General features: G+C 34.7%; 2 protein-coding genes and 5 non-coding genes across 7 annotated transcripts; all 7 read right to left on the reverse strand.

Moving 5' to 3' along the window:
• Positions 1–35,148: 35,148 nt before the first annotated feature.
• On the reverse strand, positions 35,149–42,404 carry LOC126973111 (uncharacterized). The gene is made up of 3 exons (XM_050820253.1): positions 42,322–42,404; positions 38,628–38,728; positions 35,149–36,318 (listed from the first exon to the last, which is right to left on the reverse strand). The coding sequence occupies exons 2-3, from the start codon at positions 38,709–38,711 to the stop codon at positions 35,209–35,211; spliced, it is 1,194 nt and encodes a 397-aa protein (XP_050676210.1). The 5' UTR covers positions 38,712–38,728; positions 42,322–42,404; the 3' UTR covers positions 35,149–35,208.
• Positions 37,341–37,459, reverse strand: LOC126973184 (5S ribosomal RNA). Its single transcript, XR_007731275.1, has one exon. It is a non-coding gene; the product is annotated as a 5S ribosomal RNA (ribosomal RNA).
• Positions 37,543–37,661, reverse strand: LOC126973189 (5S ribosomal RNA). The gene has a single exon (XR_007731280.1). It is a non-coding gene; the product is annotated as a 5S ribosomal RNA (ribosomal RNA).
• Positions 37,745–37,863, reverse strand: LOC126973186 (5S ribosomal RNA). Its single transcript, XR_007731277.1, has one exon. It is a non-coding gene; the product is annotated as a 5S ribosomal RNA (ribosomal RNA).
• LOC126973190 (5S ribosomal RNA) lies at positions 37,947–38,065 on the reverse strand. The gene has a single exon (XR_007731281.1). It is a non-coding gene; the product is annotated as a 5S ribosomal RNA (ribosomal RNA).
• Positions 38,149–38,267, reverse strand: LOC126973187 (5S ribosomal RNA). Its single transcript, XR_007731278.1, has one exon. It is a non-coding gene; the product is annotated as a 5S ribosomal RNA (ribosomal RNA).
• A 3,561-nt stretch (positions 42,405–45,965) lies between the features above and the next one.
• LOC126973104 (T-complex protein 1 subunit gamma) lies at positions 45,966–60,680 on the reverse strand. Its single transcript, XM_050820246.1, has 12 exons — positions 60,515–60,680; positions 60,378–60,439; positions 60,110–60,286; positions 59,561–59,758; positions 58,653–58,777; positions 57,584–57,779; positions 57,216–57,370; positions 55,751–55,919; positions 52,919–53,011; positions 51,898–52,012; positions 50,810–50,991; positions 45,966–47,763 (listed from the first exon to the last, which is right to left on the reverse strand). The coding sequence occupies exons 1-12, from the start codon at positions 60,543–60,545 to the stop codon at positions 47,641–47,643; spliced, it is 1,626 nt and encodes a 541-aa protein (XP_050676203.1). The 5' UTR covers positions 60,546–60,680; the 3' UTR covers positions 45,966–47,640.
• Between the last annotated feature and the right edge of the window lie 268 nt (positions 60,681–60,948).

Here is a 60,948-nt window from a genome sequence, read left to right on the forward strand (position 1 = left end):
AAGGTCGTATGACCGTATCTTCAAAAAAAGCGCGTAAACTATTTAAAAGGCCGTTACCGCTCTTGTAACCCCTCTGGTGTTGCATGAGAATATGGGCGGCGGTTTGTCCTCTCTTCCATAAAAGAAAACTCAAATTTGCATTTATAATACACATATATTAGGATGTATTTATATAACTCACTATTGAAATTGGTTTTGTATATTGTAATACTTTGCTGATCTTCAGATTACTCAGCTAATTACATATTTTTTTATAACAGTAAGGGACGAGACGAGCAGGACGTTCAACTGATTGTAATTGAAACGCCCTGCCCATTAGAATGCGGTGCAGCTCAGGATTCTTGAAGACCCAAAAAAAATCTGAGCAGCACTACAATTGCGCTCGTCACCAGGAGACATAAAACGTCATTTGTTAATTTTTTAATTTCACTAGCTTCGCCCGTCAGATCGAAACACAATAATGCTTACACATTACTGCTTCAAGGCAGAAAAATGCGTAGTTCTCTACGCTTTTTCTGCCTTGTACCCATAATCTACCCATCATGTGCAAACGAGCCTACCACTGTGAACTAATAACTTTAAATATAAGAAAAGAAACAAATAAACAATTCTACATTTCCAATCGGCCGTAATTAATCAGCGAGAGTTCATTTAACTCTTCCAAGCCTTAACCCCCTGGGCAGACATTTAAAACAAAACAATGTCCCTCCCGCCCCTCCCGCCCCTCACAAAGTGACAAACTCATAAACATTTGTCACTGAGCCCGACTGACCAATACAATATTAACAACCGACCATTAACAGCGACCCGTTAATCTTCTTATAAATTGGGTATAAACAAGGGAGTTGGTAGGTCACAGTATTTTGGTGGTATTACTTATTAAGAACGAAAGGTCGATCCTGTGTTTCTCTTGACAAGGAAATTACAATATTTATTTGTACCGTTTTATATACAGCTTGGAGCCCTGGCTTTACTCAGGTGAACTGGATTAATATTGTTCTTATAAAAAAAATCGAGTAAATAGTGAATACTTCAGCAAGTCGAAGTTAATATGTAATATGAAGACAACTATATTAATATTTTTTTTAAAAAGTTTTATATACACTTTTAGAATATTAAAATTTAAAAATAAGTGTATATTATTATAATTGTAAACTCTGGTAAAGTTTGCTCTGTCTGATCGCACACGATTAGTAGGCTCGAGTCTTCGTTATCCGAAAGAGCGTTACATGACCGAGCGTGACAGATTAATTTCATTTAATATCCATAAAACCATCACAAACATTACCAGTGGGGGGCTCCTTTGCACCGGATGCCGGCTAGGTTATGGGTACCAACCACAACAGCGCCTATTTCTGTCGTGAAGCAGTAATGTGTAAGCATTGCTGTGTTTAGATCTAAAGAGCGCCGTAGCTAGTGAAATTACTGGGCAAATGAGACTTGACAACTTATGTCTCAAGGTGACGAGCGCAGTTGTAGTGCCGCTCAGAATTTTTGGGTTTTTCAATAATCCTGACCGAGCGTATCAATTACCAACAGCTGAACGTCCTGTTCGTCTCGTCTCTTATTTTCATAAGAAAAGTGCTCATCTTAATGGAGTTTTCACTTGAAAAAAAATGTATGTATATCTTTTACGTGCTACTAAAACATTCATCTTAACGTGATGAAGATTGTCAATATATCTGAGACAAGTGGTAAATTTTAAGCTTTTTTATTGGAATAAGTTACTCGACGAGCAAATGGCCCCCCACTTATTATTAAGTTGTATCATCTGCTCACAATAGTGACAATACATATTTATTAGATTTGAGTTACCCCTCACGCATACACAACCTAAGATGTAGCACACTCCGATGACATCAACCGCAGCAAATTACTTGAGAATTCGCCATTCAACCCTGCACCAACAAAACAGCAGTACAAAACTACAACTAAATATTACGTAAATGAAACAGTTCTTTCTTTTTATTTTAGTTACAGACGATTACTGCACAATTATTTTTACTTCTACGATATTATATAACAATGAAATGTCACTAACTGAATTATTTGTTTTGCTTAAGTCAAAAAAATATAGGTTATATAAGTAATAATAAATAAATCATTCATTCATTCAAAGATCATAAATGATATACTAACACCATCTCGGAAACACACTTCATCTCGGTATTATTTTTTAGAAATTTTAGATTAAAGCTCCGTTTTTATTTATAATTAACCCAACAAGATACCAACCAAGCAGAACTTTTATGACGAATTATAAATATCATTTACCTAATGTTCAGAATATTTTTACCAAGTTTTATTTTAAATTTTTCATTGTTATTAGTAATTTACATTATTGGGTTACATGTCTTGTTTTATTTAAGTTTACTTAATTTTATTTTTGATCTATGAGTATTGTTTCATAATTTAATTTTTGTTTGTAATATTTGATTTTTTATGTTTACTTGCGTAGCAACTTACCCATAGGCGTCTGCAGACTACCAGCGTTGTGGCTAGTCTCACATAAAGCTGAACAGACGACCTTTTGGTTCAAAGTTTATGTCTGAGTATGAGTATGATAATTATTTTTGTGTTTGCTAATATGTTTTTGAACCAAATAAATATATTTTATTTATTTCTTTCTTTCTTATTCAGTAGAGTTCGCAGTATAACCCAAGGAAAAAATTGGGTCTCCATATATTATAGATAGCATAGATGTTCCATGATTCCAATTAATCGCTTTTGAAACGTAACTCAAGCCGCAAGAAGACATCAGCTACATTCATAAGGCGAGCAAACTATAGTAAGTTGATTAGTGAACAGTAAGGGAAGATTGCGCCCGAAGTACATAAGTTAATTAATGTGAAAACATCATTACAAGACCCTTTGACCACAATGACATCGTCTTGACCGTTGATGAAGGTCCACCTTGTAAATTAACGGCTGCTGTCTTGCCACTAACTTGATTAAACTTGAGCAATCCTTTACACTCTGTAAAGCTCCCAAATAACGCTAGCGTAAGACAAATGCAGAGAAAAGAAAACTTTTGAAATTCATAACTGAAAAGTAAAGAATCTTTAAGAGAAAAATTTAAAGAAATAAACATTTTGACTGTCGCTTCTCAATATATTATTCTTGAAAATGTTCTATATGTTAATTAGCACATTGAGGAGTTTGCTACAAACTGTGACAATTATAATGTTGATTTGATTCGAACAATACCTTTACCTCATGGTATCATGATAAGTGATTCCTGAGTCCTTATTATAAAACTAACTGAAAGGTAGAAAATTATTTTTAATGATGGAAACTTCGTTGTATAGCGATATATACTTACTGATATATTATATTTACAAAATATATTATTATTTTAAAATATGTTTCTTTTAAAGGGCTATTTATAAGTATATTACTATAAATAAAGTCGATAAAGAAGTTGTCAAAAGTCAGAAATCAAAAATTATTAATGAATAAAAAACAGCTCAATTAATCAATTGTTTTTGATGTCGGTTTAAGCACTACCTCTTTCACCTACTGAGGGAGAAGAAACAGTGCAAGAAACTCTCCCAGCATTCTTTTTTGGGTTCTTTTTAATAAATTAATATACACAATATAATACTAATAGAATTGCATATTACAAAAACAAGGTTGGTTTTTATCATAGTAAAATTGTAGCTGAATGGTCAAGCTTTAGTTGAAGTGAAAACTCAGAAAAACTCATTTTCCAAGAATTAAGACTAAGAGAGAGATAGATGCCACCCAACACCTCCAAACGTAAAGAAAATTTTTCGTTAATATATATATATATAATAAAAATAGAGTTAAGGAGAGAAATTTATTTTACCAGTAGAATGCAGAACATTTTTATATAATTTAGAATGCCGAGCCGACAGACATTGTTCTGTCAATAGAAAAAAAATGATGGAAGTATTCGGGAATAATGTTGTCTAAAGCCATCGGAAATGAGTAACCAAAGTTAATAAGTTAAAAATGAAACAAAAATTTGTAATTTTATAATAGATATTATGTAGTAGTATAATGATAGAGATTAATATCGTATTTGTGTAAATAGCTTTTACATTACCTATTTATTATTGGAATTTTTTTTAAGTATTAAAATGGTTAGAGTATGTTATCCTTAAGAGATATTATGCCATCTCGAACGATTTCTGTACAACTATATATAAGATAATCCCACCATACATTATTTAGTTATTTATCTCAAAGGATTTAGACAACGCTTTCGTTGAAATCTCCCAGACGGCAAATATTTTTGACATCTTCAACAATTATCGTTAATGTACACAAAATACATACTAAATCTTAAGAAATTATACATTAAAACCTTCCTCGAAACCACACTCTCCATTGGTGAAAACAGCATGAAAATCAGTGCAGTAGTTTTTGGGTATATCGCGAACAGACAGACAGACAGACATGGCGGAGGACTTTGTTTTATTACATGTAGTGATGTATATGGTTACATAGTTTCTATGTTATGTATATAGCGATCCCTGAGAGAATTCTACTAAAAAACTAATTAATTCTCTGAACTATAAAGTCTTAGGACATTTGCAATTCTTAAAAAATGAACATTAATTTTTATTAGATAATAAGTAAACATCGTAGCCAATATTAGTTTACAACGCATTGCTATTAAAAAGAATCCAGGCGTTATATGTCTTTATATTTTAAATTATCAAATTAACTCTGAGAGAAGTCGGGGCGAGTGCCTAGTAATACATTGGTTGCGTGCCTCAAGAAGCAAACAGCGTGACCCCCTGGAGGCAGTCCTTCCAGGTAATTACCTTCCCTCCGTGTCCACGACCAAATATTTATGGACACTCTGATACGTTTCTTAATCTGTATCTTTTTGTGTGCTCGCCCGCGCCGTGCTCACGTCAACTACCAATTGACAGTTAAAATTAATGATTCATTAACATTGTACTGCGATACATTTTTGCGACAAGATGACTGTTAATAACTGTAAGAGTTCAGTATCTAATTGTTAAAGTTAAAAGAAAAGTAATAGTAAGTTGTATTGTAGTAAAAAACTTTTAATGTAAAATAAGTATCTAAAATTACTTTTAAACCGTAACATTACATCGTAACAAATAGTTGTGATATATGATATATATGTGGAAACTTTAAAGTGGCTATCATTAATTTTAAGTATTCAATAAGATATCGTTGTAAACTGGCTGTACTAGCTGTAAATTCCAAACTAATAATTTAAAAAAAATACCACCCGAAAAACAGAAAAGCAAAAAATAATAAATCTTTTTGTAACTAAATTCTTAAACTAATGTAATATTAGTAATTTTGAGAGATTTTTATTTTTACAAGTTCATTAATAACAAAGTTATACTTATTTATAACTTATCCTTATTTTATATATACTTATTTTATATAACTATTTCACACATGGGCGCATGACAACAGCATCATATTGAATCTAGAAAAAACTAAGTGTTTGCATATTTTTTCCACCTACAACAGAAATGCAAATAATATAGCTATAATAGGACATACTTACGAATGTTTACACCGAAATAAAGCAAATTGTAACTGTTCCGCAATAGAATATGTAGAAAAATACAAATATTTAGGATTAGTAGTTGATAAGAACTATAATTTAAAATTACATATTGACGCGTTATGCATAAAATTGAGAGCTATTTTAAGCAAATTTTATCAGCTAAGGTACGTAACTAATAAACAAACACTTCGCACTGTGTACTATGCGTTAGTTGATTCGCATATGAACTACGCTGTTGGTGTGTATGGTCGTACCTACAATACATATACTAAAGAGGTATATATCTTGCAAACCAGATTTATAAAATATTTGGTAAGCAAAAAAGATAAAAATAATTGTAAAGGTGAATATCGAAAACTATATTCACTAACTAAAATACTACCTGTTGATTTAAAAACCAAATTCCAAATAGCAATAGATTTTTATTTTAACGATAGTTTGAAAGTTTCTATAAAAAATAAATTTAACTCCAAAAGCGTGAGGGAGGGAAAGTTAATGGTTCCAAAGATTACAAATTACTACGGCAAAAGATTGAATGAATATGTGGTGCCAGTCATACTAAATAAAAATGCAGTTAAATTTAAGATGAAAAATGCGCTGTTGAATAGCATTGAATAACTCTCACTGAATGTTGTTCAATGTTATTCAACAATGCTATATGCTAATTTAGTATATAGATTTAGTAAATGTTTTCTTTTGTCTCATTTTAATAATTCTAATAATGTTTAGTTGTAAGTCCTAATAGTTTAGATTAAAGTAAGTAGTAGTTAAGTATGTACACATAATTAAATGTTTTTTAAGCGCATTAACTTGCCAACAAACTGTTAAAGTTTGGCAAGATATATTAATAAGTTAAAAGTGTACTTATTTAATTTAAAATAAAAAAAAACACATAATTTAGCATGTGGTATTCACCTTGAAAAGTAATGCATTTAGTAATAAGACCCTTATAACTTAGCATAATTATAAATGTAATATTGTAATAACCACTGTTGAATCTAAATAAATAAATAAAAAATAAAAGTTATCCACACATAAATAAAATATATACGGTCAGATTGAGAAACCTCCGTTTTTTTCGTCTGTTAATAAATTAAAACTGAAACTCTTTTAGTATCACTCCGTGTCCGTCCTTTACGGCTCACCCGTAAGTGATACGGCCGCGCCCGCGTTTGTCAATTACGATGCAAGTGGTGCTCTGGATCCTGGATTGAACCCAAAATTTGAGCAGATTAGACCACGCTTGTCACTTTGACATTATATAAAATTTTAAGTCTCGTTAGATCAACTATTTTACGAACTACGGCGCTCTTTACACTGAAACAAAAATGCCTGCCTGCACATTACTGCTTAGCGACAGAAAAAGTAGACATCTGTCTGCCTTCAAATTCATATATTTTTGTACAAAATAGGATAAAAAATCACACATTAAACGTCAAAAACTACCACCCAATCGTAAAAGTATGCCTCAGAGCTGAGAAAAACGGGCGGAAGAAACTTAGCGGTATTATCTTTTTTTCTTAATTTAGTTACAATATATGAAGTATACTTTTTGTGCAAACCTCCTGCTAGTAAAATGTCTCTTAATATAAAACTTGTATCATCTGAATTGACATTAAAAATCCATTGTATTTGCTTTATATAGAATATTTTTTGGGTCACTTTCTGATCATTATTTCTATAATATTCTGTTAATATCGCGTATTCTATAACACGTCATGATAACTGAAATAGCTTAGTTTGTTATTCCTTACCACTTTGTGTCAACTTGAGTATTTATAAAGTACCTACATAGGATTTTATTTTGCACGAAAGTCCTAATGATTAATCGTTTGTACCGTTAACAAACTAATCGATACAATAATGAATGTTAGACTATAATGACAAAACACACGCACAATTCGACAAAAACAAAAGCTTTCCGGGAAAAATTATGAGTAGCCATCGGAAGTGCACACCTTAATGTTAAATTAGGTGATCCATCTGGAAGGGCGTTAAGGGCCCAATAAATTAGTTGGGGACAGCGGGGATAATAAACACGACAAGAAAATAGCACTGCCAAATAACTTGTTACTTACCCGCGGCTCCCCCGCTGACTAATTGTGGTGCTTTGTTCTGTGTTCAATATACAGACGGTCAAGTGTGATATGGAACATATTTTTTTTATATAATTTGTAATATTTTGAAGTGAAAACTATTTTATGCGTTCTGACCGCTTTATGTTGTGTCGTGTGTAACACTCATTAGGGCAAAGTCGGATCGAGTCGTCTAAAAGATCGCGATTAGTCAGAGCAAAATACTTAGTCTGGCTATAAATACTGTTACAATTAAAAATAAACAAATTATTACATTTGAATTTGGAATGGTCTTTTTTATATTAACATTATTGAGTTTTCTTATTTTGGCGCCAATACATTGTACCTACAGTATTTTGCGATATTAAAATGAAGTGGGGTGATAAAGAGAATCGCTGTGATTGCATTACACAAAGTAGGTATGACGACAAATGTAATTATTAAAACTCTCCATACGCTTGGTATTGGTCAAAAATCTCGGTCTACGCAGTCTTGGTAGGAAACGAACGTTTCGGTCTTCATCAGAGCTGAAGACTGGCAGTCATCTAGTCCCGATCTTAATCCGCTGGATTATGATTCATGGTCAGTTTTAGAGAGTACGTCCTGCTATAAACGCCATGACAATTTGGAGTCCCTAAAACAATCTGTACGTTTAGCAGTGAATAATTTTCCCATGGAAAGAGTGCGTGTTTCTATTGATAATTGGCCTCAACGTTTAAAGGACTGTATTAGAGCCAATGGAGACCACTTCGAAAAAGCTTTTTATATTTTAAATTGTTTTATATTTATTTATGAAACTAACACACCTTTATATGCAATAAAACAATATTTTCTTTGTTTTATGTTTGTTCTGTATTTATGACAAGATTAGGTATGATATGACTCTATTTATATAATTATCTTAAGGTATACTTAAGGTAAATATATAAATGGAGTGATTTATACATTAAGATAATTTGTGTAATCAATACAAGAAGGGTTATCACTTTAAAAAATAGCAATTTTTATTAAATTTTCAAAGTGTCATTTAAGTGCAGCCAGTGATTGCTTACGGTACACAGACATGGTCGCTAACTTTTACTGATGGTTGCTCAGAAGGCAATGGAGAGGGCTATGCTCTGAGTTTCCCTGCGAGATCGAATCGAAATCAGAAACGACGAGAACCAATGTCACCGACATAGACCAAATGATTGTGAAACTGAAGTGGCAGTGGGAACGGCACATATTTCGACGGACGGATGGCCGTTAAGGGTATTAAGGTCCTCGAGTGGCGACCACGTACCTGAAGACACAGTATTGGTAGGCTCCCCACGAGATGGACCGATGATCTGGTCAAAATCGCCGTAATACGTTGATTTGAGGGCAGCGCAGGACCAATCTTCGCTGAAATATTTGGGGGAGGACTTTGTACAGCAGTGGAAGTCTTTCGCCTAATATGATTATTTATACATAATTATAGCTGTATAATATGTATTTATAGTTATTGTTATTTGTTCAGAAAATAGAACAATATCCATCGTGGCGCAACAATGAAGACATTAAATGAACACACACGTCATAAAAAAATAAATCTATAAATGAAAGAAAATAATTGTGAAATTTTCAAACAAACAAATCATACATTTAGGATAGATAATCTGATATAAAAATATAATATTATTAGTACCTATATTAAAGGTTTTTTTTATGAAAATAAGGGACGAGTTGAGAAGGACATCCAGCTGATGGTAATTGATACACCATACCCATTACAATACAATGCCACTCAGGACCAGGATGCCTCTTCAAAAGCCCCAAACATTCTGAGCGGCTCTACAATTACGCTCGTGACGTACATAAGATGTTAAGTCTCATTTGCCCTTGTAATTTCATTAGCTACAGCGCCCTTCAGACCGAAACACAATAATGCTTACACATTACTGCTTCACGGCGGAAACAGGCGCCGTTGTGGTACTCATATTCTAGCCTTCATCCTGTGCAAGGGAGCCTCCGGCGCATTTGTGACCAGCTATGATGAACCAGCCATCGCTTACTTCAATAATATTTCGAGGTAACCTTTCCCTCTACGCCACCACCAGTGAAAAACGTTTTTATGCTTACATTCGTAAACTTAGAGATTTAATAAATATATTTTCAAATATAATCTTACCACACTCTACATAATATATACTCAAACTTTCTCACCATTGTTCTCAATAAAATTAAATCGCAATAATGGCTTGCTAACATCTATCAAGTTATCTATGCGACAGGAGCCCCATAAATCGCAGGCGGGCGCTAGGCAAAGCTGGCGCGGTGTCGTACAAGGATGCCCACTCAGCCCGCTACAATTCCTTATCTATGTCGGTGACAAAAACACAGCGTTGGCGATTGTCGATACTATATAGCACCCTACTGCTTTTACAGTTTGAGGTATTGTGGTCTGATATCGCAGTATTGAAACGAGTGCCTTTGAAGATAATTTATCTGGACGATAAAGCGTGCAATTGTTTTACTTAAGTCTTTCGATACGTTGATATTTTGTGTCGTAGGAAACTTGTTGTTTACTAGTTTAGCTATAGTTATTTTAGCAACTAAGGATTCATAATAACAGTATTTCCATCGATCAGCATCGAAAGTTAATTTTACTCCATTAGTCTCCCTAACCGTCTTCTGTGTCAGTTTTAGGAACTTATAAGAGAAGTGATTTTACTTCTGTAACAAGTTTTAACTCACCATGCAGTTTAAAAACTACCTACTTAGAAGTTTAGAAACAAATAATATATTTACCACAGTTTTCAATAATATATACACCACTGTCATTCTGGTAATACTTATTGATATTTTTGTGATAATTATTAGTTAACTCTCTCTTCACTATATATCCAACTTAAGCCCTGGATAAGATTCGGGGGTGGCAGATAAAGCTGGAAGAAAAAATTATTACGAGCACTATAAGCAAAACCTTTATACATATATATAGTTTGTTTCAGGATTCCATTAGTCCGAGTGATAAATTCAGGAACCGTTGTATAATCACTTGTCACATGTCGAGGTACATCATTTAATATCGCTGACGCATGTACGAAATATTCAGAATTATAACCAAACAAACCTGCGGTATCTGCATGACTGGAAATCTGAAGCTGTAAACAAGAATAAGTGTTAAATTCCCTTATCTCAGCCAGCGGGTGACAATAAAGTTAAAAGGCGAAGCTTTATCGAATTACGATTTACGTTTCGACCGGTATCGCTTTAAGCTCGTGTCCAATGCTTTTTGCTTTCATATATAAAGTATTACTGTGTGAAATACCAATGTCATACGACGCTGATAAACATCAAAAAGCCACAACTCATATTGTATTTGGCATTCTTCAAACGCAGAGAATTTTGTTTCTTGAGTGATCGTACGTTTATGTTCGAAAGTTGTTTTTATAAGTAACGAATTGTTTCGGAAACTTTTAATATTTTTATTAAGTGATTATATACAGCCATAGATAATTTATATGTCTAGATAGAGCCTCATGCTGCTAGACAACCGATGAAAACAGGCCGGGCTTATTACTTTAGTGTGCGTGACAAGCTACGTGTTACACTCGAGATTTGTATGTTACTATGTTTTTTGTTTTTTTTATGATAATAAGGGACAAGACGAGCAGGACGTTCAGCTGATGGTAATTGATACGCCCTGTCCATTACAATGCAGTGCCGCTCAGGATTCTTGAAACCCCCAAAAATTCTGAGCGGCACTACAACTGCGCTCATCACCTTAAGACAAGATGTTAAGTCTCATTTGCCCAGTAATTTCACTAGCTACGGCGCCCTTCAGACCGAAACACAGTAATGCTTACACATTACTGCTTCATGGCAGAAATAGGCGCCGTTGTGGTACCCATAATCTAGCCGGCATCCTGTGCAAAGGAGCCTCCCACTGGTATGTGTTAGTGTGCGTGCATTGTTTAAAACAAAGGTTAACGTTTTTCGAAGTTTTCACAGCTATCACAGTCTATCTCGACGTATAAGTGATCTAAGTATACAGCATGTTTGGTGAGACGGCAACGATACTCGAGGATATTCGGCGATCATATATGAAGAATAAAAAATATTAGAATTAAGTATTAATATGACAACTCAATTAATTTTTGAATAAATTTGAATGATTCACTAAATTGCCGTTTTCTTTTGGATTTAATTTTGTTAAGAGCACAAAACCATCAGTTCAAACCAAAATACAACAAAATATTTAAATTATTTTCCAATATTCTCAACCACAAGAAAAACCCCGATACGGTCAAAAAAAATTCGTCTTGTATGTTAGGATTCTATTTTACATTTTTATTTTGGATCGAATAGAAGTAAATGATATCTTTTTCAAATGATTTTGATCATGGAAAGTTTTTAAACCCTCCATAAATCAGCCCGGTTTAGGCTCAAAACGAAGTTGACCGTACTTGATTGATGCCCCGTGGAGCAAGTTATGTGGTAAACTATTACCCTTAAATTAGTCATTAACGTAATATGCACTACGTACTAGAGAAGACGATTCACCATGATTGTTTTAAAACACCGGTGAGACCAGCTGTAGTCAAGTCACTTAGTATATGCTTATTGTTTTAGTAATAACACGCATTTGAGCGCTGAGTTTTGAGATTTGAGATACTATTTTATAACCCTAAAAATTCAATTAAAAATCAAGTTTATTCACCAAAAAATTCAAAATATTATTTTTTAACATTAACAATTCAATTATATTTTGTCTATTTACTCTTCAGTGAGTCCTCTGGTATTGCAACAGAAAGAGGGCGGAACAATGATCACTAGGTCTTTTAACACGAGGTTAGAAGCGTTTATCGTCGTTTATCTTTTATGACTTTTATCGAGTAGGAATTATATCTTAGTATGTTAAAATCATTCTTTAGCGAAACTCTATTATTATTATATAAATTATCTCAGTGGCCTTTTAAAGCATATTTTTTGAGACTGTATTCGAAGCAGAAAAGTTCAGACCACTTAAAAATCAGTAAAAGTGTAAAACTGCAATAAATCGCCACCTCCCCATCGATAAATAGTGAATAAGCAGTAAGCTGGCAACCCAGTCCCAATCATAAGAGAGTTGCCCGCATCGTAAAAGCTTTTCCCGGGATATAGTTACGAGTTATCCGCTGATGGTGTACTATTTCCACGGTTATGTCGTTCGCGAGACAGGGGTGTATTTAGTCTCAATTTGCTTTAAGTATACCTGCACCAATATTACATTTACTAACTTAGTTTGCCACATTGAGAGACGGTTAGTTAGGATTGCAAATACTTTTCTATATCTTGTAGTTGTATTTATTTGTTCGTCTGCTATGACCATTATTATCAAAAAACGCATCGATGAATCAAATAGAAATTAAGATCTTAAATAATTTATATATTTTTGTTTGTATTTATCACTTTATATGCGGACAGATCTAGTTTTCTGATATTTAAGTTATATTTTCTTAGATATTGCTAGATAGAAAAAACACTAAAATCGACCTTTTCGCAGATTTAAATCAATGTTTTTATTAAAAAACACAATATTTAGAGTTATAATAATTGTTAAATTTTCTTTTGATCGGTTTTGTGCATTTATCATTAATTTTACATTAATTTACTGTCAAATACTTATGTCTATGGTTATATTAAAAATATACGGCAATTTATGTTAAACAACTTAAAAAGTCGCAGCTTAGCTACGCAGATTTATCAGACGACAAAGCAACTTCTAATTATACTGGAATCTTGTTTGTCCTCGCGGTCTACTATTAGAAAAATTATAAAAAAAAATATATGCTGAATAATATATATGTATATATATATAATACTAGCTGACCCAGCAAACGTCGTATTGCCATATAACAGATTAAAAAAAATCAATTATTAAAATTTTGATGCAACCGATTCTCAGAACTTCCAAATATTTCGTACTACAATTATTGTATTCTATTGCCATCTTGAAACCCTATATCGGTTTGGTGGATGGAACAAAATAATATAAAAATCGTGATACAAAAATAGTTGTAGATCGTAGAAGAGCGAAATCATTAAATTCGTATGTATTTTTCAATGCTGAATCATAATAAAAAAAAATGTCAAAATATTTAAAAAAAAATGGGGTTATGGGAGTTTAGGTTTAAAAACCATTAACATTTAGGGGAATGAAAAATAGATAGTAGCCGATTCTCAGACTACTGAATATGCATATAAAATTTGGTAAAATTCAGTAAAGCCGTTTCGGAGGAGTAAGGTAACTAACATTGTGACACGAGAATTTTATATATAAGATGATACACCAGGATCACCCTCTATCTAGTTTCGTTCAAAAAACTTATTGCACGTTATATCGCTATAGCAGTAAGTACGTGTATCAATATTTAAAAATTATTTTCTAGTGTTATTAGTTATTTCAGCAATACTTTACTGTATAATAACTTCAATAAGTAACACTGTTCAATACAGAAACAAACTTATTAGGAATTCAAAATATCTTCGGTACATGGTACAATTAAAAAGAAATCATCCGGAAATGCTGTTGATAATTAATTTGACTTTATTATGAAATAGGATGTAAATACTTATGATTATTAGTGATGTGAACGGACACAAGCATTTTTGCGGAAAGAGGAAATTTTGTCTCATTTTAAAAAAGTGAATCGCCCCATACATCACTAGACCTTCCCTAGAGAGCTTTACATCTGAAAAATCATTCCAACGTTAAAAATATCAATAAAACTCGAGCCCATGCCGCCCAGGGAGACATTGAGGTCGGTAAAGAATTACAAATGTCCGTTCGATACAGCTCTGCCCTTTGATGGGACATTTGTATCCCCAACATGGCCATATCGGAGCAAGCTTAGTGCTTTATGAGATTTACATTTAGTCGTGATCTTTTATTGCCCGTGTAATGTTGGAAAAATTGACGCCGTTGCGAAATGGAAAAAGTTTCATACTTTAAGCGTTGTTGTTTGTGAAAACGCTGTCGCTTATGATTGATTTAGTTTTGAGTAAAGATATTACCTACCTTTTAACCGACTTCAAAAAGGAGGCACCGATTTAATCCCTATCAAAAGATAGCACATAAAAATAATAGTACTTTATTTATAAAGAGGTATATTAAATTAAATCTTTATTAAGTTATTTTATAATTTTTAGTTTTTGAAGTCGGTTTTTAAAACGTAGTTTTTTTTCGATATTTATTTACATACCATTTTGGTTCTTTAATGTCCAAATTGTTATTAGTTAAAAGATTTCTGTAAACTCTTTGAATCAAATAAACCTTTCAAATGTTAATTATTAGTATTTGGGTTTCACAAAGTATAAGTTAATTATTGGATCTAGTAGTAAATAGCATTTTATGTGCCGGATATGTAATGAGCTAATGAGTTCTGAAAGAGTCCTGACAATTAATTATTTCACAATCTCAAATTTCAAAGACGAAAGTGCAAAATAATTATGTGATGATTGATTTTATTATGAATGATGAATCACTCAGTTGAAGTGAAGTATCTACCGAGAAAGAACATTATAAAAAATATAGAAAAATGATTAGGAACCGTTTTCATTTTGTTGCACGGTACTATAGAATGCGGGGTTTCCAAAACCAAACTACCTTGATTGAAGTGGTGAAGTGATTGTGAAACACAGTCTGTGTTACTCGAAACTTGTATGCGACTAATTAATAATTTATGTAACCTATCACAATCCGCTATTTTAGTTGAAAATTTTGAAAAAGGTCAGTGGGAGGCTCCGTTGCACAGGATGCCGGCTAGATTATTGGTACCACAACGGCGCCCGATTCTGCCGTGAAGCAGTAATGTGTAAGCATTACTGTGTTTCGGTCTGAAGGCCGCCGTAGCTAGTGAAATTAATGGGCAAATGAGACTTAACATCTTATGTCTCAAAGTGACAAGCGCAGTTGTAGTGCCGCTAAGAATTTTTGGGGTTGTTTAAGAATCCGGAGGGGCACTGCGTTGTAATGGGCAGGGCGTATCAATTACCATCAGCTGAACGTCCTGCTTGTCTCGTCCCTTATTTTCATTAAAAAAAATCAGATCAATCAATTTTCTGGATAAGTATAAAGAAAATTCGATTCCTTAGTGTTTTCTTTGTTCTTTTTATTATAATATTTTTAACTGTTAATAAAAGATATAAATTACGTTTCTTTAAAATTTTAATGATACTGAATATGTCGTAAGATCACCGATTTAAAGTAATATTTTTAGGGTAAATATCCCTATCGCTATAGCGAGCAATTTTTCCCTTAATTTTAAAAAGCATATAAGTAGAATTACATTATTATGTTGACATACATGTATTTTTATTTGTTTAAAGCTAATGATACTATACAGGTAATGGTAACGGCGATAAGTGACTACCGACCGTTGTAAAACAAGTGATTGTTAGTACAAAAGTTGATTTTGATTGAAAAACTTATGAACGAACTCATTATTGCTATCGACAAAAGTACAGTCATAATACAGTAGTGATCCCGACATCACTGGGGTCACTGAGTGGGTATTTATTGAAGGTAATTAAAAAGAAAACAGACAAAAGGCCCGCAGCTGATCAGAACGTGCTCCGAACACTAAGACAATTGCTAGTGCAGAGCTAACTTGTAGTGCCGATATCGATGATTTTTTATATTAAACAGCGCCTTTTAAAACTTAACCTTTGAATTACTGTGTGCCTTTAATAATCATACAGTCATCAGTACAGATATATAGAAGAGGGGATTATTTTGTTGATTGGTAATGGGTGGAGTGGGTAAACTTCGATCTAAAGTTCCTTAAGTTTATGTTTGAAAAATGTCGTTTTTACAAATATAGTTCATGTATTGATTATATTATATGCCTTTTGTTACTTTAAAGCCAATTTCATGTCATATCAGTTTGACCTGAGATGCTCCTAGTAAGACCTAAATACTTTCCTAGTTTGGCCTACTATGCTAAATTGGTGTGCTAGGTTCGTTTATATTGTAAACCTTATTAGAATTTTGTATTTTTCATAGTTGACCATTTTGCTTCTAAGATGAATTGTTAGAACAATAACAACTTTTGAAATTCCGTGGCGCTGTAAAGGTATCGGTACGAGTAACAAGTTATCATCAGGTGATGCGGAAGTAAGTTTGTTCTGCTATTATATAATCTGTAAGAAAATGCTCACATAGCTGTTCGACTTTACTTTTTTTTAAATATCGATAAATAGTTTCACAACACTACAAGTCGGTGGAGTGAAAGAGGACTTATCGGTCGCGACCGATACCTACTTACACTTCTAGATTCCTACGTGTAATTTATTGCCACCCTACCAAATAACTAGTCAACAACTCAAAACAATACCTATTCTCTTTAGAATAAGGTCTACTTTAGAGAAGCCTAGCTGAGATAAAAGAAAACGTGCAAAACTTTTCTAATTCTTGTCTTCAGTGCTTAAGAGTCAGAGGTCATGTGGAGAATATTTGTTTTGTCACTTTATAAAGATTAGAAGACTTAAATTTTTATTTATTTATTTTATTAAAAACAGGGTAAACTTTTTTATGAGAAAATGTGACGAGACAACCAGGTCGTTTACCTGACCGTGTGTGATATGCCCTGCTCATTGCAATACAGTGCCGCTAGGGTTATTTAAATTACCGCAATTACCCTCATCACTTTGAGACACAATATGTTAAGTCTCTTTTGCCCAGTAATTTCAATGGCTGTGGCAGCCTTTGCCGAAGTTCGATAATACTTGCACATCACTACTTCATGTTCACGGCAGAAAAACGTGGCGCTGTGTTTTCCACCTAACCTGCATTTTGTGCAACGGAGCCTCCCTCACTGGTAGAGATTACCCGAAGCCTTCTATGTTTTGTAATTTGTGAAACGTAATCACGGCGCCAATCGGAATAATTAAAGGAATTTAATCTATATTCCTTTACTTTTTATAAAGTCTACTTATGTAGACAAATTCATGCCTCCTGGCTAACAAGCTCGATATAAGCTTCACTTTCGAAACATAAACACTCAAAACAGCTTTCAGTTAGTACCAGAAGTAACTCAAACAGTTTCTCACCCGTCAAATATAAATGAGAGCTCATGTTAAATACAATTGAATCATTACGATAATTTATAGCCGGCGGATCCGACACGACACGACAAGACACGGACGCGTATACGGAGCTTATGTCGTACCGTTCCGACACGAACCGGACATCGTATAGTACAGTCGGAGTAAACATTCGTAATGTGTTCAATTATAAATCCAGTGAAGGATGCTCTACTGTAAGTATGTATATATGTAGTGTTAGATATAAAGTTTATTGGCTAATATTGAAAAACCGCTAACAACAACTCAAAATACATTTGTAATTATTTATATAGTATTATCCGATGACCGGCAGTTTTTCTTCTAAAGCAGTTAAGTTAAACTTTGGCCAAACTATATAATGTAATGAGAATGGTCGCACAAAAATATAAGTTCTGTACAAAACGAACATCGCTTAAAGAACAACGCCATAGCCAGTTGTTGTGCCGTATCTACACTTACGCCAGTGCAGGTTTGAGCATCCACTGATTTTGTTTTATGATAATTTGGGACGAGACGAGAAGGACGTTCACCTGATGGTAATTGATACGCCATGCCCATAACAATGCACTGGACTCATTACGGCACAATGGACTCTTGAAAACAAAAAATTTCTGAGCAGCACTACAATATTTATTACGTTCGTCACTTTGAGACATTTGATGCTAAGTCTCATTTTTAAATAAACAAAATAAAGACATATCTTCATAATACCGTACATGTGCTGTTGAACGATCCAGAAGACTGCTCAACCATTTTTGATTCTCTTAAACGCACGGTCATGAAGATGGTGATGAAAAGACACCTGATCTCGGATTACGTATTGAGACAGCTTCTGGAATCTTAGAAAGACGAAATTTCAGTACGTCATGGTATATGACATGTATAGTCATGGTATAGCAAATATATAGCGGTGTTGCACTCTAAAACAGTTTGATAACAGTCATTGCAACTCATGACGTGGTCTTAGGTCAAATACGTGACCCGGCTGTCACGGGAAGAGAATACCAGACGGAGTATATTATTATACCATTGGTAGAGTATTCTTCAGCGCTGCGTGGCGATGATCCCACGGCGCTCCTACTTTATTGTCATGTCGTATCGCTTAATGGCGGCGCTCTTTGTCGCTCCCGGCCGCGGCTGCGATATATCACCGATATCGCGCTATCGCCGCGGCAATGCCACGTCGAGCCCGGCATCGTCACTCGTAAATCATATTATTTATATGGATTCAGCTTAAAGACTTTTTGACAAGCCGTGCAACGTAGTGGTTCGCCTATTTAACAACTTGGTGTCCATCCCCGAGGGGATATTTTTATAAGATGGGAAACAAAGAGTCTTCGGAGAATTTTTGAGTTTCTAGCTCTTGAATTCAAAGAGGAGCTGTTGAAAGTAATTGTCATCACCATCATTTCAGCCGGAAGACGTCCACTGCTGGACAAAGGCCTCCTCCAAAGATCTCCACCTTACCCTCCAACTTACTCCGGCGATCTAGACCAGATCGTCGGTCCATCTGGTGGGGGGCCTACCAACACTACGCCTTCCGGTATGTGGTCGCCATTCGAGGACCTTACTGCCCCAACGGCCATCTGTCCGCCGAGCTATATGCCCTGCCCACTGCTACATCATTTTCGCAATCATTTGGGCTATGTCGGCGACTTTGGTTCTCCTACGGATCTCCTCATTTCTGATTCGATCTCGCAGGGAAACTCCGAGCATAGCCCTCTCCATTGCTCGCTGAGCAACAGTGAGCTTCCTCATAAGGCCCATAGTTAGCGACCACGTCTGTGTTCCGTATGTCATCACTGCCAACACACATTGGTAAAAAACTTTCGTCTTCAGACACTATGGTATTTTGGACGAGAAGATTTTACGGAGCTTCCCGAACGCTGCCCATCCGAGTTGGTTTCGACGCGCGACCTCTTTCCCGAAATTGGACCTGCCCAACTGGCTTATTTGTCCAAGGTTGACGTATTCGTGTTACGAATCCGGCTTGTTCTGGAGGCTGGAAGTCGTCGAACCTGCGCACGAGACGATTCTTAATAACCCTAGAAAACAGCTTATATACATTGCTTAGATGTGATATGGGCCTATAGTTCTTCAAAAGCATATTATCGCCCTTTTTAAAGAGCAGCACCACTATAGTTCTGTGCCAGGCGTTTCGCCCTCTAGGATGACGGAATTGAATTGCTTCTGAAAGATCTTCAGCACATGATTACCACCAGCTCTCAGAAGCTCGGCTGTAATTTCATCATCACCCGGCGCCTTGTTGTTTTTAAGCTGTTTTAGGGCCATACTAATCTCGTCTAACAGGCTGACGTCCGGGAAATAATTGTCACATACGACAATTGTCACGAGAAGTTTTGCATAAATTAAAAAAAAATACTCATTTAATATACTTAAAGGAATTGCTGGAAAAACTGAATGTTTGGTTTCGCGTTGGTAGATTTATTTATTATTATATGATATGATAGATTATATATTTTTATACGTTTCCATTAGATAATGGGAATCTACCCTGAGCGTCCATCTTGTGAGTAGGATCCTCGGCCACTAAGACTATGTCCTTCCATTCCGTGGTCAATAGGAAATTAACATCCTAATAAAAAAAACTTATATATATATATAAATATTTAATCATACAGTAACAGTAACAAAGGCAGTTTAATGACTCATTAAATATTCCTGTTATTCGCGATCTCATTACAAGCAATCATCTCTCACGGTGTGGCGCCATAAATTCAATCGCAACGAACGACAGAATTCTTCTCAGAAAACAACACCTTTGTCGAACGGCATCTTAAATATCTAATAAAATGTCACATAAAGATCTTGTATGGGAAGAGTTGATTAGAGTATTTAATGATTTGGAGACGTTCGCTGTTTAAAAAATACATTTTAGTGCTTATGAAAATATCAAAACGAAGTAAATAAGGAATGATCTCCTATATCAAATCGAAACGAAACAAGTTTAGGGAGGAGAGAAGATATCTTAGACAATCCTTCAATATTCTACACGCCTCTATAGGCAAAATAAAATCGAAAGACAAACAGCTCATAACTCATACGGCCTTAAAACTCAAGCAGAAGTGGAGGAAGACGAAATAGTGAACACAGTGGCACCCCTACTGGGGACGAGTAAAAGAGACAGAAGCCATTCAATGAAGTTAGAGGAGGCCTTTGACATAAGGCAAACTAAGAATAGAGATATATTATATATCTCGTATGTGAGCAGAATAAGTTAATATGTAAATTCTCTAATTTCAGAAATGAAAGGCTTTGATATTTTATTTTATAAAGTTTAAATTGTCATTTTCATCATACCTAGTCTTGTCATAAATATAACATTTATTACTTTTACAGTGTGTTAGTTTAATACAAAAATATAAAACAATTTAAAATATAAAAACTTGTTCGAAGTTTTCTCCATTGGCTACAATACAGTCCTTTAAACGTTGAGGCCAGTTATCAATAGAAGCACGCACTCTTTCCATGGAAAATTCTTCACTGCCAATCGTACGGATTGTTTTAGGGAATCCAAATTATCATGGCGTTTATATTATCTACATAAGGGTTAGTATTGCAATAAAAATTGACATACATCTGAGCCATTCGGTGACTAAATGCAGACAATTTCTCCTTATAGTTACATACTCTGAGACAGTTGATGATATTTCTAAGAAGATATTGGATACAATGTCGCAGACTGAACATTATTTACGACAGTATAAATTCGGTGACACGTCAGATTATTCGTTAAAATATGGCGCTGTTGTAGCATTAATTATTGTTACAATATTGGCGATTAAGTATTGTTAATTATATGTTTGCTTGTGTTATTTTTAAATAAAAGTAGCAACAGCGGGTGTCGTTAGTTTTATTCAAGTGGTCATCGTCAGATACGTTAATTTACAAGATGGTTACCGACCAAATCAAAAAGGAGACTTTTTTTAATTTGAGCCGCATATGTTTTTGTTCATATGTTTCTTCATAACATACAAACTACTCATCATAATTTGTGAAATGAGGTATAGTTGGAAACGCCTTGATTGTCCGCTGGTTGAGAGCTGTCACCATGGCCTTATAAGTATATTTCGAAAAATATTAGTATTGTTAACTATTTATTTTAAATTCTGAAGATTGGTAATAAGTTTCATTTCAAAACTCACATATCCATGATTAGATATTTAACTGCAAAACGTATTGAGATCTCGAGTAAAGTTATGGTTCAAACTTTAATGCTTAATTGATCAAACTCAGCAAAAAGGGTTACAAAGAATGGCTTGGCTTAGCTGTTTTGACTTTTTCGCACAAGACTATTCCAAATGAGTTGATTTTCAGTGTCTTTCAGGTTAATTCCAACACCGGATATCACGCCAGAATGCTTGTATTGCATAATATTGTATTGCTGATATCCATGAGTGGGGGTTTTGGTATTCATAAAAATTATATATTTATTATATATATGAAACATGTTATATTATATATGAACCATGAACCGTACGACTAAGAGACATTCAATCTTACTCTCACTCCAAACTTAAGACTTCTGTTCTGTGTACCTAAACCTACCAAACTACAGACTTCTCTAGTATCAAGTATATATTCAACCAACTGCCCAACACCTTGCGCATAATCTTCAAATAAGTAATTACGTGTTCATATTATGTATGATAAAACTATTCGAGAAACTGAATTTTAATCATCACATAAATGAACATTAAATAAGTATTTGTTACATATTTCTGTATTACGCATGGTCACCGCGCGGGCGTGCGGTTTACATACTGATAGCGGAGCGCGGAAGTAGGAAGCGGGAGGGAGCGGACCTGTTGGTGCTTGCGCCTAGATAAAGAAATAATTTTATTACATAATTAGAAGGAGTACCCAATATCGTTAGTGTCTCACCAGTAATGCTGTATACAGGATGTAATCGTTAAGTGTGACCAGGCGATTATTTCGTAACAATAACAGATATTAAAAAAATTGCGTGTGTTAAATACACACAAGAACACACACAGTGTGTGCACAGACGAAGTTATAGTTCTTTGGCCTAACGAAGCAAAAAACATTAAAATGATTTATTCCTCGTGCTATTCTACGTTTTTAGAAAGAACAATTTTGTAAAAATCTTGCAAAGATGGCTTTGACAATAATTAATTATTGAATAATTAATACGGCTGTATGGTCTTGAACCCTTTGCCTGTCTTAATAATGCACGAAGAGACCAAAAAAAATGACGAATGACGCAAACGTCTGAAAATTTTAGGAACCAACTTCAACCTGTTACTTTTGTGTTACAGTTATGCGCGCGCATCTAAAAATTTTACTCTCATCATTTTTTCATAACGCGCCTGAATAAGTATAACTTCAAAAATTTGATATCGAAAGTACGTTACATAATCAGTAACATTTCGATATAATATAATTAAACACTCCTTATATTTAGTATGGGATTAGTACAAAGGTTATAGTTTCCTTATTTTAAAAGGTTATTTTAGCTTAGTACTGATCCGCTCAAATGACAAGGAAATCAAACTGTTTATTAACCTCACAAAGTAATAAGACAATATTTTAATTGAATAACATTTATAGTTTAGTAAGTACAAAATTGCAAATTAATAAGTACAAAAACATGTATGGAAGTACCAAAAAATGACCAATTCCTAAAATACTGATTAGGTAACGTCACACTTAACTATTACAACCTGTTAAGTCGTGTATATACGCGCAGACGCGTTTAAATCCATTTAAAAAGTGTCCAGTTTATTTATTTCAACAAGATGTTTAATATTAATAAGGATTCGTATCATAACAGTTACATAAAACAATTTCGGGATAGCATCCTGAGGGACAGCGACCTCGAACAGTATAAATATGAATAGTGTCCGTCCGGGATGATAGTAAGTTTAATGAATAACAAATGTTAACGGTTACTGGTGCGGGGAGAATTATCAATTTCCCGGGAATCCTGCACCTCAAACTATATAGGACTGTTTAAATTTCAACTAAAGCCAGGGCTGTTACTTATATTTAAACTTATGCCAAATAGGTATGTACCGTTATATAGGATTATGAGTTAGATGGATATTTTTAAATTAAGTTTACATTATTCGATTCCATATTTTGTTTGATAGACATTTGTAAATTTCAAATAAGCTATTTAGCAGTTTTTTTTATTGATAGCATGTAAGCTTTCCTATATCTTATAATTTCCATAATAGTAGTTAAGTTTATACGATATAGGTCTCATCGAACTCAAATGTTATAAGAATTGTGTTGTTGCTAACTTAATTTATTTCAAAAATACAAATTATAATGTTCATTATAAAAACCTCTACCAGTTAAGATGAAATCGATTTTCCACTTAAAAGTTCTTCAAACCACAAAACTATAAAATAGTCCTTAATTCTGAAAGTTTATTATGAACCGGCAAGTACACTACAACTTTATTAAATAATAATATATAAGTGTACATTTATTTCATAAGAGACAAAGTCCGTATAAAAAAAAAAACATTTTTTAATAAGTACCTAAATAAAGCTATGTTGCTCAGTACATCATTGATTTAACCATGTGATGTTGTAAATGGTGATTCAAATATATAAAAACATATTTTTAAAACTGTTTTAAGATCATTCTCACCATTTGAATGTGGCCTTCCTCTACAGTATGCTTTTCAAAAAATTTTATTCCACGTACAACCAAACTTTGGCATCAACTTCCTTGCACAGTGTCCATATGTGATATGGGTACCCCCAAAAGAAGCTCAAACACCTACCCAAAAGGCTTGCAACGCTCCTGTGATTCCTCTGGTGTTAGAAGAGAAAATAAAATAAATAAAGAAAAAGTTGGAATTCTGATTATGAGTAATAATTAAAATGCTCTGTAAGTGCCGACATGAAATATGAAATTAATACTATAAATAATTTTAAATTCAGATCAGTGACAGCCCTAGAGTAACCCCTTGCCCGAGGCGGTCTCGTCTCATATAGCGGCATAAAGGCAATTCAACAAATTGTTATCGGCATGTTAATAGTTGATACAGCTCCTCAATGTCGTCTGTCGTGTTACAACCTACCCTTTAATAGTTAATGTACATTATATGTTACATGATATTATATTTATATTATTATGTATGGTGAATTGTATAGGCACACATTTTCGTATTTATTAACTTACTTGACTTTAATTACAAAATTCGACAATGCGCTGTTTTTCCTTTTGACAACAATTAATGTTCAATTGAAATTTCACGCTTTTTAATTTACTATGGAGTATTTTGCTTATTATTATCTATTATATTATATATCATAGTAGACAATACAATCGAAGCTGGTTTATGTCTGCACATGGAATATACATATTTAAGAATAACTATTATTAGGAATATTATTTTCAACAGATACATTTTAAAATATAGCGATTGTTTTCGTTTATTCATAAACAACTTAGCCAAATTGGATGCATTTTATTTGATGTATTACTGGGGTAAAATTAATAAACTTGTTGATAAAATTTAAGAATAAAATTAAAAAGATTATTTTATTTATTTTTCACATTTATGAGAGATAATATCAGTGGCGTAGCGTACCTTGGCGGGGCTCTGTATAAAAATTGTTTGGAAGCCCTTATGAAGGGTAAAGATTTCTCACAAAATAATAAAAAATGTATGCATAAAATTAAAAGAAATATTTATTCATCATAATTATCTATCTGTTACTTTTTCCATTTTTTTTTCAAACAATACAAATTAAATATACTGCTTGCCTTTTTCAGCAAAGTGATTTAAAATTATGAAATAAAAAAAATTGCGATGTTTTTATTAATTTTCCTTGCGCACGTCGGAGGCCCGTGGCCCCATATAATTGAAACGGCAGATACGGCGGTAGCTACGGATAATATTATGTTCAATTATATAATTTGCCAGTCCGCGGTGCAAATTTTAGACCATAAGCTTGCATTATATCTGGAAAGGCCTCTATCGGATATTTTCGGGGCTGAAAAACCGATCAAACCTGGTATTATCTCATTGACAACGCATTTTACCGAGTTTTCACGCCCGTCGTCTTACAGGTATCTCTTTCTCTCTTTCCTCAGATGAAGTTCCATCTCTTTGATTGTTTTGAATCTTTTTTATCTAGCAGTAAACCAATAAGCCCCCAGATATTCATGCTTACTGTATATTTACCGCCGTAAAGTAGATCATATTTTGAAAAAATTGTATCTGTTCCACAAAAATATTATATCTGAGTAAAATGAAACCCTTTACTTAACAAGGTACCCAATTAGCTAAACAGGTTTAGCTAATATAATGTTTGAGTAAAATGTACCGTCAGCATAGAAATTCACGAAGATAATGAAGATGAAATTTTATTCATGTTTGTATAGCAGAATTTTTATTCATGAATATACTATCCGTATACCTAATTTTTTAGAAATAAAATTAATACTGAGTATTTTGTACATCAAATCTGACTTGTTTCACTATTCTATACTAATAAATGGAAAGCCGTTTTTTCTTTCGGTTATACTGTTAAAACTACTGAATCGATGGGATTAATACTTATACCATCAGATGCAGCGTGTTTCAGAGAAGGTATTATTTTAGTACATGTTTTTGGTGATTATTTATCTGGAACCTATAATTTGTTTAGACTTAGAAATACTTATATACTCTATATAAACTCACAATACAAATCATTCATTCATTGACATTTCATTACTTAAATGACAATTCATACTTTATTTATATGGTAATACAACGTTTGCCGGGTCAGCACTTATATTTTATTAATGGACGCGCAGAATAAAGTACAGGTCCCGGATATATGTGAAAAGGTTTATGAAAGTGAAGATTAGTATTATTATACATTCATTATGAAACCGTTTTATACTAAATATTAATATAAACTGCAGATATCAGACCAATGTAACTAAACATTTTCCGGAACATGGCGCTATGTCTACATTTTAATAATTTTTTTCTCATTATTACCTTAGATTCAATAGTATCTGATTATAATATTAATAATCATAGAAATTCTTCAAAAATATCAAAGAAACGTTCGTAAACGTATTCCTGAACATGCTGACCGTACATGGGAGGAAGACGTGGTTTGGTAATGAATTTGGCCCGGAGCCGGGCTTCTGTTTGCCGAATTATGTAACTGTACAAGTGCCCGGGGTCACATCTGTCATAACCCTTCCTTACCGCAGATTACTATCATTGTATTATGAGTTGAGAATATACTGGACTCACTGATAACTGTGTTATTGCCATATGTATAGTAAACGGCACATGACTTATTTACCTAAGAGGCTATCCTTAAAATATTATGTCACAATTTAGGGGGGCGAGGAAAAGGGGCTGAAGAAATGTTACATTTATGACAGGTGGGATGAAAAAGTATGTTACGTCACATGTTAAAGTATAAATATTAAAACTGAAAGCTATGTGAAAAGCAAAACTTAAAGATATTTAACGTTCTCAATATTTTTTTATAGGGGTGAGTATAGGTTTGAGTTGGTTAGTGCCAGCGCGCTGTATTCATTTTATTACTTATAAAAAAAAAAATGATGTCCAAGCAAGGGGGAGGAATTTCAAATATGTATAATATAAAGTATGTAAGATATATTTGTAAGTCAAATGTCAAGTTTATTTTAAATTTCATTATTTTCTGTTTCGTTGGTAGATTAATTTTAAAATGTGATATGTTAGTAACTTTTTATTAAATAGTTATTAAATCTTCGCAGAACTTTAATTGTCCTTACGTAGCTAACGTAAAATCTTATAAATTGCCTAAATAAACGCTAGTAGATAAATGTTCTAGTTACACTGGACCACCCGCTCCAAGTTCTTTGCAAATGGACAAAGACTTTTACAATGCGCGGTACCATCGAACACAAGTTAAATTATTTTTATTCTTAGAAGCAAGTTAAAAAATGGAATTTTAGAGAAGACCCTATTACAAGACAGACAGCTGACAAACGAATGGCTCTCGAATTTTTGCATATTGCGAAATAAACTGCACTTGTAGGTATCTTAATTCCATAAATAACTTAAAATTTAACAGAAATAAATGCTATTATGAGTATTAAATATTAAGTACCAAATAACAATATTTTGATTATTAAACATTCAGTACCATAAAAAATAATTTAACCACACCACTAAAGTTACAAAATAATACCTTAATTCATATAATTTTTGAGGCACAGCTTTATCTAAACACTTAAACAGCCTCAACAGCCCCAAAATCTATTTAATTACAAGTAATTTATCTTTGCGGTATTACTTTCAAGCGCGTCTGCTATTAAATGTAGAAAAAAATCCGCTGGCAGCCCTTGATCACCGCTTGTCGTACAATTTTTTTAAGCCAACTTCTAATTAGTTATGCCGCCTTATTTGAGGGGGCTATTCTGGTTTCGCAATCTTATAAAACTCATGTTTCTACTGCGCTGAGATATCCTAGCTAGCTAGCTAGGATTTGCACCAAGGTTATAGTTAGTTAAAACTTAAAAGTCAAAATAAAAATGTTATAAGTAAGTCAATGTAAAGATCTAATAGATACTCTAGTAGGTCCTGTGATTGAGCAATTTGCCGTTTTTTATATTGATAATATGCTATTTTATGTTATCAGATTAAATGTAAAATTGCTCTTATAACATATAAAGATATAATTGCATAATACCCCAATTTATTTACAGTGTATGCGTATTGCTACATCTACTGCATTTTTGAGATTTTTTTTTAACCTAAGTAACTTCTTTCTCTTTAACTTACGTAAAAACTCAAACTCAAAACTATAAAATAAAGTAATTGTTAAAAATAAAAATTCATAATATTTAAATTAATATTCAAAATAGGGCAACACTCAGCGAACATTTATTTCCCCAAATGCCCAACCTAATTGGTCCCACCTCCCAGTGTTGCCACAAAATTTATTGCTTAATTACCTCAAGAAAACGCGTCGCCACACTTACATCCGACAGATGTTTTTTATTCGCGCGGAAAAACAAAACCGTTTAAGAATGACATTAATTAATTCTTAATGAAATTCATCTTCACCCTCCGCGTTTTAATTTGAACGCGAGATTTATTACGTCGCACAATTTGTCGCGTCTTAGCTGAAATAATTAAAACGGCCGTTACATCCATTTAGGGTGAATTATAAGTTCTGTAGCCAATGTATTTTCAGATGTTACCGGTGAAGAACGGTGCTTAGAAACACTTATATTTTACAAACGACCCGGACGGTGATGTCGGCTTCGATTGGGAATCGTTCCTTGATTCTCGTCCGCCACGTACCAATGTGTTACATGTTTTAGAAATGTCGCCAACGCTTTTGTAATTCCACCATGTTACGTGAGCGGCGGTGATTCAATTGTCCATCATTTCCATAAGAAACAAATCTACTCTCTACACAACTATGATTATGTTGTGCGTGCAGTGTTATTATAGAGACTAACAGTCAACCTTAACTTTTTTCGACGTTTTCACAGCTGTCACAATCTATCTAGACATATAAATGATCTCAGATGTAAACTTATATAATAAATTAAAAGGATTTTTGTAAGTTTGTATAGTTAACCTGCTAAAGTTTGGGATAATTTTTACATCCATGATGGCGCATAAAATTATTATTACCACATAATTGATATCGTTTTTAAGGTTGTTGGGTTGGTAGAAGTTGTAAGACAAAAATATTATTTATAGTTTTTAGTTTATTACAGAACATGTACATATGCATATCTATATGTTAGGGTCCCGTAACTTATAAAGTATTTAAGTCCAAAATATCCAGAACCATAATTGTTTCTTTTTAATTAATTCTAATTTGGTCGCACCATAATTCATAGCTCTCTTAATAGTTTTGATTTCTTATGTTATTTTTTCTTATACAAATTTGTTTTGTGGCAATTTCTAGTCCTTGTCCTCTAGTTTGACAATAATGTCGATATGAACATAGTGTCTACTGGCTGTGTTTCATAAGCCGTTACCTATTGTCTCATTGCGTCATTTGCTTCTAACGCCGTAAAAGAATCCTGAATTCTAAAGGAATCCAGTTTAAAAATATAATAACCGAATTACTGCTTTTATTACCAAAATTGGTGACTATATCTACCTTATGAAGGACATTATTTGGTGCTTTGAGCCTTTATTACATACTTCAATAGTATTAGAAATAGTAATTGTTAGGAGGGAGGGAAACACCGAGACCATAGCCCTAATCCAGGAGCCGTGGATTAGGAAAGGCAATATATGTGGTCTCAACAACATCGGAGGCAAACTTTTAACTGCTACCGAAGGTAAACCACGTTCATGTATTTATACTCCACGACATGTAACGACCACCATCATAAATGAGCTATGTTCCAGAGATCTAACCGCTGTGAAGCTCCAGGCAGATGACCGCCTAGGCCTATCAGACGTGGTCGTAGCGTCGGTCTATTTGCCGGGGGAAGAGGAGGTACCAACACCGGAGCTCACCGCGCTAGTCAGCTACTGCGAGACAGAGAGGCTGGAACTAATCATCTCCGCTGACTCCAACGCACATCACACCATCTGGGGCAGCCGAAATACCAATAAAAGAGGTGAGGACTTACTTATATACCTTTTCTCAACTAACCTTAATATACTTAACAGGGGCTCCGAGCCTACCTACGTTACGGCGCGAGCCCAAACTATAATCGACCTAACACTGGCAACCGACCATGTCTCTTCTCTCGTTAATGACTGGCACGTGTCAGACGAACCTTCATGCTCGGATCACAGATGGATTAGGTTCAACCTTCGCTTAAACACCAAACCTGCCCTGCCAAGGCGGAACCCGCGCAAAACGGACCGCACCAAATACGACAGATTGGTGAGAAATGAGCTTATGGCCATTTCCCTACCAGACGATTATAACGGTACCGCAGGTATAGAAACTCATGTAACTAACATAACTCAAACACTTATCAACAGCTATGAACAGACGTGTCCTCTTACTTCGACAAAGCCCAACTCAATCGACAAAAGTGTGTGGTGGGGTCCAGAGTTAGACAGGCTGCGCTGCAAAGTAAGGAAGCTGTTCAACAGAGCCAAAAATACTCGGGCACCAGACGACTGGGATGCATATAAACAGGCCCAATATCGTTTCAAGAGGCGCATCCGCGAAAGGAAGAGAGAAAGCTGGAGACGCTTCTGTACTAACATTGAATCCACAAACCAAGCGGCTAAAGTAAAAAACATCCTTTCACGCGACCCAGAGCGTAACCTAGGTTGCTTGAAAAAATCTGACGGCACATACACCAAATCCGACCCCGAGACCTGCGAACTACTCCTGCAAACTCACTTCCCTGGATGCCGCATCACCAACAACCAGACGTGGGAGGAAGTGGCGTCGCAGAGCAACACACCGGATCAAACGGATTGGACCACAGCTCACAGGGTGGTAGACAAAGACAAGGTAATGTGGGCAATTAACAGCTTTCTTCCATTTAAATCAGGAGGCCTGGACGGGATCTTCCCAGGACTGCTACAATGGAGCGGTATGGGGCCGCTAGTAGCGCATTTAACTGCAATCTATAGGGCATGCCTGGCCTACAAATACATACCGCTCCAGTGGAGGGAGGTAAAAGTGGTATTTATCCCTAAGCCCGGCAAAAGTGATTACACAAATCCCAAATCGTACAGGCCAATCAGTCTCACATCATTTTTGTTGAAGACTCTAGAGAGACTCTGCGATAGGGATATTAGGGAAAATGCCCTCATACAAAAACCGCTACATGACAACCAACACGCCTATACTCAGGGCAGATCAACCGAATTCGCACTCTATTGCGTAACATCTCTCGCAATGAAAGGATTATCACGTAAACAATCAACCTTAGGTGCTTTTATTGATATCGAAGGCGCCTTCGACAAAACCCCTTTCACTAGCATAGGCCGAGCGCTAGCCGCTCATGATGTAGATCCTACAATTGCCGGGTGGATAGACAGCATGTTGAGGCATAGGGAGTGATACGATTTACTGTGAACACCAGTACTAGATGTGTGGTGGCAACGGGCTGCCCACAAGGAGGGGTACTCTCGCCGCTACTCTGGAACCTTGTGGTAGATGAGCTCATCACAAGGCTAAACGAAAAGAAACTGTACACAGTGGGCTATGCTGACGACCTCGATATTATAATAACAGGACCAGTCGAGAACGTCTTATGTAGCCTCATGAGATCTGCTTTTAAGATTTTGGAAGAATGGTGCGCGCAACACAAACTCACAGCTAATCCGTCAAAGACGGAACTAATACTATTCACTAACAAACGCAGCCTTGGTAATCTAACATTACCAAAGCTGTTCAACACCGAACTAAGCCTTACTAAAGAAGTTAAATACCTGGGGGTTATACTGGATAGTAAGTTGCTTTGGAACAAACACCTTGAAAACAAGCTGGAAAAAGCATGCATCATCTTTTGGCAGTGCAGAAGACTCATAGGCAGAACCTGGGGTCTTGCTCCAAAGATAAGCAGATGGCTCTATACAGCAGTCATCAGACCAATTATCTCCTACGGAGCAATAGCGTGGTGGCCCAGGACAGAGCTTGTGACAGTGCAAACCAAGCTGCAGCGTTTCCAGCGGCTGGCCTGCACAGCCATAACAGGATGCATGCGCACCACGCCTTCCTCGGCCCTTGAAACTATTCTAGGGCTAACACCACTCGACATACACTTTCAACAAGAAGCGACAATGGCGACTCTACGTCTAAAGCTGTTGGGTGTATGGAAGAATGAAGACGGCCTAACAGATAAGCTCTGGAATAGGGTAACAAAGGATTATCCACTCTGTGAGGCACCATGTGATAAGATAACTAAAACAAATACCTTCCATAAAAACTATCACATACAGCTATATGAGAAAGATGCTGACCAGTCAGGTGTAAACGAACTAAGAATTTATACAGACGGCTCGAAAATGGCTACTGGAACTGGTGCCGGCATATTCTCACAGGAACTAAACATACACATTTCCATACCCTTGGGCACACACAGCTCCATCTTCCAATGTGAGTGCGTAGCCATCAAGGAAGCCGCCAGCGCTATATTAAGAAGAAAGGTACATGGCCACAACATCAGATTTCTTTCTGACAGTATGGCGGTACTAACAGCGCTGAAGGGTACCACACACAACTCAGCACTAATACACGAATGTCACCAAACCCTGGAGCAAATTGCCTCTTATAACCAGGTAACTCTGCAATGGATCAAGGGACATAGTCGTTCGTTGGGTAATGATGCAGCGGATGAGCTTGCAAGGCGGGCATCGGCAAATACAGTGTCTGGTCCATTGCCACTTCTGCCACTGCCCTTCAGCCAAATGTGCTCATGGATACGCTCTCTCACCAACGACCTACACAACACCCGATGGATGAATGTCTCAAGCTGTAGACAGTCGAAGGTGGCGATACCTGCACTATCGCCCAAACTGACACGTAGACTTATGAGCCTCAACAGACATGACATCCGTATAATGGTGGGCACCCTAACGGGTCACACATCACTAAACAAACACCTTTTCACAATCGGCGTAACGGACAGCCCTAAGTGCAGAGGTTGTCTGACCGAAGACGAAACGGTCGCTCACGTAATCCTGGAATGCGCGGGGGTGGCCAACCAACGGGCAAAAACCTTAACCAATACAAGGTCGCTCCAAGAAGTCTGTGAACACCCCAGGAATGTTCTGAACTTCTGGAAGGAGCTGGGCTGGTTGGAGTAACCGGCCATTACTGCACGCAAAATGGACCCATGCTAGTGGTTTAATTGCGGAAACAGGAGCCCTATACCATACCATACCATACCATAGTAATTGTTAGCTTAACGTGAATTAAACAAAAAGCCAACATCACGCGGTGTTCCCAAGCGGTCACCTATCTAAGTACTGAAAGGTTGTACGGACGTTCGCATACAATTGTTTGAAATTAAAGCATAAATGTCTAAGTATCATACATATAACATTTATTATTACAGATTCAATAAATTAAAAGAATTTCTTTATCAGAGTTCCTACCACTCACAAGTGTTGCTCCCTAAGGCCTTAACCACGTAAAAGTGACATCAATGATTATTTATTTATTTATTTCATAAAATCTACAGCACATTACATCTCTTATTAGCTAGATTATAAATAATAATAATCTACTCGAGATAAAACACATATAGCAAAAAGCGAGAAAGGAAAAAAAATGTACGCATAATATTATGTTATCTGTGTGTATGTGTTTGGGTGAGTGTGTTGTGTGATTGATTTTTTAATAATTTAGGTGGTTTGACTGATGTCATTTTTGTTTAATAATATATATTTAACATTCAAAATAAATCTATTTATGGTAAGGTAGAAAACATCTAAGCCTGGGAAGGACGTATTATAGAGAGGGAATGCGACTCGATAGACAATTTTGAGAGTATCTCGAGTGACAGTGTGGTACAAAAAACATGGATGTATGGCGGGTGCGGCGTGTTGGCGCTCTTAGTTTGAGGATAATATTTAATAGTTCAGGACTATCTATGATAACATTATCATTATCTATAATGTTATGATAACATAATTCAGCATCTCACATCTGTGACTATGGTGGACACCATATTGAGGGAACAACCTAATAGAAGCTGTCCTCTGGCCGCAAGTATCACACTTTCTCCGAAGTGATACATCATAATGCATTTAAATACTAGATACACCAGCGAGGCAAACAAAAAAATAAATTACTATTTTTGGAAATAATTGTATGTATTAATATTTCTAAAGCTGTTGTATTTTTGCAGTTAAAAAAAATAAAGACTGTTACACAATTATTTAAACTGGCATCTCTAGTCCCTACTCTGTGCCTAAACAAATGTTCAAAAATTTTTTTTTTGTTTATTACGAAATTTGTAGAAGTTCAGTAACTACAATTATTATTTTAAACTCTTCTTTTTGTGAAATAATTTGACAGCATATTGTCAAACTGTGCGTTAATAAATAAAATAAAATTAGAAATTAAAAAATATTAAGGCTCATATAGGTTATATATTATATATCATAATATTATAGGTCGATCTGGTCAAGATCGCTGGAATATGTTGGATGAGGGCAGCGCAGGACTGATCGTCGTGGATATCTTTGGGGGAGGCCTTTGTCCAGCAGTGGACGTCTTCCAGCTGATATGATGATGAAGCGTCAGGAATCGAAATAAAAATTATCCTATCTCGCACGTTGGATCAAACTGCACACAGGTTGCAAAATTTTATTTAAATCGGTTTATCATTATATGAATTCATTGCGGACAAACAACGTGACCGAAATATTTATATATAAAAATAAAATATAAAGATTGCATGAAGAACTTGCAAGAATCGTTTTAAGTCAAAATAATCAAAAGCGAATCGGAAAAGATTCCTAGGACTTTTCATTACAACCTTTTATATTTTAATAGAATTATAGTTTAAAGAAAATATTATAAGTTTGAATGAAAAGTTTTATTATTACATTTTATTCTAACTTCAAAAATTGTGATTATTTTGTTAGTATCTTTTATAAGAATCAATACTTCCGGAGAACATCGGCTCATCGAAGCGGCCATCTTGAAAACTCTTATGTGACAGCTGGTCCTTGAAACCGTCGCCCGTGTCATGATATTGATGACTGTTTATATTATTTCTGCTATTAATGCGGTTATTTGGAGTGTTTTTGAATTTATCATCCTTTTGGGGCAAAATTGGCGTAGGTGTAACCTTCTCATCAACTTTTTTGTCATTATTAATTGTGCCTGAACCAGCCAAATCCCTGTAACCAAATCGCCTCTCCTCTTTCCTCAGGGGAGCGTAAGGATATCTGTTTCTAAATCTATAGTCATAGCGCGCCGTCCTTGCATCATCATCGAAGCGTCTATAAGGATCTCCGGAGTATCTATATCTTAAATCAACACTGGGCGGTGTACGCACTACTTCAGGTAAATGCGCGTAATAAATTATTCTCTTCGGTTTTCTTGGAATATAGTCGTAAGTATCGTATCTATCAACCCTAGGGACGTATCCTGGATAATAATTCCTGCTTTCATAACCGTCATAGAGATCGCGTCTGTATAAATCGTCGGGAGCGAAATATCTATCATCATAATACGGCTGGTTGTCTTCCGGGTAGTAAAGAGCTTGTCGGGGATAAACGGGCTTGTATTGTTTTCTGTCTTCCTCGGGCCGGACGAAATCGGTCCTTAAATCATCAGTACGTGTTGGTCTTTGCACTGCCTCCTTTTCATTCCTTGATTCGGAAGCTTCTAGACCTTTGTTTTGGGTTACGAAGTTGACGCGGGGCATTCGGGAGTTAATCAGGTCTGGTTTTGGGGGGGTTAAGATGTCATTCTGGTCATTATTGTGGGGATACAGTTTAATCCAGTTTTCGTTCGACGCTCTCGTTCCCCGTCCTGTTGGCTTGTCGGTGACTGATTCTGTAGTGTGCTGGTCAATAGGATCGTTTGTGATGGATATTTTAGTTGTGGGGTCCTCTGGTGGGAGTGGTGCAGGAAGCCAGGGTGTCTGGTGGTTGATAGCATCTCTCCTATCTTCCATGTGTATATTGTAGTATTTTTCCTCTTCTATGACATCCCGCCGTCCTCTCGCGGTGTCATCTGGAGGCTGAAAATAATAAATAGTACATGGGTTACTTAGGGAAGGATATTAGCGATTTCTATGAGAGTGCGATTCACTAGGCGTTTTGTAGCCTCAATACACTCGAGTAATAACATACTGCTTATACTAGTAAGGTACTCCAACTTTACGCAAACGGTTATTTGAAGTGTGATGAGTACATTACAGAAAAAGATTTAAGAGTGTTACTCAGTTTTACTATTAATTGTAACTACCCGATATCAATTTTCTTCAAAAAATTAGAAGCCCAACAAAAATATACAAATAAAGAATACCTAAGAAAATAATTTATGGATTTACTTTATGCAGGTTTTCTATTCTATGCACAAGATTAGTAGTCCAATCAATTCAAAGATAATAACAAAAAAAGAATAAAAATACGTGTGAATTTGTAACTATATTTTAGATATATTTAAATTAATTGGAGTGATCAAGAGAATACCATTATAGCAAGTAGGTAAAACAAAAGCTTAGCGAAGCTAAATGAGATATTTACAACGCATTATCCTCTTGGTTCTTATTAGTTACATGTTCGTGTACCGCGCTATTAATAGCTATGCAATGAAATCTTCTCTGTTTGTGTTAGAAAAAGGTCTGACCATACACTTTATAATTATTGGAACTAAAACGGCGATCAAAGCAGTAAAGAATTTGAAGTAATCCTGATATAGGTATTTTGATACCACACCTGTAACGGTAAGTAAGTTGTCGCGTTTTTTCCTTGAATTCCGTGAGATAAGTGGCACTGTTTGGTTCTCTTGGTTGACGTACATACATTAATATACGCTTTGTATAATATTAGACGCATGAGTCAATAATAATTTTGATGGTTTAAAATGCTATAGGCAACATAGGAGGGGAAAATATTAATAAAACACCATCTCAAATGTCAATTTGATATACCTAAATATTACATGATGAATCCAAAAATAAAATTATAAGCTCGAACTTACGAGCAATAATGATTAATGTGATGAAAACAAATTATTGTTTTGTTAATCAAAAAAAAAGGCCAACATCACGCGGTGTTCCCAAGCGGTCACCCATCTAAGTACTGACCGCGCCCGACGTTGCTTAACTTCGGTGATCGGACGAGAACCGGTGTATTCAACGTGGTATGGACGTTGGCGATAGACTGTTCGAACATTATCAACCAATAATATTAACACCAATTAACTAAACCAAAATAAAATAACAGTTAAATGAACAAAAAGCCAACATCACGCGGTGTTCCCAAGCGGTCACCCATCTAAGTACTGACCGCGCCCGACGTTGCTTAACTTCGGTGATCGGACGAGAACCGGTGTATTCAACCTGGTATGGACGTTGGCGATAGACTGTTCGAACATTATCAACCAATAATATTAACACCAATTAACTAAACCAAAATAAAATAACAGTTAAATGAACAAAAAGCCAACATCACGCGGTGTTCCCAAGCGGTCACCCATCTAAGTACTGACCGCGCCCGACGTTGCTTAACTTCGGTGATCGGACGAGAACCGGTGTATTCAACGTGGTATGGACGTTGGCGATAGACTGTTCGAACATTATCAACCAATAATATTAACACCAATTAACTAAACCAAAATAAAATAACAGTTAAATGAACAAAAAGCCAACATCACGCGGTGTTCCCAAGCGGTCACCCATCTAAGTACTGACCGCGCCCGACGTTGCTTAACTTCGGTGATCGGACGAGAACCGGTGTATTCAACCTGGTATGGACGTTGGCGATAGACTGTTCGAACATTATCAACCAATAATATTAACACCAATTAACTAAACCAAAATAAAATAACAGTTAAATGAACAAAAAGCCAACATCACGCGGTGTTCCCAAGCGGTCACCCATCTAAGTACTGACCGCGCCCGACGTTGCTTAACTTCGGTGATCGGACGAGAACCGGTGTATTCAACGTGGTATGGACGTTGGCGTTTGATTGTGCGAACATTATGAACCAATATTAACCAGGGTTGCTGTGGATGCAAATATTTTGACGGTGGCATTCGCGTTTCAATTTTTTTTTAAATAAATATAAACTATAAATCTTTTCCATATTGATGACAATATTCGTATATAACAATATAATACAAAACATACCAACTACGATAAAATTATTAATTACTTTGATTTTAATATAACGTAAGTACCTACTTTAGTATAATTAATGAAGTTCCTAAATTGATAGCAGAACTTATCGCCGACCTTTATGATTGACATAATGTATGCTAATGACTAATTAAAGCTGGAATTTAAAACCTATTATTGAGTACACTATAGTATTACTATTTACCTGTACAGTATCGCTAGGTTGTTTGATGTCTAAAGTGAGGACTCTGTGTATTACGAGCGTCGACAACAGTAACTGAATCTTCATTGTGGATGCGGCGCTCACTGAAACAACATAAGTAAATATTATGAAGTTACTTACGTATTACTTAAAATTAATCTTATGTCATCCTTATCTTCCTTTTTTCAGCCCAAAAACGAAATGAGGTTCTCAATTTGACTGTACTTTTTTATGTTTGTTACCTCGTACCTATCTCCATCCACCATCTTTTTTAGTTGAACATAAATACCATTCGTATGATAATTGCACGCAACATAATATTGTCCAAACGCTGTGAGAGAGGAAATGTGATGAAATCAACCGGAAGTGTGTTCGAACGGGCCACGAGGCATGAACCATGAAGTTTGTCAAAATTATTTCATTACAAATGACCTTTTGACCTCGCTCATATTACAATGATTTTTGTTTTATTTATTTATATGTTTATGGAATATGAGAATAAACGAGTGTGCAGGTCACCTGATCACTGATGGCAAGTGATCACTTAACACGTATAGTCCAGAGCTTATTTGATTTATTTTGAAATTTGTAGATAATATGTATTAACATACAAAATAAAACTGCAGGGCTTACTTAAACACGAATTTTGTTTAAAAAAAAACATATTTCTTGTAATACCACAAAGGGAAAAAATTGCTTTTTAAATTTGTTAAGGAGTTTTGGTTTGAGCTGATGATCCATGATGACGGTTGCCGAAAAAACATTCTAATAATCTTTGCGTTCATATGGACGTAAATACGAACAATGAATATTTTATTATTTTAGCAAATACTTTTTAGAAGGAGTAAGAACTTAAAACTAACACGCAATGAGAATCAATGCTTCTACAAACACTGCTTTTTTATGGAATAGGAGGACAAACGAGCGTACGGGTCACCTGGTGTTAAGTGATCACCGCCGCCCACATTCTCTTGCAACACTAGAGGAATCACAAGAGCGTAGCCGGCCTTTAAGGAAGGTGTACGCGCTTTTTTTTGAAGGTACCCATGTCGTATCGTCCCGGAAATACCGCACAAGGAAGCTCATTCCACAGCTTTGTAGTACGAGGAAGAAAGCTCCTTGAAAACCGCACTGTGGAGGACCGCCACACATCCAGATGGTGGGGATGAAATCCTAACTTGATGCGAGTCGTGCGAAGGTGGAATTCGGTTTGAACTATGAACTGCTGTTCGTTTATAAAGATCCGCTGTATGTGATGATACTGTCTCATATATCGCCACTCAATCTCTATAAGTCTCTTGTTCCCATCGAACATTTCATACGTTTATTCAGTTATCAGCATAGACCAAACATTTCATTCAGCGTTCCGGGTCATTTCGTTTCTATTGATTTCATTCATTCACTGTTAAACCGTTATTGTCCAGTTTATTGTTCGTTGACCGACATTTATTTATTTTCGAAATCAGGACAATGTTGTCTAGGATACATACAGTTATTGTTATAATCCGTCGTACCCTTTTGTACTCTATGGCATGACATCTTTATGCAAATGCTAGATTTGGCTGCTTACATCAATACTTACATAGTATAAAACAAAATCGCCTCCCGCTGTCTGTCCATATGTATGCTTTTTTTAATAGATAGAGTGATTCGAGAGGTTTATATTATGTATTATACATGCATACATGCTTTGAGAAACACTGAAAATTTTAGAGGTTTTACAGGTTTTTAGATCTTTAACTTAGAAATATAACTTTTACGTATTACAATTGAACAATTCATATAAGAAAGAGCTGATTATAATATCATTAGATTACAATAAGTTTAAACATTTTACAAGCTTAATACTTATATATTTAACTACATTGAGATTCAAAGTGAATCTACATTTATTTGCCCCACTAGTTAGATACTGTTTCGTGCGTCATGTAAAGCTATGAATAGGTACCAATAAGCCGTTTAACATGACAGTCATCATTTGGCATATTGCTATCGATTATTTCCAGGAGACTGTAAACATATCGATATTATAACAAATTGATTCTGTTCAGGATGTATGCATGTATGTAACTTATATTTAATTCAAATATTATAATTTTAATCTTTATTATTATGGACTTTATCTTAAATAGCTTTTTCTTATTATTTTTTTGCTGAATAATATATACTTATTAAATAAACAAAATTGCAATAAATACGTGCAAAACGCAGTGTGACAAAGTCTATAATATAAACATAATCACTGGTATGGTTCCTAAATATTATTTTCGGTGGTAAGCGATATATTACATTTTATGTTGACTTTTTATTATTGAATGATTTGTATAATTATTAATTACAATAACTCAGTGGATTTGTTAAAGGCAATCAGATATTCTTCCAAAAATAGCCGCGTTTATGATGCTATGCATTTGATGACGCGTTTTTTGCGTTTCAATCCCACATTTTATTTATGCTGAATTTAAAAGAGTGAAAGCTACTTCGTAATATTTTCTCACATTAATTTGTAAATGTAAAACTAAACATAATCTATAAAAGCATAAAATAGAATTTAATTGGAATTACTATATTATATCTATTACTTTTTCTGTTATTAAAGCACTCATCTCATTCCACAGCTTCGTCGTACACGGAAGAAAGTGCCTAGAAATACACACTGTGGAGTGAATACCACCGGACACATCCAAGTGGGCGGGATGATATCCTAATTTGTGGCGTGACGTACGACATATATGTTCATACATACACACATACCAACATATACATAGTCTCATAACTGTATGTTGGTGTCAGGTGTGTGTATCTACGGTGTAACGTGAAGACTCGGATAAATTAGTCAAGTTGGTAGTACAAATTAAACACCTACAAGGAATCCATATATTTTCATAATTTAATTCTGCTACGTGTTAACTAATTTTTATTTTCATTTCCTTTGTATTTAGTATATTTTATCACAAAAATTTTAAGAGTTGCCGAGGGAGAGTACCTATTAGTAGCAAGGCAAGTGAGAAAGAAGAAGAGAGATCTATTCTCGACCCATTTTCACATAATATTCATTTATAATAGATGTTAGTGTACCCACTGTTCATTTATTTGAAGAACGCAATAAACATATTACGATTTGAGACGGACGGAGCCATTGTTTTTGTATTATCCGGACGGTTTCAAAACAGTAACCCACTATCCGAGAAAAGAAATACATACAATAATTCTTACTAACATGATAAAGGCTTTAGGGAACTGGCTTCCAAATATTTCTCAAATTATTTTCTAAAACTCAAACGTATCACAAGTTCACAACATATCGATTACGAATAGTTCGAAGTTTCTGACATAGTGGAGGTCTGACTTTGGGGCTAATAAAGAATTTTTTCTTGCTCATAAACCTAATGGGGGTTTTCTTGTCGAGTATATTGAAAAATGAATTTAATATTCTTCTTTTATTGTATTTTAGTTTGAGCTGATGGTGTTGTTACCAATGCTCTAAATAAATAAAACTGAATGAATAATAAAAACAATTATTATAAAATTAAGGCTAACATAATGTGCTAATTTCCACCGAAAATAAAAATGAATACGAAAATAACTGCAACACATAACGTACTTACAGCAGCAACATTAATTACTCTCTTTATGGTGTTAAACTTGATGGAAAATATTGCTTAATTAAATATAACTGCCAAAATGTCTCACTTACCTGCATAGTACACAAGTTCGATACCCAACTGTGAGCACGGGAATGAGCCAGTGACCACCGGGGTTCACATCCTAGTGTCACGCCCCACAGCCTTCCGAACATAATGAGCGTGATTCCATTGTCAACGCGATTATAATTAATGTGTCTGTACTAATTTTATAAAGAAAGAACTGTAGGTATTTCGGTGTATGTATATAAAGATTTTAAAAAATACTTTCACGAGTAAATTGGCTTATGGGGTACCGAGTAAAATAGACTAGATTTCATTTAATAAAATTATACTACGAAAATCCAAATAAATTAAAAAAGAAAAACAAAATAGTAAATCTAAGTTTGCAATATTTTTGCTGTTAAAAAGATAGAGGCGTTACATTTTTTATTAAATTTGATCGGAAGGGCGAGCTGCGAGTTTTCTATAAAGGTTTCTGATTATCAACGTGTTAGACAGAAGCACCACATAAGCAAGTTCATTCCTTATCGGTACGTGAAAGAAAGTATGTAGGTATGTACCTACCTTAAGATTTGCAGTCTAGTACTTGTACTATTAGGTATATTATATTATTTGGCCTAGGAGGAGATTCTGAAATTGGCCAAGTATCTGTCAATAGACATTTCATAATAGGTATTTATATTAACACTTACCTACAAATATAATTGTTCTTATTACTAGATAGGTCAGTATTTGTTAGTCTGTTTTACTTGTTAAAATTTAAGAATTCTTAATTTTTCATTAAAAAAATTTTTTCGTTGTTTTATTCTTTATTCAAAGATATACGTATAATGGAAACAGTTTATGTAACTGTACAACTACATAACATGATCATGGTGTATCAAAACCATTGAACACTTCATCGTAAATCTGTGATAAATGAGTGACTATTTTTCTGAATGTATGTAGGGGTCATGTAAATTATTGTGATAAAGAATTATCAAACTACGTCCGAACATTATTTTGTTTATTTTAAAGCATTTAGACAAGTGCATTTAAAGTTTTTATGTCTCACATATGATATTACTCAGCATAGGTAAACAATAAACTGTCGTGGCAAGACGAAAGATAATAATATATTAATATTTGTCAATAATAAGTCGTGTCTTTAGAAGAAGTGGATAAAGGCATTATCGTGAATGGAAGAGCAATCAGTAACATTCAATATACTTAATAATATTATTGTCACTTACACCAATTATTTATCTCGATCCCAAAATAGGTACCTATAGCCTTATCTATGTGTGCAAGACAACGAAATATTATTAGATACGATAGGTATACATACTTAATTATATTATAAATATAAACATGTATAGCTCGGAAAAAAACATCCAATATCATCATATATCATGTTTGCACCTACCGGGATTCGAACCCAGGACTGTCTACTACTCCAGCTCAGAGGCAAGGTCACTAACCACTGGGCTATATGATGATACTATCCTCTTATCACATTCAGATTATTCGTTGAGTCAGGTAGAAAATGTAGGCATCAGTATGGACTCAATGTGTGTGAAGTTAGAGGTAGAGTAGATCACAGAGAGCGCGTGAGTGAGCTGTGTAGTGACGATGTCGAGCAGGGATTGGTACAAAGACCTATGGTCATACCCTCTTGGGTGCATTGTGTACGAGAATTAATGAGAATTAAATCAAAATCACTTTATTCATGTAGATCAAAGAAATGACATCAACGTCAAAGTTGATTGAGCTCTTTAATGAGAAGAAGTCTCAAGAAACTCTACTCGACTTAAGCGCTAATGCGTGTGGTTTAATTTGTAAGCAATTCAAATGGTTCATACTTCCTGTGCTGTGAGAGATTCCACATCGTCATCTCGCAAATGATTTTTGTATTATATTCATCGCTTAGAAACAGAATTGGTGCAGATTTTTACTTCTTTCACTAGAAACAGCGTTGAGTTAAAACTATTTCAGTATGATTCCCAATAGTTTTTTTGTTAAATTATTTATTAGGATGAGAATGTTTTTTTAATGGAAAACGAAGATTAACGAGCGAAGGGGTCACCTGATGTTAAATGATCACCGCCGCCCACATTCTCTTGCAACACCAGAGGAATCACAGGAGCGTTGCCGGCCTTTAAGGAAGGTGTACGCGCCTGTATCGGTGTTTTACAACATTAAAGTCAATAATAGAAATTTCAAATCCAATAAATCAAGAAACCAAAAATCTTTGCTCGTTGTCGATTTATAATAAGTAGGTGATTTGGAAATTTATTCATTAATAAGTTACATTATATTATAATATTTATCATCGTTTCAACTGAAAGACGTCCACTGCTGGTCAAAGACCTGATATTATAAAACATTGTAAAACTCTTAATTGAATTTGTCTCTGCGAAATACTTTTTTGTATTCGTTGCTACGAAGAATGACTAAATAATTTTATATTTAATGTAAATTACTAATTAACTTTTACAACCTTACGTGGTGCGAGGTACGCCATGCGGTATCGTCTTTTCGTCAAACATCTAAAGGGACGGCCCACTTTAATTTTTCTGTATGCTGGGGTTTTAGCTTATGAACGTAATAAAATAAAAATGAAACGTTAGTCGACCTCTACTTATAGCTAGCCCCGATGTGGAAAATATTTGTTCTGTAGAAAGAATTTGATATCACATATTGGTTCTATGATAACAGGGCACAAATCATTTTAAATTAATTAGTCCAACGACATCTTTTACACATTTAAAATTATATAAATAACCTATTCATCTTAACCCTGTATTCTATAGAAAATCATTTTCATTCACACAATTCCATCATTAATACCTATGAATAGATCATAGGGTTAGTAACAACAAAATACTCTTTCAACTTTACTAAGTACTAGGTTAAATTAATATTTAATTTTATTTAAATTTAATTAACTATTGTTACAACGAATGGATTCAAATGCAACACTATTTATTGAAAAACCATTCCATCTCCCCCGACCTACCAAACAGCTTAATATATTACAGACAAATCTTTTTTCGTTCGTCTTGTTTCGTTTATATAAATCGTGTAAATAACTATCACTACCTTTTCATAGCTCCTGGAGAGCAAAGCCAAATTGGCTTCGAAGAAACTCGGCGACATAAATAGAGCACAGCAATACTTATGGAGTTACACATGGAGTATTGCTGTCATCTCTGGTCTGCCGCACCCCAGTATCAGCTCGATCCATTTGACCGCGTGCAATGTAGAGCAGCTCGAATTGTCAAGGACCCGGTGCCTGTGAACGGTTGGATCACTTGGCGTTGCGTAGAGACGTCGCTTCATTCATTCCTGCCCCCGAATTTCACCTTCGCACGACACGCCACAAGTTAGGATATCATCCCCACCATCTGGATAAGTGGTGGTCCTCCACAGTGCGGTTTTCAAGCTTTCTTACACGTACTACAAAGCTGTGGAATGAGCTTCCTTGTGAGGTGTAGTCGGGACGATACGACATGGGCACCTTTAAGAAAAGCGCGTACACCTCCCTTAAAGGCAATGCTCCTGTGATTCCTCTGATGTTGCAAGAGAATGTGGACGGCGGAGATCACTTAACACCAGGTGACCCGTACGCTCGTTTGTCCTCCTTTTCCATAAAAAAAAACACCATTTCCATTCTCTATTAATTTCACTGTTACACACAAAATAAAAAACAAAATTAAATATTAAACGTTTAATACTATTATTGTTCCATTCAAACTAAACATAAATGTGACCTCATCTGTTAGACAAACAAAACTAAATCAAATATTAAAATAAAATTCATCCACTAATAATTAAAAATGCAGTTAAAAATTAACTGTTTAATATAGATAATTGTGAAAGATTATTTTTATATTTTAAGCAGACAATATTATATTAGACAACGGGTTGCTTGGTACAATTCAATATTTCAAGGTCGAGTATTCACAGACTTCGATGCAATAAATCATTAGTGCGTTGCGAATATTCACAAAACTTCTAATGGCGTAGCGTACCGCGATACACCGCACTACCTCATCACTATCCTATAACTAGCGCAATTATTTTGTACACAACAAACACTTGATCTTGTCATTATCTACGATGGAATAAAAGACATGTCTGGCCGCTCTTTCATACGGCATGATATGCTTTAACATGTACTGCAAGCAAAAATCTTTGCTCGTTGTCGAAACTACTATTTGTTCATCGAGTGATTGTTTATTTGCTGACCTTACATCATAATACGCCATTAGAGCGTTTCATAATTTGGTGCATGTTATACCAACTATATTGACATAATAAAATGATCAAGTGGTGTAGTCGCAAATTAATTAGCAGTAGCCTGAAGTTAGTGAAGGACACTGGAGTCTATAATTTTATATCTATTACAATCTTACGGTCTCTGTACAGATCTGTTTTTTTTTGTAGAGCAATTTAAGGAATGAAAACAAGGGTGTGTGTGTTTATGTAGCCCTGCTATTTTTTTGAACTATAAAATAAAACACAAAGTAATTGATCGAAACTCAAAAGAAGAAAGCTGAGGCATCTTTTTTGTTATTAATAATAGATAAAAATAATTATCAATAAAATTAAATCATGGTGAAGTACAAAACAAGAAACTTGGAAACAAGCTTTATTTTTCTGTTAAAATAGTAATATTAAGAGTATCTAGCGTACGAAACTATAGTGGATATAACACATAGTTAATATGCAACCTTATTCACTTGTAATACAATTCAAATTCATATGCACTGGGCTGTATAAAAAGGATATAAAGATATTCAAGAAAATTCAACTGTCTATTCTTATTAGAATTTTATAAGAACTTAATTATTTCACTATAATGTATTTTTTATGCAAAATGATAAAGTCCTAATAAAAAGATCAACTTGAGTCAACAATGATAATATAAAGTAAATGGTGTAAATAGTAAACGAATTTAGACCGTAAAGCAAAGACTATAGAATTAACAAAACGAATTTAACAAATCATTAACTTTTCATGGATTAGGAGATCTTTAAATGACTCCAGCCATATGTTCACAAAATACTGTCCAAAGAAAGTTCTACAAAGTAGATCTGAATGCTGCAATTTAATAATTTCGACTTTCAGCTCAAACGGCTCAGAATGGGTTTGACCAAATGTAACACAGGGACCCTGAACTTAGAATAGACGAGCCCTAACTATACCCCCAAGGAAAAGCTATTTTCCCCCGCAGACCTGGCAACAATCATAGCAGAAGTGAAAGCTATTGAGACAGTCAACACTGACTTTTATCCCATTTATGAGAAATATTTAATAGTAAGCCAGTCTGTATATGCAAGGTATTACAAGTCAATATTTAAAGCAGAGTTTAAACGTTAGTAGGTTTATTCTTGCTGGGCCATCTGAGCGGGTGCCTGAGCCTCCTGGTTGTCCTTCTTCTTGGAACCGGACACAATATCATCAATCCTCAGCAGAAGAATCGCAGTCTCTATGGCTGTTTTGTACACCTAGAACAGAGATGTATTCATTTATTTAAATATTTTAACTTAGATAATTTATATGCATGAAAACAGGCCAGGTTTATTACTTTAGTGTGCGTGACAAGCTATGTGTTTCACTGGCGATTTGTATGTCACTTTGTGTTAGTATGTGTGCATTGCAAAATAGAGGTTAAAGTCCACCTTAATTTTTTCAACGTTTTCACAACTGTCAGTCTATCTAGACGTATAAATGATATATTTTATCATGACATGCTACAGGTTGTTTGAAAAGTTACAGCTTTTACCATACTGTCATTTTATGTAGATTATGTCACTTTATAGAACCGGATTTGTTTAATTTCAGTTCAATTTCTTATGTTCATAAAAATAAAATAAGGAAACACATCAGAAGTCATGATGACAAAGTCGAAGAATGTATTTAAAAGTTGTAAAGAATTTCTGATAACAATCAAAAATTCTGAAGATTGTCATTTATTAGAAAAGGTGTCAATACATACAAAAATATATTACTCGTTTAATATAATATAGTAAAATTTTATCACAACCATTCCTCAATTTAACATAATAGCTTTAGACGAAAAAGTTTCCACACAAGACAATTATATATTATGGTTGAAACTGTCCTCAAGATTCTAATCAATTCTCTAAAATGTTCTATTTGTTAAGTTATAAAGAGGAAAATTTATTCCACAGTTTGGTTGTATGTCGAAATAAGTGCGGTTTACCAGAACTTTTTCCTTTGATATAAGAACGCCATACGCTCAGATAGTCGGGATTATGGAAATCGTCGGCAGGAAACATGGTTATAATGTCAATGAAATAGTATAAACAAAAATTCTGTTGTAATAATGCAGTACCACAGTCAATAAGAGTTAACTCTTCACCATGCCGTGTTACGTCAAATTTTAAAAGTTAAAGTTAAATCGTAAGAAAAATTATAAGTTTGTGTTGTAAATAAATGTCATATTCAATTAAAATAAATATAAAAGGTAATCATCACTACTTTAATTAATTTCTTTCAGTTGCATAAACGCCATTTTAAGGAGAGGGGTTGAATTCCGCCTACTTAAGTGTGTACCTTAACACTTATGTTTAATCAAAAAAAAAAAACAAGTAAATTTACAAATATACTTAATAGAAAAATAATTCCAAAATAACACACACTAACAGTTACATAACATCAGCTGTTATACTTTCGAAATAGTGTTTCGAAAGCATATATTTTAAAGAATTTAGGTTTTGAGCATGCTTAATATAGATTGGTAAACTATTTCGCAACTTCACTGCAATTAAAGCAAAAGACTTGTCATAATATGAAGTAATAAGTTGGATGCTTGGGAGGATTCATGTGATGTGTTAGGAGTGTTTTGTGATTTATCCAAGGCAATCGGCTGGGTCCATCATGAAACTTTACTTAAAAAAATTAACCACTATTGGGTTAGAGATGTTGCTCTAGACTTAATAAAATCGTATTTGTGTAGTAGGTTTCAAAGAGTAGATATTAATGGAAAAAGATCAACTGGCTCTATCATGTCAATGGGTGTACCACAGGGCTCAATCTTGGGTCCTTTTTTATTTCTGGTTTACGTCAATGATTTACCATATCTTATTCAAAATAAACATACATACATATTATACTGTTTGTTGACGATAAATCTTTTTTATTTAGAATAAAACTGTCAGGTTGACGACGACATTGCTGAAGTAGTAAATTGATTTAATGTTAATAACATACTTTTAAACCAAAGGAAAACAAAATGTATTAGGTTAACACTTCCATATATAAAGCACCAACCAATACATATAAAATTAATAATGACACACACAATGTAATGGAAACGACAACATTCCTAGGCATTACATTAGACTAAGCTACAATAGGGTGTTCATATAAAAAACTTATGTTATCGACTAAGCTCTGCAGTATTTGCGATAGAAAAAATTAGGCAGCTGGCAGATGTTGAAACAGCTACACTTGTATATTTCAGCTACTTTCATAGCATCATGTCCTACAGAATTATATTGTGGGTTAGGGCTGCAGATATTGACAACATATTTGTGCTGCAGAAAAGGGAAATTCGAGCAGTCTATAAAATGCGTTCAAGGGATTTATTGAGAGAAAAGTTAAGTGAAATTAATATTATGCCAGTACATATACGAGAACCTCCTGTACGCTCATAAACATATTAGTGTCAGTTTGATGTGTTTACAAGCGCTACCAACGTTATGGACTGTGATAAGATATTTGACTTATTTGACATTTTAAGTTCACAATATATAATTGATTAGATTAGACATATCAATTAATTATAACATTTATTTAACGACTTACTTTGTTAGTATTGTTTTATATAATTATAACTATAATTTTAGAAATAACTTTAATAGCATATTATATTCAGATCTTTGGTTAGCTTGTTTCATGTAAGTTAGTTACACACACTACAGTAGTGCCAACTAACGAACTATAAGCCAGAGCGCTCAGTTCGAGAGAACATTACACATTGTTAATTGTAAGGGGTTACACTGCCCAAAATAGTATTAAGTAATATATAAGTGGAAAGTGTAAAATACAGATATTTCGATTTTAATTGCGTTTAAATTACCAACCCTTTCTACATTAGGAAATTTAAAATGAATAGTGATGTATATAATGTCAATACTCGAAACAAATATAAACTTGCAATTCCATCTACTAGGCTCCGTAAAATTGCTAAATCTTTTAAAGTGGATTGTGTTATATTTTATAATAAATTCCCAAATTATATTTAAATAGTACCAATTTAAATGCAGCATAAAAAATATATTAACATCCAAGGCCTATTATAATGTGAAAGATTATTTGAATGATAAAGATGGTTGAAATTAATGTTTCAAAATTTATTGTTAATGAATATTGTTCCATTTGAATGCTTTTGCAGCTTTTGTACTTCATCCTGACTTGCACTTAATTACTTATAAAGTTTTACGTTGAATAAAGATTTTTTCTAATTTGAATTTGAATAAGCATTATGAGGATGACAGTGATAGGTTCAATGAAGGTAGCACCCACCTGCATCTTGACGGCCAGCGGCTCCCAGATGCCCTTGACGGCCATGTCCACGATCTCTCCGCTCTCTCCGTCGATGCCGGCCGTGCTGCCCCCTGCACCGGCCGCGTGTCTGGCCCGCAGTGCGGTCAGCGTGCGGATCGTGTTCGCGCCGCAGTTCTGTGCCAGCGTGCGCGGAATTATCTCTGTAACCATCCATTACTACATTAAAATTAAACCCTTTTTTAATGAAAATAAGGGATGAGACGAGCAGGACGTTCAGAGCTGATGGCAATTGATCCGCCCTGCCCATTACAATGCAGTGCCGCTCATTATTCTTCAAAAATTCAGAGCAGCACTACAATTGCAATCGTCACCTTAAGTCATTTGCCCAGTTCACCATTTCGCCAACTACGGCGCCCTTCAGACCGAAACACAATAATGTTTACACATTACTGCTTCACGGCAGAAAAAGGTCATCATTGGGGTAGCCATAATCTAGCCGGCATCCTGTGTCAAGCAGCCTCCCACATGTGAACCACTCCCCTGCCAAGTGTCATAGGCAAACAAAAAAAAATCCAGCAAGCAATGTGTCTGAAGAAATTAACACACTTTTATTAGCTTTGTAGAAAATAATATGTAAGTCTGTAACGGAAATTTTTAACATAAATTTCGGTTGGTTTTTCACATTTATCTTTTTATTCTTCTTAAATGTGTTCAGCAAAGGTAAACCAGACATATTTCAACTGAAAGATATCCATTACATGTCAAAGCCCTCCCCTAAATATTTCCACGCCAGTCGGTCCTGTCTTGCACTCATCCAAACTTTCCAGCGATCTTGACCAGATCATCGGTCCATCTTACCTACCAACACTACGTTTTCCAGTACATGGTCGCCATTTGAGGACTTTACTGCCCCAACTACAATGTGCCCTACCCCCACTGCCACTTCAGTTTCGCAATCATCCGCGCCATGTAGGTGACTTTGGTTCTCCTATGAATCTCCTCATTTCAGATTCGATCTCGCAGAGAAACTCCAAGCATAGCCCTCTCCATTACATATATACACTGTTACGGGCATATGTTTAAATAGCAACTGGTTGATAACATACCGAGCGCCTGAGCGACGGCCCGGTAAGGCGTGTTGTGTGACGAGTTGGCCGACAGAGCCTGCGACAAAGACATCTCCACTGCTCCTCCGCCGCACACCAGGCGCGGGTTGACTACCTGTTAATAATTAATAGTACACAACCATTTATTATAACTTATTACCGACTTAACTGACAATACTTACATCATTTTATAAAATTTTTTTAAATTAATATACAAATATATCCCCATAATCCAAACGAGAGGACAAGCGAGCGTATGGGTCTCCTGATATTAAGTGAAGAGATACAATACCAGAAAAATCACAAGAGCGTTGCCTGCCCTTTCAAAAAGTTTACGCGCTTTATTTGAAGGTACCCATGTCGTACCGTCGTACTTGGTCGTACGTGGAAGAAAGTTCCTTGAAAACGGCACTGTGGAAGCTCGCCACACATCCAGATGTCCAGATGACATCATATTGTTGGCAGAGCACAGTTCCGCTTCAACTCACCTAAGCTGCCAATATCGCTCGTGTTGCTAGACCATGAGCAGCGGCAATAGAAAAAAATAACGGAACTATATATCTCTCTACTATACTATGTTACAAGCCAAAATATGAATGCACACGCTCCTTACAATATTGGTTGAGTTCAAAACATTAACTAAAATCAGACATTAAGAATGGAATAATAGAAAATATGATACAACAAATTGAAGTCATTGGAGTGGCGAGTAAGAGGAGTATTTTTCATCCATGAAAAAAAAATATTTTTATTAATTACATAAAGCCAGGCAATTTTTTTTGCAATGATGATGTTACTGAGTGCATCTATATAATGTAAAATGCACCAAGCTCAGATGGTGATCAGAGCTAGGTCTTCAAACTCGTCAGCCCTAATATTATATTCATTAAGATCAACTCAGAAGTGTCTAGTAAAATGGACAGTAGTATTTGTATAACGTTGTTATTAAATACAAAAACAAATATTTATAATTATTACAATTTTAAATTAGAATCATACAAAGTACTTAACAAGAACTCACCAGATTCTTAGCAACATGCAGAGCATCTTGTAAATTCCTCTCAATTTCGTTCAAAATATCCTTTGAAGCTCCGCGGAGTAGAATTGTACACGCCTGCAATCATATAATGCAATTCAAAGTTATTATAACATTTTATAATATTTTTCTAGTGTTTCTTGTAATCTTTTATCTCTTAAGCTTAAACATTATGGCAAGTCGATTCTGAGCATTGAAACATGTAAGATATAAAATATTCTCTTTGTGAGGAGACTTGACGCAACAATCAAACCTGATATCATCTGCCCATAACAGTGGCAATCTAATTGGACTCGTAACGAATCACAAAACAGCATAAGGCTCCTATAGGCAAGCTGGCATAATATTTCAAGTCGAGGTATATAGAATCGTAATAGAATTACCTCAAATCTACTGTGGGAGTGCAGGGTCAAATTCGACCACTTATCAAAATGTAATAAGGTTACTCTGGAGTGGTTGGTTACCCGGGACACATGAATATCAAAAGAAAAGAGATAGAGGTAGAGAGAGACCCGATAAGCTGGCCAGTAAGAAGCGTCGTCAACCTTCACTGGACGTGAACCCTTCAGTGGTGTCGAAGAATCCGTAATCCAAGTTCCTCACGAAGAATCGGGAAGCTCGAGAAGCACCTAACCATTGGCTCTCTTTAACGCGCCTTAGGCAAGCTAAGCTGCTCTTAGATGTTTACACTCAGGAGTCTGCCAAGGCTCTGCACAAACTTAGCCAGGAGTCAATTATGAACCCTCACAGTTTTCCTCTCTGGACCTTGGGCCATTCACAAATTACGTCATACGTTAAGGGGGAGGGAGGGGGTCGACGAAGTATTATAAAAATAAATTTAAACTACATACCTACTAAACATGCAAATATTAAATTATAAATTTTATTTTTTTATGTTTGTTGATTTTCATTCCTTTGTTTGATTGAATGTTCATTTTATTGAAAAAGAAATTAAATAGAAATAACAATAATTTAATATAATATCATAAAATTCGTGTGACGTAGTTTATGAATGGTCCCTTGCCAGCTTAGAGGACACCTTCACACCTAGCAAAAACTGCATTCAGTGAATGACGATCAATTATACAGGTTCTGCTAAGAGTCCTACAAAAATTCTAAGCACATCCTACTGGAGTGTGAGTGCCTCACACTCCAAGCAGAGGATCTTGCTCCCATTATGCAATGGAAAGCTTCTCTAAGCGGTTGGCCAAAGATCATCACAAAAAGTATTGATATCGTTAGAGCGTGCGTGCGAACACATGAGGAGGCACAATAGAGTTCGGTTTTATGACTGAATGACCACAATATTAATATTAATAAAGGAGTACTGCTGGTATAACCAGTACTCTCACCCTGACACCTAATAATGGAATACCTCCTGTGCCTGTCGATAACTGATGCACTATACGCAGTAGCTCGTTTATTGGCGACATCAATCTTAGTCTGAGATGGAATTATTAACATGACTAGTATACGGCTCTTACGGTACTATATACCACCTCAATATTTTTTTCTTTATACAGAAATTTGATCTCTACAGATTTATTATAAGTATAGATAAAAGGCATGTTATTTCATGTTGAACTATATGGAACCAACAGGTGCCTAAAATTTAATTTAATTTAATTTGAAATTTATTGGTATAGGTATATCCATCATATAGGATATACTTGATTTGATATGTACAGCTAGCAAAAAAATACATATAAATTAATTTTTAATGTTTTACACAGAGAGAATGTAATATTTTTTTTTACGAAAATATAGTGGAACAAGCACATCTGATATTGAGTAGTAACATGAGCCCAAAACAATAACATATAACATGTTCTGAATCACAACTCAACCAAAGCCATAGCATATTAGGATAGGGCTCCAACACATCATACTGCACTAACCTTTTTTTTATGAAAATAAGGGAGAAGACGCGCAGGACGTTCAGTTGATGGTAATTGATACGCCATGCCCATTGCAATGCAGTGCCGCTCATGATTCTTGAAAAACCCAAAAATTCTGAGCGGCACTACAATTGCGCTCGTTATTACCTTGAGACGTAAGATGTTAAGTCTGCCCAGTAAGTTCACTAGCTACCGTTCAAACCGAAACACAGTAATGTTTACATATTACTGCTTCATGGCAGAAATAGGAGTCATTGTGGTACCCATAATCTAGCCGGCATCCTGTGCAAAGGAGCCTCCCACTGGTACTTGTAACTCAAATAGAATGGCACCCACACAGTTGTAACAAGAACACAATAGTGCATGATTAGATAATATGATATCAATATGAATGGAAAAGAGTGGAGATGGCTTTCCTTCACAAGAGGGAATTTCTGAGGGTGACTAATCTGGTGTTACATTGACATGCAAAAACAATTTTAATGGTTTTTATTTATTAAGGGCATTATCTTAACCAACAAACACATTAAATTATAAATTGTACTTATATAAAATTATAATTACATCATAAAAAACCTCAAAAATGAACAACAGCCATTTTAACAGATGTCAAAGTTTAAATACATTTTGCTTCTGAACAGTAGAGCTTTTATGAGAAGTATCACAGAATACATTGCCACTCCTTTTAAACATATACATTAGTCACTGCCCTCTAGGCTATTCCATTCAAAGCTCATTTGTGATATCAAATTGTTGATAGTTCCCCCATCACCCCATCTAGCGAAATGGGCTCACAGTAAAAGTCTAATTGTTGAAATTAGTCCGTGAATAAAATCAGATCAGGAGAATAGACAGTGTAACCTAGAAATGTAAGTGTAAACAGGCTATTAATACTTATAATACTAAAAATATAGTATACCTTAGGATTTTTGCACTCAGTGACAAATGTGAAATAGTCATCACCCATCTTCTTGATCTCAAAGAGGCCAGCCTGGGTGCCGACGTCAGATTCCTTCAGCTCCTCGGTTCTGTTGACGATTGTTGCACCACAAGCACGCGCTAGACGATTATTGTCTGTTTTGCGAAGTCTGGTAACAAAAGATGTAGTGTTACTTATTATTAATGAGTACAACACTATTGAGTGTATAATTATGATTATACAATATCTTATATATAAAATTCTCGTGTGCCGGTGTTTGTTACCAAACGCCTCCAAAGCAGCTGGAGTTTGTGTGAAATTTTGTGTGCATATCGGACACGTCTGAATAATTATAAGGGTGACATACCCCTAAATATATTTTTAATTTTTGACAATATTTTTTAGTTTTATTATGTGTCAACATTAAAAAATACATATGACTTCAAATTTTCACTTTTCTACAATCAACCCCTGTTTTAGTAGCGCGATTTTTATATTATTCTGTTCGATCCACAGGCGATCGAATATTTACTGTAATTATATTTTTTCTTCTCAATTAATTACCTTCAACCATCAAATTATGGCAAAACAATGTTTGCCGGGTCAGCTTGATATATATAATTTTACTCATAAAATAGTCATTTCAGCTCCAAACATCACACAATGGAGTCACTGAAAGCTAATGTTGTGCTCATTAAAGTATGGACACAACTGTAACTGTTACTGTATTTCAGTTTTGGAGGACTTTGGAAGACTAGTAGACACACAGATCATTTAGTATTGCTTTTTATTTCTTTTTTTTTTGTATTTAAGATTAAGCTTGTATTTGCTTTCCTAATTTTTTTGTGTGAATGTGTGGTAAAGTTTTTCTTCCAAAATAAATTTATTTTCATGTCATAATAACAGCAGATCTTTTGAACAAAAACGGTACGGTTGTGCAATATATCTAGACATGAGACAGTGAAAGAGAAAAGGTTTTCCATGATTTTTTGGCCTAATACCTTAACATCACTGAATTACACACCCATAAATTATAAGAGGAAGTGCATTTTAACAGATTGAATAAACAACGTTCATTTATTCACTTAGGTCATAAACTTACACTTATGAATGCCAAAAATATTTTCATTTACCATCACTTTGGAAAAGTTGATCTTTAATTAGCAGAAGTGGTAATAAGCTCATTGCCACTCTATTAAAGTAATATTCTAATAATATTATAAGCTTCAGCATTTAATATTATGATAAAAAAATGTGTCCAAAGTGACAAAATAAAATACTCAAACATTTTGACTTGTGTAACTTAAAAATAAATTAGATAGAGTTCAAAATTTAGAATTGAATAAAATGGTGTCAGTTGGCACTTCATCCAAAAGATATAAAAATTCAGTTAAATAAAAAAAATACACACAAATTAAGAAACTCCTCTTTTTCTATGTCACTTGAAAAAGCATAAGATCCTTACCTACGAATGGCTGTAATGCCGGCCTTAACAAGATAATGTTGTGCCAAATCAGAGACTCCCTTCTCGGTGAATACAATATCAGGTTTAAGAGCAATGATATCTTCACACTGTCTTTGTACAAACTCTTCTTCTAGTTGTAGGAGCTTTGTGAAATCCTGTAAAAAATATAATAGGTTGGGAAAAGTTAAATATTGTGGCATTTGTTTGATGACTTTTTGCCATTGGGCGGGTATTACATGGTAAAACTCATAAAACAAATCAAAAAAAATATGTAAAAGTCCTCAGTAGGAACTGTTACTTGATAGGCCAATGTGTACCCCTTATCATTGGCTTGTCAATCTTTTCTGTGTGAAATTAAACAACATTACCTGTTCACCGACAATCTCAATGTTTGTCTGACTCTCTCCCTTCTTATATTCCAATGGACAATCCAACAAGATGATACGAGGATTCTCAATGTACCTCCTCATCTTGGGATGGGTAACATCCTTGTTTATCATTATACCATTGAGTACACGGGACTCCTCCACAGTTCCGCCAGGGATCTTTTCGATTTTTGCATAACTGGAATATATAAATTTGTGTGTTATCGTTACTTTTAAAACTGTCATGATTTTGAACACTGTCAGCACTAGCATTAGAATAATTAAAACAAAAAAGATTTTCGAGTTCACCACCATTTATACCACAAGCATACATATGAGTCACCTGAAGGTATGTGATCACTGTTGGCCTACAATGGATCTACAGCACGAGAGGAATCAAAAACACTTTTAAAGGATTACAACATGTAATTGTAACTGTATTTTTAAATTACATTATGAGTTCCCCTGAAAATGAGATCTGGAAAGGTCTTGAAACATTGGATTAACTAAAATAATAATAAAAATGTAACTTTTACACAAAAATCTAATGTAAGAATACATTGTAAATACAATTACACATGTTTAAATCCTTTAAAAGTGATATATTTAAATGTGTAACACTTGCGTTAATCAAAGAAAATACAATCAAAAATATGTCATAGACCTTATAAAGTGTCAATCATACATACGAGTTCAAAAACCAAAATTCTATCTATTCCACCACTAATGCTGTCAACCACTACTTTTTACAATTTTTTAATAAAAGTTGTAGTTATTATTGTTTGTGAGTACAGTCATAAATAAGTTCATTCTTTGGTTGTTTGTAGTAATTGGTGGGAAAAACAAAAGATCATTACTAAAAAATGTAAACTCTACCAGTTAATTTTTTTTTTATGTTTATGAGAGTCCTAATGCCATAATATTTGATTTACATACATGTTCTTGTGATTATATTTGTCTGCTTCTAATGACTAGGGCAACATATTTTATGATAAGCAATTTAGCACAGAATTGATACTATTTGTCTTGCTCTTCAAGCAATTTTTATTTTTCCAAATGAAACATAACTTACTTTTTGATGTCAACCTCAATTCTTCCGTTCTCATTCACTGTGACAGTATTGACAGCATCCAAGGCAATATCCACTGCCAAATCTGCCCAGCGACCAATGTACTTGGTGCCAACACAAGATCTGATCTGAAAGGATAATATTGCTCATTCAATCTGTCTTCTGTAGATTACACACTTGGTTGAACTTCACTTACACATACAACTGCCATCTTTCTTTGAATTTATTTGATTATTTTGTCAGATTTGTATAGGAAGTTAAGCTTTTGCAATGTAAAATAAATTCTATGTATTATCATTGACATATCCAAAATAAAAACCTATGGTAAGGTCTTTTTATTATAGAAATAAAATTGGCAAAATTGTTTACATAATCAGTATTAGTCCCAGTATTATTTACGTTCAACCACTCTGTTATACGGTGGTCATGTTGGATTATCATATGGGTTACTCAAGTCACTAAGTAGTGAATTATGGTGTGCCTACTGTATTTACTTTCATATTACTACATCCTGTGACTCTGGAGATCTACATTCTTTTTTTTGTCTGTTCCTAATCTAGCAATCAGTTTTTCTGACTATGAGCAGATGTTTTCAGATAAGTTGTGTGGAAATGATCCCCAGTAGGAACATATTCCATATCTATATTGGCTTAGTCATCACTGTTGCCAAGTTGTAGTGTTCTGTGCCGTTTAAGGGGATTAATATATCTGGTAAGGTAACCTGGACAGCAAGTTGGTTTGGGTGATTGTTCAGTCTTTGTTTGTATTTGTTAGTGATTGCTTTGATCTTGTCCTAGATTTAAGTTGGTGGCAAATAATTATAATGGGGGAGGTGATTATCTTCCATTTAATGAGGGTCATGACATAAGAAAAATTCAACATAATGGGATTCATAAAGCTTTCTCACTCACCACTTCTTTCAGCTTGTCTCTGTCATTAAGGTCAATCGGCACTGAGATCTTGTCCTGGAGAAGTTTGATAGCATCCTCAAGGGCCTGACGGTATTCCCTGATGATAACAGTTGGATGTATGTTTTGAATTAGGAACGGCTCCGCAACAGCCAACATTTCTCCTGCTAGAACAATCACTGATGTGGTTCCATCACCAACCTGGCAAAAAGTTAATGACACATTAATTGTATCAAAACAAGCCGGAACCAAGAACTTTCCCAAGGGAATGTTGACAACTCTGGGCTACCACATGAATATCTTTATTTCTTCATCATGTTATATATGTTTTATTCATGATGTTTATATTATTTGTTCATTAAGAATAGATTTCTGTTTAGTATGATACAAAATTGTATTCCAGTTTTAAAACTAACAAAAATTATTATAAACAGATACAATGTTTAAGTAGGTTATAATTCCGATTAGATATACTATATACATAACCATATCATAAATTAAAAATCCTACATTTCAATTGTTAATATATTTGAAGAAATGTTATTTTCTAACCTCTTCATCCTGAGTTCTGGCGATTTCTATCATAGTTTTAGCTGATGGATGCTGCACAGTTATTTCTCTAAGAATAGCATTTCCATCGTTGGTCATCACGATACCTCCCATGGGATCCATTAACATTTTCAACATAGCTTGAGGACCGAGGCATGTTCGGATAACGTCCGCTATTGTCTAAAATATATAAGTTAATAGATATTTAATATATGTAATAGATAAAGAAAAACGAAAAATTTACAATAATCATTAGTAATAACTCTCATACCTTTCCAGCTGATATATTTTCAAGTTGAACTTTCCGGCCCGACTCACGTTTGGTGTTTTGGCCTGAAATAGAATTACTTTGCAATAATAAATACTGTTTACAGCCGCTTATTTTGTGTTTTCCATAATTTAACTTACTCAGAACTATTATAGGTTGCTGTCCATACATTTTGAGTAATATTTAAATTCTTAATTCAACAAGGCACAAAAATCAAAATTTTCAATCACGATTCGCGTGGTCTTGCTCGTTCTCATAAAATTCTACAATGTAAAATAAAATGTTGCCCACTCTAAAATAAAATCTACCAAAGAGAATGTGAATAGTAAACATAACTTAATAAGAAGCGGGACTGCTTTACCAAAGAATACATTATAATGTTTGAGCCTGATAATGCCACCTAAAGAGTTCATTCAGTATGTCCTAAGCAAAATGAGCCACCACTTTATACTATTACTAGGTATAACATCAGATTTCGCAAAAACACTTAGGATTACTATTTTTTGAAGTGAAACTTCTTTAGAATCGTTGTGATTGCAAACCGGATGCAACGGAAAAAACGACAGGTAAGAGA

This window comes from Leptidea sinapis, chromosome 28 (genome assembly GCF_905404315.1).
Source record: "Leptidea sinapis chromosome 28, ilLepSina1.1, whole genome shotgun sequence".
NCBI lineage: Eukaryota > Metazoa > Arthropoda > Insecta > Lepidoptera > Pieridae > Leptidea > Leptidea sinapis.

Excerpts from the sequence above, each read along its gene's own strand:
- LOC126973111 (XM_050820253.1), bottom strand. The coding sequence starts at position 38,711 with ATGAAGATTCAGTTACTGTTGTCGACGCTCGTAATACACAGAGTCCTC. Across the intron at positions 36,319-38,627 it reads AACCTAGCGATACTGTACAG|CCTCCAGATGACACCGCGAG; the intron begins GTAAATAGTAAT and ends TATTATTTTCAG.
- LOC126973104 (XM_050820246.1), bottom strand. The coding sequence starts at position 60,545 with ATGTATGGACAGCAACCTATAATAGTTCTGA. Across the intron at positions 59,759-60,109 it reads CCAGAACTCAGGATGAAGAG|GTTGGTGATGGAACCACATC; the intron begins GTTAGAAAATAA and ends ACTTTTTGCCAG. Across the intron at positions 57,780-58,652 it reads ATTGAGGTTGACATCAAAAA|TTATGCAAAAATCGAAAAGA; the intron begins GTAAGTTATGTT and ends TATATATTCCAG.